At 39.1% G+C, this 60,305-nt stretch overlaps 2 protein-coding genes across 3 annotated transcripts; one reads left to right on the top strand and one right to left on the bottom strand.

Annotated features, from left to right (window-relative positions):
- Window positions 1–8,756: 8,756 nt before the first annotated feature.
- LOC140224584 (uncharacterized) lies at window positions 8,757–16,657 on the top strand. Its single transcript, XM_072300364.1, has 2 exons — window positions 8,757–10,857; window positions 11,811–16,657. The coding sequence occupies exon 2, from the start codon at window positions 14,150–14,152 to the stop codon at window positions 15,599–15,601; it is 1,452 nt and encodes a 483-aa protein (XP_072156465.1). The 5' UTR covers window positions 8,757–10,857; window positions 11,811–14,149; the 3' UTR covers window positions 15,602–16,657.
- Window positions 16,658–20,946: 4,289 nt separating this feature from the next.
- On the bottom strand, window positions 20,947–28,856 carry LOC109041883 (uncharacterized). 2 transcript variants are annotated; one of them, XM_072300362.1, is made up of 2 exons: window positions 26,749–28,856; window positions 20,947–25,795 (listed from the first exon to the last, which is right to left on the bottom strand). In XM_072300362.1, exon 2 carries the CDS (start codon window positions 25,733–25,735, stop codon window positions 22,004–22,006), a length of 3,732 nt encoding a protein of 1,243 aa, XP_072156463.1. In that variant the 5' UTR covers window positions 25,736–25,795; window positions 26,749–28,856; the 3' UTR covers window positions 20,947–22,003. The 2 variants fall into 2 exon arrangements, with proteins under 2 accessions (XP_072156463.1, XP_072156464.1); XM_072300363.1 differs by having other exon boundaries at window positions 27,321–28,856.
- Between the last annotated feature and the right edge of the window lie 31,449 nt (window positions 28,857–60,305).

Raw genomic sequence — 60,305 nt, 5'->3', positions numbered from 1 at the left:
TACATCATATTAATGGTCTTGGCAACCTCTCCGCAGACCCAGTCGGACACCATTCTTTGGTTTTTATTTTATTCGCCCCGAGACAATGACTGGTATTTACTCCCATTTAGGTACATACTTCTTCGTTCCTCTTGTTTTTCGTTCTTGCCGAATCTTAGACTGAAAGCTTACCAGGCTTAAATTTATTATACATCTTTGGTCATACAACTCAATCTATTCTAATTTCAAGACCGATTTCATCGCGGGCAGTGATTTAGATCGCGGATCGCAAGGCTTTCCTATGGCACAGAAATGAAGGAGCTACATTATCCCGGCTTTAGTTATATAGCTTGGATAATGCATCACATAGTATGAAAATGCATGACAATTTTCGAGATTTCAAATATAATCCATTCAGAGGAGGATAGAATGGATGGAAAATCCTCGAAAAAACGTGCACGCGTCAGAGGTTCAAAGCATTTTGACGATCGACTGACTAAAATTGCATCATTGAAATTTGAAGGGGCGATATGGAACCTCTCCCACTTTACTTTTAAGCTATGGGACGCAGTTTCTTCCGGTAGTTTTGCCGATTACTCTCTCCTCAATGTCTTGTCAAACCTTTACGTCTCATCAGCTCAATGAAAATATCAGCTTTTGCTTACTTCCTGGAACCAAAAAAGGCTTGATCCCAGAAAGATCAACTTGGCTCACACTCTAGCTCTCCTACAGAGACGAGAGAGACCAGTGGCGTGGCATGCTTTGCGACATATCGATATTTCCCCATTTGAAGCTATGGTGAGGAATAGATTATTAAGGTGTTCAGTGCGAACACCCTGTTTATCGATCCTTTTCCATATGTTTGAATGGTGGATCAATCGACATATCAATCGCTCAGCACGCCACGCCACGCCGCCACGCCACCGAGAGAGACCGAACCGGTTGAGAGGTTAATTCGGAAAAATGAGCTGCAATTTCACTTATCAGTTACTTCAAATTAAGCGAAAGAAGGACCGACTTTCAAACTTTTTTAAGGAGGGCAATGTAAAACTCCTGTCGGGCCTAAATTTGGTTAGGGTAAGCGAGGCAGCTAATCTAACTGATGGACAAAGCGCAGAGTATCATGAGGAAATGAAGGCGCTTTAAGTCGATTTAGTCTTTTACTTGAGGTGAGGGTTCTCCAGACGGGATCTCTCAACAAGAGCAATTTTTGAATCCTGGGGGACTTCAATCGAAACATCAAGGGTTAGCGCTTAACTCGCAATGAAGATGTTGCATGTGTGAGGGATTTGTGATTTGACTGTTAATTCTTGTGTAAAAGTTCGCGAGAAATAAGATGGTGCCACTGGTTTTCTCTGAAATCATCTCCCAAGCTCACAAAAGCTCTCAAAGTGAGGCCAAAATGGAGGGGATATCCCGCCCTACCCTGAGAGTCCACCTATCTACATCAAAACAAACTCTCCATGCAAAGATAGGGAGCAAATAAATTAGCAGGGTTGCCGTGTTTTCAGTTTTGGAGCCCCCGAATGAAGTGGCAGCCCTGTCAATGTATTTGCTCCCTATCTTTGCATGGAAAGTTTGTTTTTATGTAGAGGTGGACTCTCGGGGTAGGGCGGGATATCTCCTCCATTTTGGCCTCACTTTGAGAGCTTTTTTGAGCTTGGAATATGATTTCAGAGAAAACCAGTGGCACCATCGTGTTTCTCGCGAACTTTTACATAAGAAACAACAGTCAAATCGCAAATTTCTCACACATGCAACATCTCCATTCCTGTTATACTCAAAGAAAAAGGATCCATTCAGCGCGGACGCGGACATGATCGCCCGACGCTTAATATCTCAAGGTATAGGTTAAAAAAATAACACCCAAAATTCTCCGGCATTGGTCTCGGGAGGCTTATATTTTATCCATTTAGGATACCATCGCCATAGACTTGAGAATTTTGGCGAAAAAAATTAATTTTCCCCAGACAAAATAAGCTAAGTGCATTTCATCGATGGAAAATTTCCACTCGAAAATTTTATTTTTACCGGGAAATTGTTGGGAATTTCTGTTTAAAAATTTCATTTATTTTTTTCTGATCGCCGGTGAAAATCGGTCAAATTTTAAATGGATATTGCACAGTCATATTCTTGTAGAAAAATGAAATATTTGAATCAATTTCGCAACACCGAAATGAAGTTACGTTCTTTCATTTATTTTTGAAAACGATGGATTGATACGTAAAAACACATTCGAAAGTTTCATGACAGTAAATGAATAACTAAAGTCTTCTAGGTTGAAGACCTCAGAGGCCCGGGTTCGATTCAGAGCGCCTTCAATTTTTCGCGATACTCTATGCCTCGTCAAGTAGTCAGTGCAGTTGCAATTCTTGGCCAAGAAAAGGCTTCGTAGGCATATGTCCTTCAAAAATGTCCTCCAGACGTAGTATCTTGCTGACTGTCAACATTTTCATTAATTGCAATTTCATTGCCTCTGGATGAGAATGATGCGGACTCAATGTTATGACCACACCTAAATTTTTGCGACGGAGGAATGGAAAAAAGAGACGACTTTTTCTTTCGTCAAGAGTTCGAAAAAGCTGCTCCGGCAAACAAGCATCTAGGAGCAGAGTTCTTACGAATTCTCCGTCGAGTAAAAAAAGTGCTTACGACAAGGGCATGATTATATTTCTGAACGAAGCTCATCCTGATTCTAATGGTGCTTCATTAAATTTCACAAACGTATACGAAGTTGTTTGTTCCATTATTCGCTTGCTTGGTCTTCGTTTGCGAGGCTTAACTCCTCCTTTTACTCAATTAACGTAATTAGATTATTTTTTTAGAGGTTAATTGAGGATTTTCTAATTTCCCGTGCAGATTATTTCTCTCGCCTAACCGCGCCAAAGTGGATTAAAGGAGGATGGCGGGAAATGAAAGTGTATGTGAAAATATTACGTCCCCTTTTCTTTTCGCTCGCGGAATATTAACCCTGTCCCGCAAGGGCATAAAAAGAGCTTTGCATGTACCGTCTATTTGCTTTAAAATTCCGCAATTCTTCTTGTTTGCCAAATTGATGCAAAACCCCGTTTCTAGTGAGTAGTTAACGCAGATTTAAAAATCCAATTGGAATGGCAAAAGGCCCAAGAGGGAATAGCAATTTTGCAAAGTCACAAAATTACTCATAACTGTAATCACATGTCGAATGGTTCAATCTTAGATTTTCTCAAGCGAAGCTGATTTAGTTTTCATCGCAAGATTGTCATTTTACTTAACAGAAATATTTGCTACACATTTCCTACAGAGAGAAAACTTACTGTAAAAATACAACAGCATTCCTAAGAAATCATATCGCAACTTTAAAACAATATTGCTTAATTTTAAGCGTGCCAGTAGGGCTCGCTTTTTGAAATCGCTCGGACGTACCATAGCACAGCACACCGATCAACCCATGCTATTCAACGGGCGGTCCGAATATGTTTTTCTTCGGACCACGGCCGGATCTAAGGGGTGGCCACATGGGCCGCGGCCCATGGCGGCAAATTTAGGGGGTGGTAAATTTTGCAATTTTTTTCAACGTAGGTATTAAAAAAAATCGAATTCAGAAAAAAAATTCCAAACGAGAAGAGGTGACAAAATCTCTCATTTCCTGAGAGTATAGTAATTCCTAATTTTTTCGTCTCTCGGTGATACAAGAGACAGTACCGTTAATTAGTAGAGCTAAGAGAGAAACCAAACACGCTATTTGGCTTGGAGCGGCGCGGCGCAGAGAGCAATGATGGCGAGGATTTGAAATGAAAAGAAGAAGCCATCGGCGCCGCGGTCGGCATGAAACACGTATTAGAGCCTAAAAGACTCCATGAATACTTCACGCATTGCGTCAAACATAGTGCGGTCAGCAGCCGTCGCGTCGCGTCGCGTCGGCGTGAAACGCATAGCGCCTGCAAGACTGCATGAATACCTCTCGCATTGCGTCTGACATAGTGCGTCCAGCATTAGTCGGCGTGAAACGCACAGCGTCTACAAGATTGTAGGAAGTCTTCACACATTGCGCCAAACACAGTGCGGTCAGCGCGATGCGGCGCGACGGCGGAAGTTAAAATTAAACCACATTTATGTTTTTACTTCCAAAATTTTTTGGTTAATTTCTTATAATGGAAGGCCTTGTCCACACAGAGATAGGTTTACGGGACTTAACTTTTTTTCGGAAAGTTCCGTGAACTTTTACTAGACAGGTGTTGACAGGGCTTTCGCAAAAAAAGTGTCCAACACAAGTAAACCTGTCTTATGCACCCCTCCCCCTCCGGCACGTGCATCGAAAACCTTGGGCACCGAACTCAGTCCTCGTAGGTAATCCAGATTTTTGTTTTATTTTTTAATTATTTGTTTGTTCGTGTCTTGAAACACCCACCCACCGGCGTCATAAAACCTAAGTTTCGTTTTTTCTTCTTCTTCTTCCTTTATCCCTTCCTAGGAAGAACCCAATCAAGCGCCATCCTATTGACATGACCATACCGGACAAGTTATTTGGTCTTGACGTCCAATACAATGTCATTTTCGTCTTCCATGATCATGATCTGACGAATCTTCGTGTAATATCTGACCATTCTGATCCTGTTGTTATCTTTATGTAAGAATTGGAATGTTTAGGTAATTTTTTTGCTCGCATAGGAATAGCCTGAGCACTGTTAGAAATCCTGGAATGAAATTATAGGAGTGTATTTTACTCCAGAGCCTATTTTATTCCTAGAACACGAGTGATATTAAATAAGAAGTGAAATGAACTCAATAAAAATAGAGTCACCTCCTCGAAAAATGTCAATTTCGCTCAGTGCAAGGATATTAAATCCGCGAAAAGACTTGATAAATGATAAATCTCCGCATTCATATCACTCGGAGTCTTTGGGAACAAAATAAGCGCCGAGGTAAAATGCACTCTGGATTCCGCTGTGCTACTTCAAGATTTGAACAGTTTAGAACTTTTCAAAATTGTTTAATGTTTCCAAATGAATACTTTTGAATGGTTGAATATTGAGGTAAAGCAAACACCGAAATATAGGTAATGATTTTTTTGAACTCAATGAAACAAAAAACTAACAGTCTACTCAAAACTCAAATGAGAATGAACAGAGTGCACGGGAGTTCATGGGACTGTTACTAATAATAGTGAAGGGGAATAGAATGTGCCTCTCCAATATCTCATTATCGATGACTTCGAGGCATTTTTATCTACTTGCATGGGTATTCAAACTGTGCGTTCAGTAAATAAACCACCCCCCTTTTTTTCTTTTTAAGCCTCTGAATTACATCACTGCCGGAGGTTTCGGAAACACTGCATTCGTGTGCGTTCATACAAACAATTCATATCTCTTCCCCCCCCCCCCTCCCCGCACCCACACACCCAAATGATAACATATGGGTACAACCCTTTTCTACGCAGGATTCGTAATCGACCTTTTTTTCTTGCTCGGCTGCTAACTGAAGCAAAATGAAAAAAAAAAAAAAAAACTTTCTCCGCCGCTACCGACTATCTCATCACATCGCCCAGCACATCCTTTCACGAAACATTAATCCGTGGGTAGAACATACAAGAAGGGAGGGGCTTACCGCGAACATTGTAACATGCACAAATTAGAGGAGGAACCGTTCACAATGCCCCCTACCGCCCCCTCTCCATGCTCTCAATCTCAAATAGCGCATCTCTCAAAAATGAAAAACCGCACAGCTGAGTGAATCTTTAAACCCTGCTAATTGCCGGTTAAATGGTAAAATTCATCCGGGTTTTTTTGCCGTCGACCTAATTGTACTATGACCTGTATTGAACTTTTTTGGCCTGCGATTGGACCGATCCATGTAGTTATAAGCGCTCAGTCGATAGGGGGCGCTTTTTGATTTGGACTGCATTTTGCAATTTGGAACTATAAATTCCGGCTCTTCTGGAAAGACACGTATGTGCCTAGGGAAATTAATGACACCATACGTTGTTTTCTAACCGGGCTAGAATTTATAGTTCCAAATTGCAAAATGTAGTCAATTTCAACCTGCCTCTTGAATTCTAGTATACTAGTGGCAATATGCGTTCAAACGGCGCACCAGCTCAACAAATAAGATGACAGAGAGGGGCCTAACATAGTTGAATCAGTGAGTTCGAAAGTTCAAGAAACACCTAAAACTGCGTAGCGGGCGAAGAAGTTAGTTTAAGGAAAACCTTTATGTTGCCAAAGGACAAGTACTCAGAGACTTCGTAAAGCACCCAGTTGAAATCGATACACCATATTTGATGACAGAGATTTAAGCGTGTAAAAATTTCCGAGTTGGTGTGTTTTCGTTCTCACCGACTTTCAGATACTGATTTTCCATAGTCTGCACTGAAAAATTTATATTTATCGACCTGAGTAACGCTTGAATATTTATATAACTTGTTGGCATTAGGTATACCGAGCCGAAAAAAGAAAACAGCAAAATCGGATGGTCACCCGTCTCCCTTGAAATGGCCAAAAATTTTAATTTCCAATGAAATACTTCGACTTTTCTCTTTTCCCGTCGCTGTTTCGAGCACTTTCGATCGCAATGGGCCTGGTGCATGCAAGAGATACAGCCGTGCGAATAGACTTTTTAGCGGTTAAATGACACGAAAATTACGATGGTCACATTAAAAAAGTCTGAAATACACTCCTAACTGTGCAATTTGCGTTGCTAGGAACGCGCTTTTTCAAATTTCCCGCGTCTGGGGGCAGTTTTCTAACGGAAACAATTAACGGCAACTCGCGGCTATTTCCGGTCAACTAAAACTGACAACATAACCTAAAAATCGGATATGATATCGTGAAAGGAAATGTAGAAGGATTGCGTTGGATATTTAAAAGTTGATAGATTTGGTTACCGCATAAAGCGTATATGGACCACTATAAGAGATCACGTTGGGTTTGTAAACAAGCTGAAGGAAAAAATAACAACAACAACAACGACTCGGCATCTTCCGGAAATCTTCGAGCCCGCCGTTTGCTCGTTTCCGGTGATTAGAAAACTGCCCCCAGACGCGGGAAATTTGAAAAAGCGCGTTCCTAACAACGCAAATTGCGCAGTAAGGAGTGTATTTCAGAATTTTTTAATGTGACCATCGTAATTTTCGTATCATTTAACCTCTAAAAAGTTTATTCGCGCGGCTGTATCTCTTGCATGCAACAGGCCCATTTCGAAATTTCCTTTTGCGTGCAGATGCTGCTATCCGTAAGTGTTACTAAACCGTAAAAAAGTGAAAATCGAAAAAAACCCGAGTTGGTGTGTTTTCAAACTCACTGATTCAATTAGAATAGATATCTGTGATACCTTCATTTACGCTTCTGATGATAATATTTTCCCTATTATTTATTTTCCTAACGGTAGTGAGGTTTTCTCAAAATTGATAGTTCAAATTTTGGTGAGCGAGCTCTTTCATCTCAACCGGAGCTCATCTTCTTCGAGGAACTTAAAAATGCGACTACACAGAACACAGCTAGCTTTCCCGCTTCTTTTTTCTTTCTTTTTCTTTTTTGACTTGCTAAGTGTATCATTTATCGCAATAAATTGTGCAATTTTACGGGGTGGAATAACTAAGTACCTTCTTCATCGCAGTGTTGTGTAAGTTGACTGTTCACTGACTGAAGGCATAGGGGCTTCTCCAATCGAAAATTGTAAAAAAATATAAAAAAAAAGTTATAGTTTTTTTTCGCATTGCAGCATGCCTATCTTTCGTTTGATCGTTTAAAGTCGGCATTTATAGACCAAACGGCGTCAATTTTTGCAATTAAATTGCAATTTTATCGCAAAAATTGTAACTTTACTTCAATTTATTCATCGCAAAACGCTGCTTGGACAACGGTCAGGAAGTGGATTGTTCCGCTGAGAGCAACCGCCAATTTTTCAGGGATATTTGGACCGCGTTAAACAGGAAGGAACCAAGCCACATCATCTATTGCCAAATTCAACCGGGCAATTTAATTTTTTACACGAAAACGGTTGTGCGGATTTTTGTACAAATTTCTAAGAATTTTCTCCGTAATACAAAGCAAATTCCTTAAAATTTTCAAAGGAATCCGCACAAACGTTCTCTCGTAAAAATTCAAATTCCCCTAATGTTGTTGTTCCCCTATTGTTCCCCTGAAGTTTATGTTCTTACCTTACCAGGGTTTGGTATTGTGTCTCATTTAATTAGTAGTGAAGCCGGGAAACTAGAGGTATTTGGGAGGTTGGGTATAATTTATGCTATATACCTGATAACTATTGGTATTTGGGTTTTATCGTTTGAGGCCATCATATATTTACCGTTGGGATAGATGTAGATACCTTGGTTCCTTTCTGTTTAACGCGGTCCATTTGGAAAGCAAGGCTCGGATATTTTGTATATTGGATTTTAGGAGTTGCATTGGACTTGAGCTTTGCTTTGAGGTAGGAGATCAATTACATAGGGGTTAGGAACGATCTGACTAGCAGGGCCGTGCCGTGGCCCGTGGGCGGCGTTGCGGCAACAACGCCTCGATAGAGAGAATTCTGTAATTAATTATTAGGAGTCACAAAGCACCCTTGCACTGCCAATTCCACGGATTCGAAGCTCAGTTGTCACAATTTATTGGCATTACTTGCATATTAGTGTAAATTCTAAAACGCTATTGTCAGCTCGTGCGACGGATTTCACACAACCCTTAACACCTCCAAAAATTTGGAGAGACACATGATTTTGGCATTGCGAGGCCAAAAATCTACCATACGTTTGCCGCGCCGGATCGGAGGGGATGGATTCGATCGACATGAAAGTAGATGAGATATGTAGGTCTTGCCACAGCTGTTGTCAGATTGTGCCAATAAATAAATAATTATTTATCCGAGAGACTTGGCAACACCGCAACGTATATGTTGCCAAATTTATCCGATATATCCGAATATATTCTAGCGACTTGGCAACGCCGCAATACATCCGTTGCCAAATTTATCCGGTAAATCCGTATGTATTCTAGCGACTTGGCAACCCTGCAATACATCTGTTGTCAAATTTATCTAATGTATTCATATTTTCATATATTCTAGCGACTTGACAACCCCGCAATACATCTGTTGTCAAATTCACTCTATTTATTCGTATATATTTTTATTTATTCAAACTAAACGGAAACCTTCTACTACGCTGTGATTGGTTGAACTCTTAATGTAAGATATTCATCCGTGTGTAATATATTAATCACGCTGTTATTGGTCAGTATACAAGCATCATTCTCCATGAATTTAAATGTATACAAATATCTGCAGTAATTCAATCAATCTGACAACGTTCGTGTTGCATTAAAAGAGGGTGAATCGCTGCGTCCTTCAACCCCTATACGATTGGCTTCCGCAGAGGACCGCCCTCCTCACCGATAGGAACCTCATAAAAGCCTAATTGAATAAATTAATCATTAAATTTTGAAAGAAGGGTGTTAACTGTAAATATGCCATGAAAAATGATAAAAGTCAAGCATTTGTAGATATCGAGCTGCTACGATTTTCCGAGAGGTCAGTATAATATCTCTATTTCCAAGAAATATCCTGCAGAGCGACAGCATCTCAGCTTGACCAGGCTAGTGCAACACAAACGTAAAAAAAAAGAAAAGAAAAAATTTGAACGCTGATATGTGAGGCGTCATAAACACTGTAGGTTTACAACATCCATGCATGTTGAATGCAGTAATACAGTCATCGGTTAAAACCTTGAACCATCATACTGATAGTGTACCAACAAAAGATCTTCAGGACGGGTGTATGGGAAAATGCAGAAAAAATGGATTTTTTCAGGTAACTAAGTAGCTTTTCGCCTTTATCATATAAAAATATCAAGTTTACTTGAGTAAATTCATGATTTTTATCAAAATTTTTCCAACAAGAGGTCAAATGACGAGATTCGGACATGTTGACTGGAAAAATGATCGCTTTGTGGGCATGCTCAATACATCCGTAAATCTTCTCTCGGTAGGCATATCATTTCGATTACGGTTTTTTTCGGACTGGACTGTTAAAATATTAACTATTTTATAAATGAATGAAATCGACACATCACGCATAGAATGCTTCTGTTTTGTTGCTGTTCTGATGCATTTACCCTTCCGCAAGCGGCGAAAACGCTGCGCACCCCTCCTACCGAAAAAAAAAGAGGGTGTGAGTACAATAGAATTGCATCTCCCACCGAAGCTCAAACAAGTGTCCACATACGGCCTAGAACAACTCGTGCAGCGGATCTGAATAATGATAGTGTTTTTTCTCGTTTAAGTATTGATTTTTTTTTGCCGGATTCTTCTGGTGACCTTCACTCGCGGCACGGTAAGTACATTCCTGAATGAAGTAACAAAATAATCACAAGATGAGGGTAAAATTAGGGGATGATCCAGCGACAATCCTCCTCCCCCCCCCCCCCATCTGATACCGACCACCGCCAGAAGGGTGAAAGGCGGCCGCTTGACTGTATGAGTCAGTATTTCCATTCAATTATCGAAAAGAGACGCTATGATTCAACCAATCACCTTTCACTTTTTATCCCCTCCTCTTTCAAAAACAGACGTCACGCTTAGAGGGAGGCCTAATTTTTTTCCGACCAAAAGGATCAAAATTATTTTCAGTTGTCTTCTAGACTTCATGGAGAGCACAACGTCTATTCTGAGTTAAAATTCTCTCCTACGATTTTAAGTGTCTGAAATCATCATACTGTCGAGAACTTTTTTAGGCTCTCAATAAGTTAACCTCTGGTGATCTCAGAGTATTCAAAGCTTTCAGTCGCGGAATTTTGTGAACGGATTTGAGATTTTAGACTGTTACTAAGCAAATCTCTTTCGTTGAAAAAACTTTACACTCCAAGATTAAACCTCTTGAACAGAGTGCCCTTGCTTTTAATAGCTGGTGAGTTTTAAATTTGATATTTTTTTCAAGATTCCACTTGAGTATAAACAATTCTAAGATGGAATAAATATGTATTTTGCTGCAATCAATTTCCTCTCTTGGATTTGTTTATCCTCACGTGAAATACATTGAAAAAATTCGAAGGTGTTAGTAAAAAATTAGAGTAGGTTATAAACCCTCCAAATGTAAGTCAAAACTAGTGCCTTCCTGCTGATTCTTTCAAGGACAGGCATAGATATAAACAATTTCTTCTATAAAATACATATTTGTGGCTGTAAGTATATAGGTATGGAAAGGATTTTATCTGAAAACTTTCAGGCAAAATTTAGGGCAACATTTCAAATTTGGTGATTTTGAGCTCACAACGCAAATCTTTTGGAACTAACCGCGCACGGTTTTAGTTGTATTTTCGCATCATAGCTGATGCTCCTCTTCAGTGTACATATTATAATTTTCAAAGTAAATTTAACCTAAGACTCAGGAATTTTAGTCCTTGAGCTTTAGAACAACATATCGACGTCGTAAGTCTGCAATCACTTATCTCGTTTGCGGTTTCTCGAAATCTCTGTCTCTATGTTTTTTTTTCTAAAGGAGAACAAATTGACATCATTCCTTGTAGTTTTTTCAGAAATTTCCTCACACAGAGAAGAAAAATCACGACAGTTTTAAAGAATTGCCGTTGAGTAGTTTTCCGTTTTAAAAATAAAGTATGATAGGAAGTCTGCGACGACGTCGCAAACCAAGTTATGTGATTGCTGACTTACACCGTCTGTATCTGCCTCAATTTTTGAGCTTTCAGGGTCAAACTCGCATCATAATTTCTAAAATGTCTTAAGTACTGTATGCAGCGATACTGATAACACTAATCCGAATTTTTGAAGAATAAGATTCCTTTTTACACGACTCTCTCGATTTTTAACAAGTTCTGATCTCTGCATATGCTCTTTCTGCAGATTTGCGAGTCTCTCTGTGGAACTCTCTAACTTCCTTGGTCAATACTAATCATCAGCATCATGGCTTCAACATCCACAGAAAATAACCAAGCAGGAGGATATTGTAACACGTGTGACGTCACAGCTGGTTCAAAACACTTCGTCTCAGAGGCCCATTTTAAGAAATTGTACAAAACTACTACCCCTATACAGATAGAGACAGCTATAAATGGCCGAGCAAAGAATTATTTTGTGAAAAATTTCGATGAAAAACTACTCGATTTGAATGTGTACTTAAAAAATATGATTCCCGTATTGAAGGGGAAACTCCAGGAGGAGATTCTAAGATTGAATTCCATAAAAGCTAATATTTATGTGCACGCGGAATTTGTACTCCCGTCATTGGCTCCTCTACTCTCTGAGAATACCGAGCCAATAATAACGAGCGATAGTAAAACTAAAATGTATATTTTTAAAACAGTCGCAACCGCATTTTTCGCAGAGACCGATTTAGATGAAAAATTGGAAAAATTTCATAAGAAAATTATGCAGGAATACGAAGACGTAAAACTTAAGGGTAGCGGATGGGTTTTAAAAGTAATTTTAGGGACAGAGCTAAGAATCACACAGTATTCTCCTCTTCATAAAGCAGGCAGCTACATCCCTTTGCCCTTTACAACCAAACATGTTGTAAATGTACAGAATCATACCGATCACAAGTGTTTCATGTATGCCGTCCTTGGAAAACATTTACCGGAAACTGAACGAAATAAATTTAGACCTTCAGTCTATTCTAATTTAATTCACAAATACAACTTTTCTCAACTAGAATTTCCGGTTCAGTTGCATGATATTCCCAAATTCGAGAAATTAAATAATGTCAGCATTTCTGTGTTTGGACTAAATACATCCGAAGAGAGTGAGACAGGGGAGAGAGAGGAGAGAGACGCAGAGAATCCATCGGAGCCCCCGAAAAAACGGATGAAACGTGAAAATTTCAAGATATATCCTCTCAAAGTAGCAAAATCAGAAAAGCAGGATCATATCGATCTCCTCTTCATATCAGATGGAGCAGGAAACTTCCATTTTGCCTGGATTTCCAACTTTGAGTCCTTAGTCAGACGTCAACTTACATCTCACGAGGAAAAGGTTTTCATCTGTAAAAAGTGTTTTTCGCACTACAGAGGGCTGGAGCGTTTAGAATCTCATAAAATTTTATGCGACAAAATATCATCCGATTCTTTTATTCCGAAATGTCCTGAAAATTCCTATGTAGAATTCAAAAATTTTGAAAGGTCTATAAAACATAATTATGTTGTCTATTGTGATGCTGAGTGCATTCTTGCTCCGCTGGAAAAAGAAGGGAATCCGACTACTTTTGCATATCAAAAACATGTACCTATCGCTTTTTCACTGATTTTAGTTACTGAAGATCCTTTATTTAATACAATCAAAAATCAACCGCTCGTTCATTACGGAAAAAATGCTCACGAGGCTTTCATGAATAAAATCATAGAATTGGGGTACTCAATTTCCGACAATCTTAACGATAAAACATCACCCATCACAATGACGAGCGAAGAGGAGGAGTATTTTAGAAATAAACAAGAATGTGAGCATTGTACAGTAACTTTCACCGATAAAAACCCTAAAGTTCGGGATCATAGTCACCAGCGGTTCGATATGAACGATCCTAACGTCAAAAAAACTAATTTCAGGGCTGTTTTATGTCAGAAATGCAATTTTAAATATTATCATGCCAAAAGCTTAAAAGTTGTCGTACATAATGGATCTCGATACGACTTTAAAGCGATGATAATCGGGTTGACAGGTAACAAACATGAAATTTCAATCTTACCGAGCACTGAGGAAACATACATTAGTTTTTCAATTCAACTTAAAAATGGGTATAAAATCACGTTCATCGACTCGTATCGATTCCTTTCTTTTTCGCTGAGCAAGCTTGCCTCGACAATGCCCGCCGATGCTTTTAAAATAACTAGTACTTTATGCAAGACAGAGGAACAGTTAAAAATTGTCAAACAAAAAGCAGTTTTTCCTTATGATTATATTTCGGATGAAGAAAAACTCTCAATTACCACCCCTCCTCCTCGGAGGCTTTTTACAATAAATTAACTGATGAACACATAAGCGATTCTGATTATGAGAGATTTTGTCATGCTTGGCGAGCTTTTGATGTGAAAGATTTAAAGGCCTATCTGCTCCTTTATCTTAAAATCGATACGACCATTCTGCTTGATTGCGTCGAATTATTCAGGCAATTTTGCATTGACAATTTTCAACTGGATCCTCTTAATTACGTAACATTACCTAGTTTCGCACATGACGCATTCTTAAAAATGACAGGTGCAAAAATTAAATTATTCAGCGATTATGACATGCATTTATTCATAAATGAGGGAATTAGAGGAGGAATCACCCAATGTTCTTTAAAATATGCAAAGGCAAATAATCCTTACATCCCTGATTCCTACGATCCATCGGAACCAACTTCGTACATACAATATATCGATGCCAACGGATTGTATTGCTACATAATGGCAACGGCTTGTTTACCATACGACAAGTACGAATGGATGGATAAGGAGGAGCTGCTGTGGCTTAAAGATAATTTAATGCATGTATCTGATGACGGACCAGTGGGATACATCGTATCTGCTGACGTCAGAGTTCCCGAACATCTTCACGATACGCATAAATGGCTACCATTTCTTCCTGAGAAAAAAATCCCTCCTGTCCCGGGAAGTAAGCAGACTAAATTGCTTGCATGTCTCGATAACAAAAAAGGGTACATCGTTCATTACGTCACATTGAAACAAGCTTTGAAAAACGGATTAATTTTAGAGAAACTTGGCAAGGGTATTAAATTTTTACAGAAACCGTACATGAAATCTTTCATGGAAAAATGTGGAGAGTTACGTAAAGCAGCAAAAGATGATCCGTTTAAATCAGCAACGATAAAATTGATAGCCAACGCTAATTTTGGGGTCACTTTAATGAATCCACTGAAACGTCAGAAAATTAAATTAGTCACCCAACCGAAACAGTTGAATAAAGAAACAAGTAAAGTAGAATTTAAGGACCGTACTATTTTCGATGAAGATTTGATAGCCATTCATTTGAGAAAAACAGAAGTTTCCATCGATAAGCCTAATATTGTAGGTTTCTCCATCTTAGAACACAGTAAGCGATACATGTATGAATTCTTTTATGACATCCTTCTAAAGAAATATGGTTCAAATATTAAACTTATTTACACCGACACAGATGCTTATGCTGTTCTTGTCTTTACAGAGGATATCTATAAGGATATTTTGGATAATAAAGAATGGTATGATACTTCCAACTTTCCTACAGACCATATCAACTTCAGCAGGGAAAACGAAAAAGTTTTAGGTAAATTCAAAGACGAATGTCCCCCTAACATGATAATATCCGAGTGGGTTTGCTTAATGAGTAAAATGTATGCTTTTCTTGCAAAAAGCACTCAAGATGATGATAAGAGAGAGAAATCCTATATGAAATGTAAAGGTATACAAACGAGCGTAGTACAAAAAACTTTCAATTTCGATTTGTATAAGAAAGTTTTATTTGAAAATCGAGAAATCGATTGTGTAACTCGCAGGATTCAAAGTAAAAAACTTCAATTGTACTCTTTTGAAGTCAAAAAGAGGGCCCTATGCTCCTCTGATGACAAACGATTTATGATCAACTCAATTGAAAGCCTCCCGCATGGTCATAAAGATGCAGAAAAGTATGAACCATCAACTTCACAACAAAATCCAATGTAAAAAGCGTACGGATTCTGGATTCGCTTTTAATTCAGCACCCATGCATGTGAATCTATTCATGCATTGAACCATTTAAAATATGTATGAATGAGGGTGCAGATATCTGCCGTGCTAAGGAAGAACGCCGTAAGAACATTCGAGAGTTGTCAAATTTCCCTCGATAAAAAATGTATTATTGACGACATTTATGCATATTTTCCCTTGAAATTTTTGGATGTTTTAGATTAAATTGCGTACAAAATTGTCTGAAAATTTTGGAAAATAATATTCGCAATTTTCCCAGTAAATTCGGTATTTATCGGAGGAAACTTGGCAACGTCTGAAGGTTCATACGACGTTTTTCCCTAGCAAGGCAGCTATGTCAGATACCTCTTTGTCATGCCCCTTCATTCTATCATATAGGCCAGAAATCATCCTGTATTTGATAATTTAGTCATAAATTTGATGAACTATGATGATTTTCTCCTTGTATAATCTCGTAAGTACACATTTAAATGGAAAGAAACCATATCCATGAGCCATGAAATGCTAGAATTTTTACGGATCTCCGGGCTTATATCAAAATGGATATAGACCCTTTTGATTTAAATACATCCATATATTGTAAGGAAAGTGATACTTCCAAACAAAACAGGTAAAAATGACACTCCTAAACATCTAAAACGATTCTCATCAAATTGTTTCAATGCAGTTGTCAACATAAAACTCAACAGTTGAGCCGTTCAGAGGTTCTCAAAACATCACTGAAAAGACCTCTCTCTCTCTCTCTCTCTCCCTCCCTATCTCTCCACTGTATTATGTATGTAAATAAATGCGTATGTTTTCTTACTTTTGAGAGACTATGAGTGATGACCGATGAACTTATAGTGTATGCATTTAACGTAAAAAATTAGACTTATGCACACACGAGTGTAAACTCTCTTAAAACTATTATGTATTTCTTCAGTAGTCTTAAGTATCCAAAGTATTAATGTAAAAAGCCTGTTAAAAGCTCTCTGTTAAGAGCCAAGATTTTATGCATGATTTTCTAAAGAAATAAATTTTTCTTAACCAACCGCATACCCCTGTTGTTAATTACTCCTCTCCCAAATTAAACTTTTAAGGATAACTTTGATTAAACGCGGAAAATTATCGGCTGAAATTTAAATTCTGTAATAATCCTATTATTCATCTGAGTAACTTTCTCACTTAAAACTAGTATCAAAAAATCAATTTTTTTCTTAAGAGATTTGAAGAGAATGCTTGCAGATAACCAGCTGAGATGTTGTATTCCTTAGTCCTAATAATTTGAATTACACATGTTTTACCTCTAATGAAAGAAAATGAGCATTTAATTTCACAAGAAGTCGAAAACAAACTTTAAATCGGCAAGACACACGTACATCGCATGAAGAGTGTAGATATAGACAACCATCTACGAGAAAAGAGGCCTTAAAGGCAAAAATAATTCATCACTCAGCCATTCGCTTCCCTTTTCAGAGGATTTTTCTCGAAATTTTTGCCTTAAAAAAACAAAAAAGAGACCTCGTAGTCGTAAAATGTTGAAATTTACAATTTAATGGATGCAATTTGAGAAAAATCGATTTAATCTACAATGTTTCAAAATTTAGATAAAACTAATAAAAATACTATCCGACGCTCACGTTTTATCGACAAATATTTTTGAGTCACTTGAAACCTGCTTACAATGGTATAAAGAGTTATGTTTCCGTTAAAAGTTCAGTAGAAACATTCTCTTTTTAAACAAAAGTCAGGTCACCGAAACGTTTCTTCACAGTACACTAAGTTCCGTTCTGTCATATCTAATGTTAAGTCAGTAGATTTTCGTACATATTTATTTCTATCAGACCCATATTGAGACAAAAACATTTTTATGATTCAGACTGAGACTTGAGGAGAGACCAGTAATATTACATGTCAAAGTATGATTATTCACTAATGACGAGTGATAATTGCCTTGAGGAACAATAAACTTCAACTTATTTTACTCGATAACTCGAATGAATATGAAATTGAGACATTATTTCCACGTATCTTTCACAATTAATGATATTAGACCTTCAAATTCTTGAATTTAGGCGCTAGGCGCATCTAAATCGCTCTATGACTTTTTTTTATTTTATGAGAGGTCAAACTCCATCTTGAAACCACTTTTCGATTAAAACACGCATCAAAATATCGATGGCTGAAATGCTAAACCACGATTCTCAGATTATGATGTTGCAGACTTCCTAGCATACTTCATTTTTCCTCCTCGCAAAACTGTTTAACTTGATTTCTTGTCAACTCCTTTGATTTTTCTGCCCTGTTAGGAGAATATTCTGTGAAAATTTAAAGTGATATGATATGATATGAAAGAAAAACTGGAAAGAAAAAATGACTCCCGGACGAGGTAAGACGATTCTCGCGTATTTTGAGGCGTTGACTCCGAATATGACCTCCGTTTTTTCACAGTCATCCTTCAATTTTCCGGAAAAGCCGGTTTCACTCGGAAAAATGGTTATTTTTGGGCATTTTCGGTATGTTTCCGATTGTTAGCCCCCCCCCCCCCCCCGCAGAATGGAGGTAAAAAAATTTTTCAGCCACGATTTACGACTTTACCGATGTATTTTCAGCCGTTGAGTTCAAGAACTGTCTTAATTTTTCCCGTTGACCTCTCAGTTTTCCGGAAATTGAGCAAATTTGACGTATATTTGTCAGGCAAGTACTTTATTTTTAAAAATTTTCCTGGACCCGCGGTAGAGTGATTCTAATGTATTTGAGCTGCTCAATCCGAATATGACCCCAGTTTTTTTCTACCAACCTCCAGTTTTCCGGTAAAGCCAATTTTTCAGAGCCTAAAATTGTTTAAAAGCTTTCTCAAGCTCAAAGTGTATTAAAAATACATTTCAAAAATGTCTCCGAAGTGTGATATCGCGGTTCCTGTGTATCTTGAACTGTGGAATCCAAATATGGTCTCCAAGTTTTCCTATCGCCTATCATTTTCTCTGAAAAGTTGCTTTTCCTCAAAAAACGCTCTTTTTAGGTATTTTTGCGATGATTTTCCTGTTTCAGGGAGTTTTAGGGTGCTCAAGAGCGGGGGAGGGGGGGGGGAGCCCAGGGAGGTCTGAGCGCCGCCCCCCCCCCCACCCACTCCCCCCCCCCTTAGGTCCTTAATAGGACCATTATTTCACTTTTAGAGGGCAGTCGTAAAAAATCATCAGGAACTCAGACAAATAGCAGCCGTTGATGAAACCCCCCCCCCCCCCCTTAAGTATTCGATCGAATTCATTGGGGGGGGGTGGTGTTCAGACCTCCCTGGGCTCCCCCCCCCCTCCCCCGCTCTTGAGCACCCTAAAACTCCCTGAAACAGGAAAATCATCGCAAAAATACCTAAAAAGAGCGTTTTTTGAGGAAAAGCAACTTTTCAGAGAAAATGATAGGCGATAGGAAAACTTGGAGACCATATTTGGATTCCACAGTTCAAGATACACAGGAACCGCGATATCACACTTCGGAGACATTTTTGAAATGTATTTTTAATACACTTTGAGCTTGAGAAAGCTTTTAAACAATTTTAGGCTCTGAAAAATTGGCTTTACCGGAAAACTGGAGGTTGGTAGAAAAAAACTGGGGTCATATTCGGATTGAGCAGCTCAAATACATTAGAATCACTCTACCGCGGGTCCAGGAAAATTTTTAAAAATAAAGTACTTGCCTGACAAATATACGTCAAATTTGCTCAATTTCCGGAAAACTGAGAGGTCAACGGGAAAAATTAAGACAGTTCTTGAACTCAACGGCTGAAAATACATCGGTAAAGTCGTAAATCGTGGCTGAAAAATTTTTTTACCTCCATTCTGCGGGGGGGGGGGGGGGGCTAACAATCGGAAACATACCGAAAATGCCCAAAAATAACCATTTTTCCGAGTGAAACCGGCTTTTCCGGAAAATTGAAGGATGACTGTGAAAAAACGGAGGTCATATTTAGATTCAACGCCTCAAGATACGCGAGAATCGTCTTACCTCGTCCGGGAGTCATTTTTTTTTTCCAGTTTTTCTTTCATGTCATATCATATCACTTTAAATTTTTACAAAATATTCTCCTAACAGGGCAGAAAAATCAAAGGAGTTGACAAGAAATCAAGTTAAATAGTCTTGCGAGGAGGAAAAATGAAGTCTGGTAGAAAGTCTGCAACATCATAATCTGAGAATCGTGGTTTAGCACTTCAGCCATCGATATTTTGATGCGTGTTTTAATCGAAAAGTGGTTTCAAGATGGAGTTTGACCTCTCATAAAATCAAAGGAAGTCATAGAGCGATTTAGATGCGCCTAGCGCCTAAATTCAAGAATTTGAAGGTCTAATATCATTAATTGTGAAAGATACGTGGAAATAATGTCTCAATTTCATATTTATTCGAGTTATCGAGTAAAATAAGTTGAAGTTTATTGTTCCTCAAGGCAATTATCACTCGTCATTAGTGAATAATCATACTTTGACATGTAATATTACTGGTCTCTCCTCAAGTCTTAGTCTGAATCATAAAAATAGATGTTTTTGTCTCAATATGGGTCTGATAGAAATAAATATGTACGAAAATCTACTGACTTAACATTAAATATAGTAGAACGGAACTTAGTGTACTGTGAAGAAACGTTTCGGTGACCTGACTTTTGTTTAAAAATCGAATGTTTCTACTGAACTTTTAACGGAAACATAACTCTTTATACCATTATAGGCAGGTTTCAAGTGACTCAAAAATATTTGTCGATAAAACGTGAGCGTCGGATAGTATTTTCATTAGTTTTATCTAAATGTTGAAACACTGTAGATTAAATCGATTTTTCTCAAATTGCATCCATTAAATTGTAAATTTCAACATTTTACGACTACGAGGTCTCTTTTTTGTTTTTTTAAGGCAAAAATTTCGAGAAAAATCCTCTGAAAAGGGAAGCGAATGGCTGAGTGATGAATTATTTTTGCCTTTAAGGCCTCTTTTCTCGTAGATGGTTGTCTATATCTACACTCTTCATGCGATGTACGTGTGTCTTGCCGATTTAAAGTTTGTTTTCGACTTCTTGTGAAATTAAATGCTCATTTTCTTTCATTAGAGGTAAAACATGTGTAATTCAAATTATTAGGACTAAGGAATACAACATCTCAGCTGGTTATCTGCAAGCATTCTCTTCAAATCTCTTAAGAAAAAAATTGATTTTTTGATACTAGTTTTAAGTGAGAAAGTTACTCAGATGAATAATAGGATTATTACAGAATTTAAATTTCAGCCGATAATTTTCCGCGTTTAATCAAAGTTATCCTTAAAAGTTTAATTTGGGAGAGGAGTAATTAACAACAGGGGTATGCGGTTGGTTAAGAAAAATTTATTTCTTTAGAAAATCATGCATAAAATCTTGGCTCTTAACAGAGAGCTTTTAACAGGCTTTTTACATTAATACTTTGGATACTTAAGACTACTGAAGAAATACATAATAGTTTTAAGAGAGTTTACACTCGTGTGTGCATAAGTCTAATTTTTTACGTTAAATGCATACACTATAAGTTCATCGGTCATCACTCATAGTCTCTCAAAAGTAAGAAAACATACGCATTTATTTACATACATAATACAGTGGAGAGATAGGGAGGGAGAGAGAGAGAGAGAGAGAGGTCTTTTCAGTGATGTTTTGAGAACCTCTGAACGGCTCAACTGTTGAGTTTTATGTTGACAACTGCATTGAAACAATTTGATGAGAATCGTTTTAGATGTTTAGGAGTGTCATTTTTACCTGTTTTGTTTGGAAGTATCACTTTCCTTACAATATATGGATGTATTTAAATCAAAAGGGTCTATATCCATTTTGATATAAGCCCGGAGATCCGTAAAAATTCTAGCATTTCATGGCTCATGGATATGGTTTCTTTCCATTTAAATGTGTACTTACGAGATTATACAAGGAGAAAATCATCATAGTTCATCAAATTTATGACTAAATTATCAAATACAGGATGATTTCTGGCCTATATGATAGAATGAAGGGGCATGACAAAGAGGTATCTGACATAGCTGCCTTGCTAGGGAAAAACGTCGTATGAACCTTCAGACGTTGCCAAGTTTCCTCCGATAAATACCGAATTTACTGGGAAAATTGCGAATATTATTTTCCAAAATTTTCAGACAATTTTGTACGCAATTTAATCTAAAACATCCAAAAATTTCAAGGGAAAATATGCATAAATGTCGTCAATAATACATTTTTTATCGAGGGAAATTTGACAACTCTCGAATGTTCTTACGGCGTTCTTCCTTAGCACGGCAGATATCTGCACCCTCATTCATACATATTTTAAATGGTTCAATGCATGAATAGATTCACATGCATGGGTGCTGAATTAAAAAGCGAATCCAGAATCCGTACGCTTTTTACATTGGATTTTGTTGTGAAGTTGATGGTTCATACTTTTCTGCATCTTTATGACCATGCGGGAGGCTTTCAATTGAGTTGATCATAAATCGTTTGTCATCAGAGGAGCATAGGGCCCTCTTTTTGACTTCAAAAGAGTACAATTGAAGTTTTTTACTTTGAATCCTGCGAGTTACACAATCGATTTCTCGATTTTCAAATAAAACTTTCTTATACAAATCGAAATTGAAAGTTTTTTGTACTACGCTCGTTTGTATACCTTTACATTTCATATAGGATTTCTCTCTCTTATCATCATCTTGAGTGCTTTTTGCAAGAAAAGCATACATTTTACTCATTAAGCAAACCCACTCGGATATTATCATGTTAGGGGGACATTCGTCTTTGAATTTACCTAAAACTTTTTCGTTTTCCCTGCTGAAGTTGATATGGTCTGTAGGAAAGTTGGAAGTATCATACCATTCTTTATTATCCAAAATATCCTTATAGATATCCTCTGTAAAGACAAGAACAGCATAAGCATCTGTGTCGGTGTAAATAAGTTTAATATTTGAACCATATTTCTTTAGAAGGATGTCATAAAAGAATTCATACATGTATCGCTTACTGTGTTCTAAGATGGAGAAACCTACAATATTAGGCTTATCGATGGAAACTTCTGTTTTTCTCAAATGAATGGCTATCAAATCTTCATCGAAAATAGTACGGTCCTTAAATTCTACTTTACTTGTTTCTTTATTCAACTGTTTCGGTTGGGTGACTAATTTAATTTTCTGACGTTTCAGTGGATTCATTAAAGTGACCCCAAAATTAGCGTTGGCTATCAATTTTATCGTTGCTGATTTAAACGGATCATCTTTTGCTGCTTTACGTAACTCTCCACATTTTTCCATGAAAGATTTCATGTACGGTTTCTGTAAAAATTTAATACCCTTGCCAAGTTTCTCTAAAATTAATCCGTTTTTCAAAGCTTGTTTCAATGTGACGTAATGAACGATGTACCCTTTTTTGTTATCGAGACATGCAAGCAATTTAGTCTGCTTACTTCCCGGGACAGGAGGGATTTTTTTCTCAGGAAGAAATGGTAGCCATTTATGCGTATCGTGAAGATGTTCGGGAACTCTGACGTCAGCAGATACGATGTATCCCACTGGTCCGTCATCAGATACATGCATTAAATTATCTTTAAGCCACAGCAGCTCCTCCTTATCCATCCATTCGTACTTGTCGTATGGTAAACAAGCCGTTGCCATTATGTAGCAATACAATCCGTTGGCATCGATATATTGTATGTACGAAGTTGGTTCCGATGGATCGTAGGAATCAGGGATGTAAGGATTATTTGCCTTTGCATATTTTAAAGAACATTGGGTGATTCCTCCTCTAATTCCCTCATTTATGAATAAATGCATGTCATAATCGCTGAATAATTTAATTTTTGCACCTGTCATTTTTAAGAATGCGTCATGTGCGAAACTAGGTAATGTTACGTAATTAAGAGGATCCAGTTGAAAATTGTCAATGCAAAATTGCCTGAATAATTCGACGCAATCAAGCAGAATGGTCGTATCGATTTTAAGATAAAGGAGCAGATAGGCCTTTAAATCTTTCACATCAAAAGCTCGCCAAGCATGACAAAATCTCTCATAATCAGAATCGCTTATGTGTTCATCAGTTAATTTATTGTAAAAAGCCTCCCGAGGAGGAGGGGTGGTAATTGAGAGTTTTTCTTCATCCGAAATATAATCATAAGGAAAAACTGCTTTTTGTTTGACAATTTTTAACTGTTCCTCTGTCTTGCATAAAGTACTAGTTATTTTAAAAGCATCGGCGGGCATTGTCGAGGCAAGCTTGCTCAGCGAAAAAGAAAGGAATCGATACGAGTCGATGAACGTGATTTTATACCCATTTTTAAGTTGAATTGAAAAACTAATGTATGTTTCCTCAGTGCTCGGTAAGATTGAAATTTCATGTTTGTTACCTGTCAACCCGATTATCATCGCTTTAAAGTCGTATCGAGATCCATTATGTACGACAACTTTTAAGCTTTTGGCATGATAATATTTAAAATTGCATTTCTGACATAAAACAGCCCTGAAATTAGTTTTTTTGACGTTAGGATCGTTCATATCGAACCGCTGGTGACTATGATCCCGAACTTTAGGGTTTTTATCGGTGAAAGTTACTGTACAATGCTCACATTCTTGTTTATTTCTAAAATACTCCTCCTCTTCGCTCGTCATTGTGATGGGTGATGTTTTATCGTTAAGATTGTCGGAAATTGAGTACCCCAATTCTATGATTTTATTCATGAAAGCCTCGTGAGCATTTTTTCCGTAATGAACGAGCGGTTGATTTTTGATTGTATTAAATAAAGGATCTTCAGTAACTAAAATCAGTGAAAAAGCGATAGGTACATGTTTTTGATATGCAAAAGTAGTCGGATTCCCTTCTTTTTCCAGCGGAGCAAGAATGCACTCAGCATCACAATAGACAACATAATTATGTTTTATAGACCTTTCAAAATTTTTGAATTCTACATAGGAATTTTCAGGACATTTCGGAATAAAAGAATCGGATGATATTTTGTCGCATAAAATTTTATGAGATTCTAAACGCTCCAGCCCTCTGTAGTGCGAAAAACACTTTTTACAGATGAAAACCTTTTCCTCGTGAGATGTAAGTTGACGTCTGACTAAGGACTCAAAGTTGGAAATCCAGGCAAAATGGAAGTTTCCTGCTCCATCTGATATGAAGAGGAGATCGATATGATCCTGCTTTTCTGATTTTGCTACTTTGAGAGGATATATCTTGAAATTTTCACGTTTCATCCGTTTTTTCGGGGGCTCCGATGGATTCTCTGCGTCTCTCTCCTCTCTCTCCCCTGTCTCACTCTCTTCGGATGTATTTAGTCCAAACACAGAAATGCTGACATTATTTAATTTCTCGAATTTGGGAATATCATGCAACTGAACCGGAAATTCTAGTTGAGAAAAGTTGTATTTGTGAATTAAATTAGAATAGACTGAAGGTCTAAATTTATTTCGTTCAGTTTCCGGTAAATGTTTTCCAAGGACGGCATACATGAAACACTTGTGATCGGTATGATTCTGTACATTTACAACATGTTTGGTTGTAAAGGGCAAAGGGATGTAGCTGCCTGCTTTATGAAGAGGAGAATACTGTGTGATTCTTAGCTCTGTCCCTAAAATTACTTTTAAAACCCATCCGCTACCCTTAAGTTTTACGTCTTCGTATTCCTGCATAATTTTCTTATGAAATTTTTCCAATTTTTCATCTAAATCGGTCTCTGCGAAAAATGCGGTTGCGACTGTTTTAAAAATATACATTTTAGTTTTACTATCGCTCGTTATTATTGGCTCGGTATTCTCAGAGAGTAGAGGAGCCAATGACGGGAGTACAAATTCCGCGTGCACATAAATATTAGCTTTTATGGAATTCAATCTTAGAATCTCCTCCTGGAGTTTCCCCTTCAATACGGGAATCATATTTTTTAAGTACACATTCAAATCGAGTAGTTTTTCATCGAAATTTTTCACAAAATAATTCTTTGCTCGGCCATTTATAGCTGTCTCTATCTGTATAGGGGTAGTAGTTTTGTACAATTTCTTAAAATGGGCCTCTGAGACGAAGTGTTTTGAACCAGCTGTGACGTCACACGTGTTACAATATCCTCCTGCTTGGTTATTTTCTGTGGATGTTGAAGCCATGATGCTGATGATTAGTATTGACCAAGGAAGTTAGAGAGTTCCACAGAGAGACTCGCAAATCTGCAGAAAGAGCATATGCAGAGATCAGAACTTGTTAAAAATCGAGAGAGTCGTGTAAAAAGGAATCTTATTCTTCAAAAATTCGGATTAGTGTTATCAGTATCGCTGCATACAGTACTTAAGACATTTTAGAAATTATGATGCGAGTTTGACCCTGAAAGCTCAAAAATTGAGGCAGATACAGACGGTGTAAGTCAGCAATCACATAACTTGGTTTGCGACGTCGTCGCAGACTTCCTATCATACTTTATTTTTAAAACGGAAAACTACTCAACGGCAATTCTTTAAAACTGTCGTGATTTTTCTTCTCTGTGTGAGGAAATTTCTGAAAAAACTACAAGGAATGATGTCAATTTGTTCTCCTTTAGAAAAAAAAACATAGAGACAGAGATTTCGAGAAACCGCAAACGAGATAAGTGATTGCAGACTTACGACGTCGATATGTTGTTCTAAAGCTCAAGGACTAAAATTCCTGAGTCTTAGGTTAAATTTACTTTGAAAATTATAATATGTACACTGAAGAGGAGCATCAGCTATGATGCGAAAATACAACTAAAACCGTGCGCGGTTAGTTCCAAAAGATTTGCGTTGTGAGCTCAAAATCACCAAATTTGAAATGTTGCCCTAAATTTTGCCTGAAAGTTTTCAGATAAAATCCTTTCCATACCTATATACTTACAGCCACAAATATGTATTTTATAGAAGAAATTGTTTATATCTATGCCTGTCCTTGAAAGAATCAGCAGGAAGGCACTAGTTTTGACTTACATTTGGAGGGTTTATAACCTACTCTAATTTTTTACTAACACCTTCGAATTTTTTCAATGTATTTCACGTGAGGATAAACAAATCCAAGAGAGGAAATTGATTGCAGCAAAATACATATTTATTCCATCTTAGAATTGTTTATACTCAAGTGGAATCTTGAAAAAAATATCAAATTTAAAACTCACCAGCTATTAAAAGCAAGGGCACTCTGTTCAAGAGGTTTAATCTTGGAGTGTAAAGTTTTTTCAACGAAAGAGATTTGCTTAGTAACAGTCTAAAATCTCAAATCCGTTCACAAAATTCCGCGACTGAAAGCTTTGAATACTCTGAGATCACCAGAGGTTAACTTATTGAGAGCCTAAAAAAGTTCTCGACAGTATGATGATTTCAGACACTTAAAATCGTAGGAGAGAATTTTAACTCAGAATAGACGTTGTGCTCTCCATGAAGTCTAGAAGACAACTGAAAATAATTTTGATCCTTTTGGTCGGAAAAAAATTAGGCCTCCCTCTAAGCGTGACGTCTGTTTTTGAAAGAGGAGGGGATAAAAAGTGAAAGGTGATTGGTTGAATCATAGCGTCTCTTTTCGATAATTGAATGGAAATACTGACTCATACAGTCAAGCGGCCGCCTTTCACCCTTCTGGCGGTGGTCGGTATCAGATGGGGGGGGGGGGAGGAGGATTGTCGCTGGATCATCCCCTAATTTTACCCTCATCTTGTGATTATTTTGTTACTTCATTCAGGAATGTACTTACCGTGCCGCGAGTGAAGGTCACCAGAAGAATCCGGCAAAAAAAAATCAATACTTAAACGAGAAAAAACACTATCATTATTCAGATCCGCTGCACGAGTTGTTCTAGGCCGTATGTGGACACTTGTTTGAGCTTCGGTGGGAGATGCAATTCTATTGTACTCACACCCTCTTTTTTTTTCGGTAGGAGGGGTGCGCAGCGTTTTCGCCGCTTGCGGAAGGGTAAATGCATCAGAACAGCAACAAAACAGAAGCATTCTATGCGTGATGTGTCGATTTCATTCATTTATAAAATAGTTAATATTTTAACAGTCCAGTCCGAAAAAAACCGTAATCGAAATGATATGCCTACCGAGAGAAGATGTACGGATTTATTGAGCATGCCCACAAAGCGATCATTTTTCCAGTCAACATGTCCGAATCTCGTCATTTGACCTCTTGTTGGAAAAATTTTGATAAAAATCATGAATTTACTCAAGTAAACTTGATATTTTTATATGATAAAGGCGAAAAGCTGCTTATTTACCTGAAAAAATCCATTTTTTCTGTATTTTCCCATACACCCGTCCTGATGATCTTTGTTGGTGTATTATCAGTATGATGGTTCAAGGTTTTAACCGATGACTGTATTACTGCATTCAACATGCATGGATGTTGTAAACCTACAGTGTTTATGACGCCTCACATATCAGCGTTCAAATTTTTTCTTTTCTTTTTTTTTTACGTTTGTGTTGCACTAGCCTGGTCAAGCTGAGATGCTGTCGCTCTGCAGGATATTTCTTGGAAATAGAGATATTATACTGACCTCTCGGAAAATCGTAGCAGCTCGATATCTACAAATGCTTGACTTTTATCATTTTTCATGGCATATTTACAGTTAACACCCTTCTTTCAAAATTTAATGATTAATTTATTCAATTAGGCTTTTATGAGGTTCCTATCGGTGAGGAGGGCGGTCCTCTGCGGAAGCCAATCGTATAGGGGTTGAAGGACGCAGCGATTCACCCTCTTTTAATGCAACACGAACGTTGTCAGATTGATTGAATTACTGCAGATATTTGTATACATTTAAATTCATGGAGAATGATGCTTGTATACTGACCAATAACAGCGTGATTAATATATTACACACGGATGAATATCTTACATTAAGAGTTCAACCAATCACAGCGTAGTAGAAGGTTTCCGTTTAGTTTGAATAAATAAAAATATATACGAATAAATAGAGTGAATTTGACAACAGATGTATTGCGGGGTTGTCAAGTCGCTAGAATATATGAAAATATGAATACATTAGATAAATTTGACAACAGATGTATTGCAGGGTTGCCAAGTCGCTAGAATACATACGGATTTACCGGATAAATTTGGCAACGGATGTATTGCGGCGTTGCCAAGTCGCTAGAATATATTCGGATATATCGGATAAATTTGGCAACAGATACGTTGCGGTGTTGCCAAGTCTCTCGGATAAATAATTATTTATTTATTTGCACAATCTGACAACAGCTGTGGCAAGACCTACATATCTCATCTACTCATGAATCGATCGAAAAATGAAAACGTGAATTGATCGACACCGATTCGATTGAAAAATTATTAAAAGACCGGTGTCGATTCGAGCGACATGATGAATCTATCGGAAAAGAAAACGTGATTCGATCGACATGGATCGATCGACACCGATTCGATCGACAGTTAATTTAAAAATACCGGTATCGATTCGATCGACATGAATGGATCGAAAAATGAAAACGTGAATCGATCGACACCGATTCGATCGTCAAAATTCGATCAACTCACGGGTTTGTCGATCGACTCACGAGTTTGTCGATCGATTCACGGGTTTGTCGATCGATTCACGGGTTTGTCGATTGATTCACGGCTGTCGATCGAACCGGTGTCGATCGATTCACGTTTTCATTTTTCGATCCATTCATGTCGATCGAATCGATACGGGTGTTTTTAAATTAACTGTCGATCGATTCATGTTGATCGAATCACATTTTAATTTTTCGAGCTATTCATGTCGATCGAATCGACACCGGTCTTTTAATAATTTGTCGATCGAATCGGTGTCGATCGATTCATGTCGATCGATTCACGTTTTCATTTTTCGATCCATTCATGTCGATCGAAGCCATACCCTCCCTCCGGATCGTTTACAATACGCAGCAAAATTTTGAAACACATTGTACGGTTATATTCTTCAATTTTTCAAGTCAATTATGTAACCCTGAAAAAATGGGTTTGGAGGACAAAGCGCATAAGTGCAGTTTTTCATATTTCAGAAATACGCGTTTAAAGTTTCAAAATTACATGGAGCCTTACGGTAGAAAGTATCTTTTTTGCTTTAAAGTGGGATTTTAGTTGTGCATTTTCCCCAGAATATAGGTACATTCAAACTACCTTTAGTTGAGTTCATGAACATTTGAATAACTAAATTTTTTCAAAAACTACACTTACACGCCGTGTCTTCCAAGCCCCTCAAATGTAGTTACATTGGGAAAGGGAGAGAAAAACTTTTAGGTATAAAATTGGTGACCTACAAAACTTGTTCCTCGGTGGGAAAATTCTCTGCAAACCTGTCCCCTAAAATGCTCGTGCCCAACTCCCCACCCCCCCTCCCCCGGAAGAATTTTGACCTTGTGTGGCAACTTAATGTTACTTGAATTACTCTCAAAGAATACAGTGTCCTGTGATCCTCTGTCTTAGAAAATCACGCATTCAAAACTTCATCTGAGAACGACTAGGGCATAGCCTTGTTAGTCAGGTCCATCTAGTATCGAGCACAATAACTCACAAAAATATTATAGAATCTAAAAATCATTAAAAATAAAGGATTTGTGAACTCAATGAACAACAGCAATAAAATATTTAATCATCCTTTGTGCTCATCTCTTAGGCGGTCGTCCAGTTCATCTTCTCCCTGAGGGTTGCAACACATTAATGCAAAAGTTGACCAAAAAAAAAAAAAAAAGAAAAATTAAAAATGAAAGAATACTCGTAGGGTTTTTGTGAATGCCTTAATTTCCCGGGTAAAGCAATAGGGATGGAGTTCGCATGGGAGAATCCATCTGAGGTGCATCCTCACCCCCAACCTTGCTTCTTTCCTCAAATAATGGATTTCTTCCGCATATTAATTTCGAAGATGTCTCGAGCAGGAATATCGTCGCTCCTCTGACGTAACGGCGTATCTCGATTTTTGCATGAGACCCAGAAAGCATGGATTTATATGTAAAACAGGGCTCAAGTGGGAACCAAGATACGCCCTTCCGTCAGATGGGCGACGATATCAGCTCCTGGGGTTCGGTTCCCCGGTGAGAAGCGTATTGACATCCCGAGGAAAATTGGACGAAGAAAAAGAATACGAAGAAAAAGGACGTGCGCTGCAAAAACAAACGCCGAGGAGATAATCGAGAGGAACAGACCGGGAAATAAATAATGCTTAAAAAATGGAACCAAAACTCCGAATTAAGAGTTTCGCCGATAAAACCTGCGGGGATTCTGGGAACTTCAACCGCAGCGGGGCAAAGTGGGGGAGTGATGCGGTAAACTTTCACGGATGGTTGCCTCGAGTCCCGTAATTTGACGGCAATAATTTTGTCAGCTTTTGCGCTCCTCTCGGAGCCCGTTTTCAAGGGGAAGCTGCGCCGATTCCCATCCTGTTATAGGCAATTTTTCAGTCCTAAAAAGTTGAACGCACTTATTCCTTTTAGCAGCTCCTCTCCAGACTTTACTCATTGACGAATCAGGGCCGTTGGATGCCCATCTAAATGGAGAATTTTCTGCAGGTGTCGGAAATTTTAGGAATTTTATTTTTAAGAAAAAACTACCAAGTGAACGGAGCATAAGAATATCCTTGGTTTCTAAAATGAATGATAGAAGATATCGACGGTGAAACTACCAAACCACGTATCTCGTTTGCGGTGTTTAAAAATCTACGCTCACATTTTATTTTTTTGAAGTAGACCAAATCAATATCATTCCTTGAAATTTTCACAGAATTTTCTCCGCACAAAGAGGAAAAATCACAGAAATTTTCAAGACTGGATGTTAAGTAGTTTTTCATCGAAAAAATAAAGTATGACAGGAAGTCTGCGACGTCGCAAACCGAGATACGTGGTTTGGTAGTTTCACCGTCGATATGACCAAATGACCCAATCTGCTAAAATTTTTCTGTTTAAATGAGAAACGCCGCCTGATGACGTCACAAGGCGGCAGATTTTCTCTCTTTCAAATCTATTTTCCTACTATTTTCTACATCTGAAAGAAGTATGGAAAATACTGCGAGTGCAGCTCAGTGAGAACCCTCAGATACAGCAATAAAATCTCCATTGGATATTGTGTTGTGCGCACGTATGCGTCAATTGGACGTATTTCTGCTAAACGGAACTATGCGCATTATGACGTGAGCCCTGTTAGTTATTCATAAAGCCTTACAGATCTCAGGGCTCATGTCTTAAGCAGGGCCGGATTAAGGGGGTGGTAAATCTATAGGGGGCGGTAAATTTTGCAATTTTTTTAAATGTAGGTATAAAAAAAATTGGATTTAGAAAAGAAAATTACAAACGAGAAAAGGCGATAAAATCTCTCATTTCCTGAGAGTATAGTAATTTCTAATTTTGTCGTCTTTCAGTGATACAAGGGCCAGCACCTTCAATTAGTCGAGTTAAGAGAGAAACCAAACACGCAATTTGGCCTGGACTTAGAGAGAAATGATGACGAGGACTTAAGATGAAAAGGAGAAACCCTCGGCGTGGCGATCGGCATTTAACATATATTAGCGCCTACAAGACTGCACGAATTCTTCACGCATTGCATCAAACACAGTGCGGTTGCGGTCATTGCGGTCAGCGTGAAACGGATAGCGCCTACAAGAATGCATGAATACTTCACGCATTGCGGCAAACACAGTGCGATCAGCGTGAAACGCATAGCGCCTACAAGACCGCGTGAATACTTCACGCATTGCGCCAATCACGGTGCGGTCTGCGCGGTGCGGCAGCGAAAGTTAAAATCATTAATCTACATTTTTATGTTTGTCCTTTCATAATTTGTTCGTTCATTTCTTATGAATGGAAGGCCTTGTCCACACAGAGATAGATTTACGAAACTTAACTTTCGCGCAGAGTTCCGTGAACTTTTGCTAGTAATGTTGCCAGGGCTTTCTCAAAAAATGTGCTCAACACGAGTTAAAGCGTCTTATGCACCCTTCCCCCGCTGGCACGTTCATTAGATGGTTTTTATTGATGTTTTAAAACGAATGAGAAGGGGGCGGCAAAATACAGGCGGCCCATGGGCGGCAAGTAGGTAAATCCGGCCCTGGTCTTAATGAACATAGTTCCGTTTGGCAGAAATATGTCCAATTGTCGTTAGGAAATGTACGATTTAAAGCAGTTCCTTACATCGTCGTTTCCTGTACGAAGGAACGTATTTCCATTCCAAGGTTGCAAAATTGACTCAAACAATTCAATATTATACAAAAATGCTCCTGTGCAATTTTTGTTCAAAATATGTCTGATTTTTGCATGAGATCAGAGGAAAAATCGGTGAAATTTTCAATTTGAAATTCCCAAAATTGTTGGGGTTTAAGTGCGATTTGCGCGGGGAAATTTGGTAACATTGAAATCTAGTTACGTTTTTTGTGTGGAAGAAACGACGATGTGTTTCCTATTTTAGATCCTTGCGCAGAAAGCTATTCCCGCGACGGAAAGTTTTAATGATCATCTCGTGAGCGAAATATTAACGTGTGCATTTAAAACTGATCGAACGTGGAAAATATTGTGCAAATTATATGAGTGACGTCATCTTATACCATTTAACTAATGTCAATCATAAATAATTGTACTACTCAGCACTTGCATAATTCTGTTAATCATAAAAACATCTACCTCCGCGGTTGCTTTCTGAATCTCCTGTTGCATGTATCTTTTTGTGGGCAAAAAAGAGGGATAACGTGTGCCTTAGTCCTTATAACTTGTTTGGTTGCCCGTTGCACTCATATAGGTACTCTAGCGTAAACCGCACGAATGAGGCCGGAGTTACCAAAAAATAAGGGAAAAAGAAAAAAAAATGAAAAGAAAAAAATTCAGGTTTCCTCGTATACTCTTCAAGCAGGCTATCATCACCAGTTGAAAAGCTTCTGTGCTCTATAGGTCAATCCGTGCGATTGCCTACTGTTTCGACGCTCATGACTACTTTGCCTATCCTCCCAAATGTAGGCGAACTAGGCTATGAAACGGCGACCAAAACAAAATTGTTTATATCGAGAAATGACCGTGTAATATCACAGAGCATCTCATTTGATCACCTTCCGATTGCAAGCAAGCAATTACAAATTATGAAGTGAAAGCATTGCGTGTTGCTGTGAGGGACATAATTTCGACCCCACCCCAATTATGTAAAATATTACATAGCGCTATAATGGTGCATGAATCGGCAGAGGATTCGGGGAATGGTGGAGATGAAAGAGAGCCAAAGGTTATTTGGCGATCCCAAGCTTGTAAACCCAACTCGATAATTACGAGATTCATTGATAGTAAAACGAGCGAACCCTCATAACTTTTACCAGAAGGAGAAGCGACACAAAAGAAAGCCCTGAAAGAAACATGTAAAATGTTCAGAGGTAGAAAGAATCTTTCACCAAGGCAAAAGGCTGAGCACGAACTCATAAAGGGGTGCATGCAAAACTTTCGTGGACGGGCATACAGTGGCGTGGCGTGAATTGCGATACATCGATTGTTATGCCATTTAAACCTATGGAAAAGGATCGATAAACAGGGTGTTCGCAGCGAACACCTTAATAATCGATTCTTTACCATAGGTTTAAATGGCATATGACAATGGGAATTTGCATTACCTTTATTACTGCCTCGCGAGACAGCCTCGCTTCAGAAGTCGAGTAAACGTTAGTTATGATATTAGTTCTTTCCTTTTTCTTTATTTTAAATCGTCGCGCCTCGGACAAAAGATCGCATCTCCATTTTCAGCTGCGCTCCGGAAAGCATTACGGCATATGGACGTCGGGGCTCATGCCGAACTTCAGCTACGCTTTTACATCGGAGGAGGAATGAAATGCACTCGGCTTCTTTTTATATCCCTGGAAACTGGATGTCCTGGAAAGTTGCTCGCCGGTGAGATTTTCTCTCGCGTGTTCTTTTAAAGTTCTCTTCTTTGTCGTCCAACTTTCAAAAGCTTCATGTCAGCTCGCCCATTACGTTTTGATGATTTCGTTGAGGATTCGAAACATTGATTTCTCAGACTCGTTCATGGAGTTGGACAGAATTGTAATGCGCTTATAAGTTATAACTCCTCTGAATATAACCAGTATATCCAGCCCTCAACGCGTACTTTGCGATATATCGATTGATCGGCCATTCAAATCTATGGAAAAGGATCGATGGGCAGGATGTTCGCAACGAAGACCTTAATAATCGATTATTTACCATAGCCTCAAATGAGGAGATGTCGATTATCGATCATTCACGCCCCACCACTGCTAAACGCTTACACATAAAAGAAACAAGCGACTGACTCGATGTTTAATGACAGAATACAAGTATTCGTTCAGACGTCCTAAGGCCTTTGTTTCTAGTACAATCATAATTACTCGAGACAATCCTAATACAAGTTCAAATGCACAGAGACCACGCTTTCAGGAAATGACGTGTCGTAGTTTCCCATGAAGAAAATAATGTTATTTGACAGGAAGTCTGCAACGCCGCAAGCCTCGATGCGCATTTCTGCAGTTCCACCATTGGTATGTAAAGTCCACATCAAAGAATTTTACGGTTTTTAGGGTGCGGCAGAAGATCAGCTGCAGTAATAGCAGAATGAGTTCACTTTTATAAGGTGCCTTAACATCAAAGGCCATTCACACCTCTGGAAAAATTGAATCTCTCACTTCAAAAACGACCCATCTCGGAAAAATGAAATTTTTCAGGAGGCAATAAAAGCTGCGTAATAGCCAGAAAAGGAGTGATTATACGCACGCCAAAAAAAATGAGCATCGTGAAAAACCTGAATTGGGTCGTTTTTGAACTGAGAGATTCAATTTACATTTGCCAATACAGCGTGATTTACAATACATGATAGGAAGAAAAGTAGAATAAAAGGGAATAATAATAGAATACATAATCGTGGAGAAAATTCCACTACTGAGGAAATCACCATCGCTGGGTCTGCAGTATGTGGCGGAGGGTGAAACTGAAAAGGGGTTGGGTTTTGAGTTGAAGATAGCGCATACATTCGAAAAAAATTTACAGAATGGATATTCAAAAGTAATATTTTAAGGGAGGAAAGGAAAACGGGCGTTTTCTTTCTTCAGCTTAGAATTGAAAGTAACCAAGGAATATGGATAGTTTCATAGAGAAAAAAAAGGAGGTGTTTGCATTTCGGGCGTCTTGGACTTTTTTGATGACGTAGGTCGGTACGGCGACTTTTATCATCGATTTTCTTGGAAATGGCGTAGTTTATGGAAAAAAGTCATTCTACATAAAGTGTTTGAAATTATATCATGAGTTGATTTAAGCAAAAAAATTGGACGTTAAGGTCCATTTTTCATACCTTGAATTCCGGATTTTGCTGACCAGGTTGTACCGACCTACGTCACAGGGTAAACGATCCTCAAGATGCAAACACCTCCTTTTTTTCCTCTATGGGATAGTTTGATATCACACCGCAAGCTGCCTCCTTAAACGAGAAAATATGAATAAATGGAAATGTACATGTCCATAGAGGAAAAAAGGTTTGACGGGTACGCTAGGAATCGGAGGTCCCTCGGCGAGTATTTTATCCTGTTTAAAACGTGACTAAGTGCATGAAGCCACATTCATTGCATATTTTTTAATCAAGAGCGAACGCCACGTCGCACAGTGGATATAGTTAGTAGTAGAGGTTGGACAAAATTTGGAAACTTTACACGCTCATAACTCCGTTTATACAAAAATTTTAGGCTCCAGCAGTGGTTTCATTGGTTTCCTCGTAAAATTTTCTTCCAGAATCACCCCTTGAAATTCAAAATGTGACGAAATAAACATCAAAATTTGCAGTTTAATAAAAAAAATTCATGTGCGACCTCTCTAATTGACCCGGTCCACCGTGCGTCGACCGTCGAGATAGAATAAAAGGGATGAAAGGAGGAAAAGCGGTGAAGATGGCTGCGAGTATAATCGCCAGACGTCCACGGTGCAGCTTTTTTGTCGGTTCCGCGACGTGATAGTTAATCTAATTGGAAAACTCAAATGACTCCTTTCCCAGCTTTCAAAGGAGTAAATAAAGGATGAATTGGGGTCCGCGTTGCCTTTTTATCCGGCAGATTGCTGGCGTGATATATTCAATGCCTCGGTCCTCCTTGCCGAGGACTGAAGAGGCAGAACACGGCGCGACTCAACCAGTCCTATTCAGCCCCGCCCGTTAAGGACCTGTGAACCGCACGCAAAAGCTCCTACATAATAGACTGAGGTATTGCTCTATAAAAACAGTTTGGATGACTTCACTCGTGCCATAGTTTCTTACACCTTGAGGGATGTGTCACGGAGCGGGGTGGGACCTGGAAAAATGTTCGCTTTATTTATACATGCAGATCAATGCTACCGTGCTGAGAAAAAACGCCGAATGAACATTCGAGAGTTGCCAAATTTCTCCGAATAAAACATGTATTTTCGAGGAAAGTCATGTTTATTTTTCCTTGAAATTTTCAGATATTTTAGATTAAATTGCGCGCAAAATTGTCTATAAATTTTGAAGAAAAATGTTAACGATTTTCCCGGTAGATTTGTTATTTATTGAAGGGTATATGGCAACGTCTGGAGGCTCATACGGGGTCCTTCATTAGCAAGGCAGAATGGTAAAACTGCAAAAATGCGCATCTCAGTTGCAGTGTCTCAAAATCCCCGCTCTTATTTTATTTGTATACATTAAAAGGAGACCCAACCAACATCATGGCTTAAAATTTCCCTAGAATATTCTTCACAAATGGAAGAAAAAGCACCAAAGTTTTCAAAAGAAGACGTTTAGTGGTTTTCCATGTAATGAATAAACTATGACAGGAAGTCTGCAACGCTGCAAACTGATACACGCATTTCTGCATTTTCACTATGGAGATAATAATTACATTGGAAAGGAACCAAGGTGCAAACTAGGATAGTGGATTCACCATACTGGTATGGTGTAATATACCGATGGCCAAAGTGCAGAACCACTTACCTCCGTTTGCGACGTTGCAGACTTCCTATCATACTTACTTGATATTTTCTTTGAAGAACTTCATTGATCTTCCTTCTCAGTCAGCAAAATGTTCGGGTTTCCGAGCTATAAAGTTTGATTGTTTCTCTTCGAAGAAGTAAAATAAGAGGGAAAGTTTTCAATCACCATAATACAGATACGTGGTTTCGCACCTCGGTCATCGAATGCGAATCCGAGCATTGCTCCATTGGCAGCATAGAAAGGAGATGTGTGAGTTCATCCTTGCGCCATCGCGCCTTCAGTTTTGCAGACGCAACACGGACATCCATCAAGCACGAATAGTTGTATCTCTGCGCCGTCATAAACGCGCGTCCTGTGCTCCTTTCTCTTGCTCTATTCCGATGTTGTGTTGGTACTGTTGGTCTTATTTACGGGGTGCTTCGAGGGTTACGTAAGCAGCACAGCCAAAGACAGGAGAGACGTAATTGTGCTTCGATTTATAAATTTTCGCCCGAGTATGAGTGACACCAGACACTTCCTTTACAGCAAAGAGCGCAGCATGCGGGGGTTCAAGCATCACGCCATCGCGCCTTCGATTTTGCAGATGCAACACGGACATCCATCAAGCACGAATAGATGTATCTCTGCGCCGTCATCAACACGCGTCTTGCTTCCTTTCCATGTTTAGTCAGATCGGCTTGATTTCATGACGTATAATTTTTACAGGCTCTTCATAGCTTTGACATTAGGGTGTCATATTTCCCATTAATTAAAACCTAATGTTATGATTTATCTTTTTCATTCTTTGTCATTTCATCATTTGTCCTTCTTTTTCCTCCGGCCTTCACAATTCACATTAACACTATCTTATTTTTCCTCGTTGTTTTACCTATGCATCAAACGTATGGCACAGTGGCAGTTTGCGCTATTTCGAATGATCTGCCTTTTCAACCTATGGAAAATGATCGATAAATAGGGTGTTCGCTACGAACACCTTGATAATTGGCTCTTTACCACACCTTCAAATGGTGAGATTTCTATAATCGATCATTCATCTCGTCAAATTTCCCAGTCACAAATCAATGTAAATCCTAATACAAGAAACTCACAGAGAATGATTTCATGTTTCATTAAAAAGAAGAATAAAAAAATTGTGAGATTCGGAGGGCAATAAACTCTTAAGACTATGATCTTCGCTCCAGGGCGGGGGCGGCGAGGGTAGTATTCCCGGGCAAAGTTTTATGTGGAGCTTGAAGTTATATTGGGCCATGAAACTTACAACTTCCATCGAGGGGGTGAGGACAGAGAACTTTTTTCAGTGATAATTCCGCCCTGCAACAGCAGCGAGCCCGGGGAGGTGAAATGCTCGCGCGAAATGATGGACGGTCTTAAAAGGACCTAGTTAACGTCGATAGCCCGGCCGCGACCCGTCTTTATTGACGGCCTGGACTCGGTCCCTGTTCCAGTGTTCCTGCTCCGGCCAACTTGGGAACTAATGCCCACCGCAGCCCAACCCTCTTTGATATCTATTGGCTTCCGTCCCGTCCCGTCGCGCTCCAACATTCGGGCGTAATTTATTTATCGGCGCAAAAACGCAAAAGGCGGAAGAAGAGATTCCCCCGGATTTATCGTGCCGCGCCCGTGCCGAGCTTGCAGTAGTTCGGGTCGCTAAACCCGATCCTCTTAAAACAATCACCGACTTCGGATCACACACCGAGAAAAATTGGATCGCTCGCCGCACAGAAACCATAACCTCACGTAGAGTAGAGTCCCTTTATACTGAGAGTCAAGACGATGTGAATCCATTTCTGATTGGTTCCCGTATTTTAGGCCTTCACAGTGTCACAAACGGGAATAAAGATTACGGTTTCACCGTTTGCAAAGATTATAATCTGGAATGGACCGGGGAATTACGGGTTCGGCAAGGAACAAACGGAATGAGGGAAGGAACGAAGAAAGGAATTCGAGAATGGGCCGATCAAAGATTACGAAAAACGTTCAATTTCTGTAATCTTCATTCCCGTTTGTGACTCCATGAGGGGGTGTTGTCTTGACTCTCAGTATAAAGGGACTCTACCGTGGAGCACATAGAGTCGTAATGTAAGTGGTAGAGCTGTCGCTACTTTTAAGCAATTTCCAGGTCCCGAATGGAGAATTTGCATGCACAATTTTTATTGCTTCATCTGAAGGTGCTGAAAGAGCTGATTTCACAGTATTTTTATAGTTTTTTTCTTATATGGTAAATAGTAAAAAAATAGGTTTCAAAGTGAGAAAATGCACCGCCTAGTGACGTCATCTGACGGCATTTCCCATTCAAACACATTTATTTTAGCAGATTAGATATTTTGTCCTCTTTTCTTCAATAATTGTTCAATTTATGAACCAAGGGTATCCTCGTGTTTGCTTCACTTAGTAGTTTCCACTTAACCACGAAATTAATCAAATTTCAGGCACCTGCAAATTCTCTATTGGAGAATATATGACAAAACGATCTAATCTGCTACGATACGTGTGTTTAAATGGGAAATGCCGACAGTTGACGTCATCAGGCGGTGCATTTTCTCATTATTAAATCTATTTTTATACTATTTTCCGTATCAGAAAAAATTATAAAAAATACTGTGAAATCAGCTCTATAAGCACTTTCGGACGAGGCAAAAAAAAATGTGCATGCAAATTCTCCATCTGCTTCGTGCTTTGCAGAAAATTTTCTGAAAGCACAAGAATCTGCACAAAAGTTTTCATGTAAAAAATCGAATCGCCCGATTGAATTTGGCAATAGCAGATGTGGCTTGGTTCCTTTCTGCTTAACGCAGTCCAAATGAAGTCTTGCAAAAATGGGTATAGTAGCATCCAAGCGGAAAATTCGACTGAAAGAAGCCTCCGTTCTTTGTCAAATTGCCACCAACCATCCGAAAGCCTCTCAGAAATCATTTAAATGATTAACAGTTAACGAATTTTTTCTCAAGTATACAAAAAGGGTATTTTTCATTTTCATGTTAGGCAAGACAGCCTTAGTGCAATCTTCCGCACACTCTCTCGGTTGCATTTTGGATACACAAAAAACACATTTTCAGGTTAGAAATTGCGGTAGGTAAGGACGGCATTTTACCTAAAAGCACTGATCTTGACTCGCTGGCAAAATAATATTCCCTACAGCTGTTTTGTCAGAAACAACGTCTTTTTGCACACTGTACGGTCTTCTTATCGTCTCGTTTTCATACAATTACGACGAATTGTGCTGCTTCAGCTGTGTCAGTGATTTAAACTAAAAGTGATCAGACGATTTTTTTTTTTTTATTTTTTTTTTTATTTTTTTTTTTTAAAAAAAAAAACTCGATGTTGACAATGTGAGAGCTATACGGTCTTGTCCACACGAGCACGCTTCGCAGAACTTCGAGCGAACTTGCTTCAGGAACTAATTATAACGCAGCTATAACTTGGTCCTCGAATTCCCCAGTTCGAGGAACTAATTCGCCGAAACTGCGCTCGTGTGGACAAGGCCTTTAAAGTTCTCTTCGCTTTCACGGCAGTATAGTTCTCGTTGCCCAGTAAAATCACGTGCACTGACTTATTCAAAAGCTCTGTTCCTACGAGCAAAATGAGCCCATCAAAATGGGTCTTCGATGCGACCGTTGAGTGTTGCCGATCAAAATTAAGAGGCACCTCTACTTATTGATCAACGTGGATCGAGAACAGATTGTCCAACAAATGTCTTTTGATACTCTTCTTGCGATTAATGTTGATCACACTGGAAAAAAAAAATCTCGGTGTATTTACTAAGAAAAGGGTAAAATTACCAAGAATTCAGGGTTCTATTTGATCCCAGTTTTTTCTTGGTAAAATTACCATTTAGGAAATTGGTAATTTTACCAAGAAATCTCGGTAAAATTATTGAACTTTCTCGGTAATTTTACTGGACCTTGGTAAAAACGCCGATATTTTTTATCGACTGTGGTAGAATTACCGAGATAAAATGGCAAAGATACCGGGAATTGATTACCAATAAAAGTGGTATTCTTACCCGAAAAAAAAAAAACAGTACAAATATTACCGGTTTTTAGGTAAGCTTACCAGTCTGTCTTGGTAAAATTACCAATAATTGGTAAAACAAAGTGAAATGGTAAAGGTACCAACGGACCTTGGTAAAAACGCCGAGAATTTTTTTTTCAGTGCAAAAAGAAGAGGCGCCGCATAATTTTGATCGGCTCCGGTCAACAGTCACATTCATGACCCATGGTGGTGGGTTCATTTTGATCGTGGAAACGGAGAAAAAGGTGGTGTATTGCATCAACGTTTTTTACGGGGCCAAAACTATTTTAAATTCTAGGGAGGGGGGAGGCAGACCTACCCGGGGTCCCGGGCGACCCCTCAAGAGCTCATGCCAATTTACTTGACCTAGTGAGGCACTCGTAATTTAGGTCGTGTTAGTCTGAAATATTTAAACAAATTATTCACAATGAAATATAAGTTATTTACAATTAAAATTTTATTTGGCGTTATGAGTCGTCTCCTTGACGCAACGGGGTTAGCCACAACGGAAAACAAACAAAAAAATGCCAAGAAAATGGTTAAATTTTGAGCGGCTCAGTCAATTTTTCTGCAAATAAATGGCTCAGAATTGTATGATGATCCGGCAGTTACGGTTCTACGCGTGGCAGGTTAAAATTTTAAATATATTTTTCTGAGAACTATTTTTTTTACTGTACAGATTTCAAACCACCAAAACTTCGCTTTGATTTTACAATTTAAGGCGTTTCTTGCACCAAAATATTCATAGAGCACTCCTTTACGATCAAATAGATTGCATTTTGCAAAAAGGAACCACTAGCATTGCAATGATGCTAAGATTGTGCAACTTCATCTTTTGCAATAAAATTGCAGAAATCGTGAAAAACTATGAAATTTAGATGGTAATTTTTGTCTTAAATGTACAGTTTTTAGCTAGTAAAATAGAAACTATGAAGGAATAATCGGGTTTTTCCTCCAAGACAAAAGAAGTTGCACAATCTTAGCAACAGTGCAATGCTAGTGGTTCCTTTATGCAAAATGCAATCCAAATATCACTCACTTAATTTGGAATTTTTGGGGTCCCCTCTCAGTTGGACGGACCTACATGGTGCGTGGAACCTCCTAGGTCTAATAAGCAAGACTTATGAATTCTCTGCGTAAATCCGAGGGAACTAGGATATCCAGAATCCGAAATCGCAGGCTCCGATGCGGATGAAATCTCGGAGACCCTAAACTTTCGCGCCGCGCCATGCCGCAAAGGAATTGATATCTCACGGAGATCGTGACCTTGGGCTGATATCCCACGTGGTTCCAACAAAAAGCCATCATAAATCCTCCTCCAGAGACTAATGGCAAGCAGGATTCATTCCAGAATTTAATGTGTAACATTTATTCCTGTGCTCCCTTCGCTCCTCTACCACTGTACTGTCTCTCTCCGACTGGCTTAAACAGTTTTGCCGACTCGGAGATAATACTGGAAGTTTGCCCGTGAAGGAGGCGGATTTTTGATGGATATTTGGTAACACCGGGCCAAGATACGTTATGCTGAGCTACGCTGGAATAGATCATCTCCCTGACACGGCGGCCATAAACTCACCTATTTACTTGAGAGCTGCAACACGATTGCATTCAAAAGTGAGTTCACATATTAATAACATCCTTCAGTTTTTGCAATACGATTCGCATCGCTCCATCCGATCCTGGCAAAGTTTCGCACTTGGGCCGAGGAAGTGGAAAAGTTTTCGGAGGAAAAAGCTGCATACATTCCAGGGGGAAGTGGTGGGTTGCTCGCAAAACAGGGTTTAATGACTGAATTGCCGGGATGAAAACTAACATGGATGTGGGTCGCGAGATTGTGTAAATTGCTGGTGTTGTGACTTCATTGATGTTCGCTTCGTTTGAAGTTATAAAGTTATTTTATATTACTCTGAGACGCTTATTCTTCCAGCTCTTCAACCGACTAAGAGTAGGCTTAAAATGTTTTAAAGTACCTTTTCCTTGCTATGAAATTCAGGTAAAAAGGGGCAGAAAAGAAATACTTCCACGTATAATGTGGATAGAGACCGTTGAATATATCGATGGTGAAACTGCGATGGGAATCTCTGTTTGCGATTCTGGAAACTAGATATCATAATTTATTGTTGAGCAGGAATAATTACAATTATAATAATTTATAACGACAGTTGATGAGCTTGGAGGACAAGGCCAAGAGCAGTTTTTGAAAAAATTGAAATATTAATGATCTCGAGTAAAACTAGATTTAATGCATATTCTGTGAAAAATTTGCTCCCAAATTTCGATTTTGTAGCACGGAAAAGTCAGTTTGAACTTTCTTACCGCCGTAAGGATCAGTGTAATTTCGAAACTTCAAACTCGTAATTCTTGAAATAGCAAAAGCTGCGTTTATGCGCCTGATCTTCTGAACCCGTCATTTTCTTGAAAACCGCAACGATTTCCCTTTCTTCGGGAAGAATTCTCTGTGGAAATTTCAAGCAATATCGTTGTTTTTTTCTTTTTCGATAAGAAAAATGAAGGAGCGGACATTTTAAAACATCGCAAACGAGACACAAGTAGGTACCTGCAATTTCACCGACGACGTTAGGTGGTTTTTTAAAAAGCGAAGAAATTTTTTAAAACTTAAAGCAATTTCAATCTCCTGCCTATACTTGTAGAAATAAATAGAGACGACTCATCTTTTTTACTCTCAAAATAGAACTGATTTTAAGGAGAGCTATCGCCAACAGTAAGTTTCATGCGCTTTCGTTAAAATGTCCGATGATCAGAATTTTTACGCTTAAGTAATATAGCTGATTTTAAGGGTGCACTAAAAGGAAGAGGACCAGGAGTTGTCGGCTCTGATTTAATTTTATCCTCCCCGTTATCATCCCCTCACTCGTACAAAATACGTTCAGGTTGAGACTTTCTCTCATATTTGAAATTATCTGGGTTTACAGCTCTGTGCTCAAATGTCGCGTCGCCTCCAATTTTTCCTTCAAGCTCTCTCTTGATTTATCAGCTCTCCTTATTCGAGGTCTGCTGAGACAAATGCTGGCTCTAGCTGCACAATTATTTAGGAAGGGGTCTTTCAAGATCCCTTCTTCCACTGAGAGGTAAATCACAACATTCTGAGCAATTAACTTAACTAGATTTCATTTAAAGGCGTGAAACATCAAAATTTCGTCTCAAAGACAGGAGCAGTGCGACCATCTGCTTGGGAAATTAGCAAGGCTACAGAAACACGTAACCTCACTAAACCTTCAATGTTGAAAAAAGATACAACTTCATTCTTTTAAAGCGTGTTACATGACATTTAGTGTAAAATTTTCGGAGAGTACCATTTAAAATCACATTGAAACTTTTGCAATGATTGCAGAAAGCCCTCCATCAAAAAATTAGAATACGACGGGAAATCTGCATAGCGCGCTGTGAGCGTGAGGAATGCGAGCGCGCCTTCATTAGTCAATATATGCAATACGGATAGCCGTTAATCACGAATAGTTGCATCTAGACGCCGCGTCGAGGATTCTCAAACAAGGCACCTATAAAGGCCGAAATGCATAGTTTTGAGTGATAAAATTCCACGAAGCTGGGAATTTCCGGTTTTCGTTAATTTTTTTACTAAATAGGCTTTCAAAAGCAAAGGCGTTCTAAGGATTCCTCTATTTCGCGTTATTCTTAGTTAAGGCGTGGTAATCTTTCTTCCTCCTTTCATTTGTTAATCTCTATTTTAAATGAATTTCGTTTTGCAAAAAGGATACCCAAGAGCATTCCAGCGTTGCTAGGATTGTGCAGTTCACATTCTTTGCAATAAAATTTTTGAAATCATGAAAAAATACAATTTAAAAAGGTAATTTTCGCCTTAAATTTGTAGTTTATTGGGAATAAAGATAAAACTTGTTTAGGTGAACAGTTTGCGTTTGCGAGGTAAAAATCTCATGCTATCTCAAATGAGAATTCACACGTTGATCTATCCTTATTTCTGAGTCAATTTTGGAAATTTTTTATACGTTCCACGCCTTTTCATTAAAATTTTGATGAGGAGAAACGCACACGAAGGTTAAATTTTCACCCTAACGGTACAAATACTCCAATGAAATTGTGCTCAAAATCAACGCCACAGCTCCGGAATCCATTGCCGAGTTAAATGTATTAGAGGCAACCTGCCGCTTACAAAGAGTAAATAAATAAATAAGAAAGATCTTGTCATAACACTCAATTGCCGTTTGAGTGTAACTTTTTCCGTTCGCGTGTGTGTTGAGAAAGCTGTAGCGTGCCAGCTTCCTTCCGAACATATGTAATAAGTTTGATACTAACGCTCGCTCCGCTCCGAGCGAGGAAACCGGGAGAGGGACGGGGGAGGGGGTTTAATAAAAGAAATTTGCGAGATCTCCTTTTTTGTACGCCAGTATCATTTATCTGTGAGCCCCCAAACATAGCTTAAATTATTCCTCGGGACAGGTCCAGACGTAGAAATAAAATCTACGAGTGAACCCTGCTTTCCCTCTTATCCCCCGCCCAAGGGGGGGGGGGGGGAGAATGGAGAGTTCTATACATCTACCTCAAAATTTCCAACGAGCATACATAAGCGGATCCAGGGGGGCGTATGGGACGTGCGCTCTCCCCCCCCCCCCCCCGTTCGTCCGAAAAAAAGGAGTAAGAAAAAGGAACAAAATAAACAAAGGAAGAAACGGAGGAGAGAAGATAAAGGAGCGCTTACATTTGGTGCTTGGTGTCATGAAAAAATTGACTCAAACTGCATATGAGTTGCTTTAAAATTTCGAAATTTTCCTGAGGACCCCCCTTACGCCCCCCCTCCCCTAGTTCGAGGTGTCTGGATCCGCCTACGCGTGCACGTAGCGCAGTTTGAGAGATCGCATGATTGAGATTTTGTAGAATAGAAAATAAAAAAATTACCCCTATAAAGTACTGAAGCATTGACATGGTGTTAAATATAGTGCATGCCTAGCCTACTGGTAAACCTGGGATGTTTAGCTTAACGACAGCATACAATTGACAAGAAACATTGTTAAAACATTTGTAACAATTGATAAATGTCTGCCATTTCCTTGGAATTTTGAATGTAGAAAAAAATTGATTTTGAAAACTATTATTAGTACCAGGGGCCTTGGCCGCTATACGCTGCCGACAACCGATGCGGAAGAAAACAACATACGTAAAAAGTCGTAGAACAACCGTGTTCCAGTTATCTCGGAGATTAATGGATTCAAGTACCATCAATGTTTTATTTTTGATCAATGTTTTTAAAAGAATACACACTGTTATTCTAATGAGTTTTCGCAAATTTTCCTGAGTGATTTAAAACAGATAAAAGAAAATTTGACTTAAAACGCATAATATCCAAAATCTAAGCTCAGATTCGGCTTCCTCGTGAAAAATCGATGCAATATCATGTATCATATGTCACCATATCATGAAGGAAAGAGATTAACGTAGACTTGTAGATTCTAACATATCAGTCCGACGTGGCAACATGGGTGATTCGGAGTGAGTCAGCTGATGAGTAAGAAGTTTGTTTTCTCGGAAACGGACGAACCAAATGCTTGGCGCCGGCGTCTGGCGGCGTAGCTCAAACGTTTGAATTCTGTGCCTACTTCCGCATACCGGCCGGCTTTGATAGAATCTTTACGCCTACGATTACCCTCTTTTTGCTATGGTAACATATGATACATGAAATAGCATCGATTTTTCACGAGGAAGCCGAATCTGAGCTTAGATTTTGGGTATGATGCGTTTCAAGTTGAATTTTCTGAATTTGAAAATTTAAGACGGCGGACGTAGCCTAAATTGATACATCGGCTCCCATTCCATCGATTAAATTCGAAAAACCAAGGTGGCGGGCATGGCCTAAAACGCTATCTCGGTTCCTGCTCGTCGCATTTTCGTAAAACTTGTTACCAAGGGGAGAGGGGGGAAGAAAGAAATTTTCAAACACTGCAATCGATATGTCGCAGGCAAATAGTAAAATTAGTCATTTTTTCAAATGCCTAGGCAAATCGTCAAATACTAGGGGGCTATGCCGCTACGCGGTCCAACCCCCTGAAGGCGCTTCGCGGCCCTATTTTTACCTCCTATCAGTGTTAGTTTTATTTTTCCCCTCGAACATTACGATATGAGGTATACTTTGCTTTTAGAATGAAATAATTTTTGGTTTTGATATATATTTTAGTTCGTTTTAATCCCTTTTTTTTAAATCATTGAAAAATTTAACATAGTCCGAGTTTCTGAATTGTTGTAATAAATGCCCTTTAATTATTATCATTAAAACCGAGCAGAGTCAAGAATAATTAATTAAGCGAAGTCATATAGTTTTGCGGCGACTTTACCGTCGCCCGAGCCAGGGACGGGAAAAGGAGTACGCTCCACGAACATATTATTATTCGCTTATCAGTCACACAAGGTGGGTTGAATATGAATTCTTGAAAATTTATCAACATACTTTCCCTAATCAGCCCATATCTGACTACTTTCTTTGGTGACTCAATGTTGGTAAAACGTAAAAAATTGACGGGGCAGACTACTAACAAAATACTTTAATTGAGTTATCTGAGATGGTGACCTTCATAATCAACAAGTTTATAATTTGCACTAACGCATTCTGTAGTTCAATGAGCCCACTTAACCGAGTAGCATCAACCAAAAACAAGATAGGTGAAGCGCAAGCGCACTCTTTGGTGCAATGAGTCAACTTAATGGAGCAGTTTACCATCAATTTTGTCTCGGTGAGCAGATTTTTAATAGCTAGTAGCAACTAATTGAAAATGATCGATTTCCCTAAGGATGTTGTGGACAATACAATGCCGTTGGTTATTCTATCAATTTTTTCATGTATACGGCACCAACTTTTAATTAACAAAACCAAGATGGTTATCCGCGCACAGTCATTTTTATCCGTGTGGAAGATGGAGGACAAAGCGCATAGGTGCAGTTTTTGAAAAAATTGAGTTATTCATGAAGCCTAATAAAACTAGTTTGAAAGTATATTCTGTGAAAAATTCACAACTAAAATCCAACTTGACGGTTTTAAAAAGTGAGTTAAACCTTCTTTTCTGCCATATACCTCCATGTAATTTTGAAACTTTAAACACGTATTTCTCGAAATAGCAAGAACTGCGCTTAAGCGCCTTGTTCTTCGAACCCCTCATTTTATATTGTCTGGACAATAAGCTTTGTAGTCCATAAGCCTTTTAGCAATTGTAGTCCAAATTGATTTTCATTATAATGAAAATCAATTTAGACTACAATTTAGCTCACAAGATTAAGTCAATAAAAACGGAATATTTTGGAAGCGGAATATTTTAATTAGACCTTTCAAAAGCTTCAACATGGGATGAGGGTTCCGAGGCGGACAGGGAGAGTCATCAGCGATGAAACGTCACATATTTTCCACCTCATATTCGGGGTAAATATGATTCAAGCCGGGAAAACGTCCGGACCGAAAAACCGCCCCTCTTGAAAGCGCTAAACGGCAATAGCGGGTAGCAAAAACGGGATGCAAATGAATGAAAAATAAAATATAAATCGAGAAAAATTAAATTGATTGGAAAAAAGAGCGGGGGAAAAAACGTTGGTAAAAGCTCCCAAACGCCCGAAGCGTATTTACTGCTCGGGCAAATGGAGACGAAGAGGCAGCGTCAGGGGGGAGAGCGGTCGACTTTTAATAAGCAGCCGGCTTTGAAAGTCTGAAAATATCGAGGGATGAACGATCATAATTAATTGTTACGAGATAAAATCGATAGATGCCTCTGAGGGGTCGTAGATGAATATCGAACGGAGGAGACCGAGTCAAGCTTCGATTCCAACCGATTCGACTGGATTGGACCACTATACAGGGTCTTCAACGAGTGCAGACCCTTCTCTCATGCTTCTCAAATCCGGTAACTGTTGAATATTTTGAATTGGAAGTTGAAAATGAAGTTGAATTTGAAGTTGGAAATTTTTGAATGGAGACTTTGCATGGAAATTTTTTATTGCTTCATCTAAAAGTGCTCAAAGAGCTGATTCCACAGTATTTTTCTGATTTTTATTATGTTTTTTTTTTTCTGATTTGGGAAATAGTATAAAAATAGATTTAAAATTGGACAATTCAGCGCCCAGTGACGTCATCTGGCGGCATTTCCCATTTAAACACATGTATTATAGCAAATTAGATCATTTTGTCATATCCTCTCCAATGATTTTTCAATTCATGAACCAAGGGTATCCTCGTGTTCAGTTCACTTAGTAGTTTCCACTTGAACACGAAATTCATTGAATTTCAGACACCTGAAAATTCTCTATCGTCCGAATTATGTTGGATCTAAATTTTAATAATATAGAACATTTAGACGGATTTGTAGGGACTATGACTTGTTTCCTCGTCACCGGAGCAGCCAAGCGTTTTTATAAAAAGTTTAAAGTAACATTCCCTCGCCCCCGTTGACTTTTTCACTTTTACATGAAAATTGAATAAAAATTCACGGTTACAGATGGCCTGTAAGGTACTGCCCAGCCCATTTTGATTGCGATGGAGCATCACTTTGAAATGACAACAGATGGGGATCCGTAGCAGCAATGAAGGGTTCTTTTTATTTTTTCCTAATGAGATGAACGACTTTCATCGGCTCAACTGCAAATCGACGGTAAGCCTACCAGACCGCGTATCCCGTTTGCAGTGTTTGAAAATCTCTGTTCCCATTTTATTTTTGTGAAGGAGAACAAACCATCATTATTCCTTGGGTTTTCACAGATTTTTATTTCATCAGAGAAGAAAAATCACAGAAGTTTTCAAGAGTTAACGTTGAGTAGTTTTCCGTCTAAAAAATGAAGTATGGCCGGAAGTTTGCAACGTCGCAAACCGAGTTACTCGGTCTGGTAGTTTCACCGTAGAGGCCGTCCATATAACCTTCCTCAGATGTTGATTTTTTTTTTTTTTTTTTTTTTTTTTTTTTTACCAGAACGTATATTATTAGTTAAAACATCTGAAAAACTAATCAAAAAGTCTTGTGTCTTTCTTTCGTTTGAACCCAGAATACAGAGAATAGATTTTATAAAATTTTAAGACGGAATATCATTCAATGAACTGCTCTAATAATAAACGATGAGTGGAAACCAGGCAACGCCTCAATACAGGTAGGCTGATTCGGTGAAGTCAATTCCTGTATCATTTGGACATTTTTATGCTAAAAGGAACCATGTTACACGCAAACCCTAACAGGCCCGCCACATCCCATCTCGGGCCCTGGTACCAATTTTCTGGCCCGGGCCCCTAGCACAGGGGGGGGGGGTCCGAGGGGTCTCCCCCGGGAAATTTTTGAAATTTTAAATCTATTTGGACGCATTATGAAGTTCTTATGATGGAGATTTTCCATCAATTTCTGCAGAATAATTACGCCTTTTTGTTTACTTTCAGCACCAAAAACTTTCGAATTGTTGCATTCAAAACATCTATTAATTTTTTTTTTTTGAGGGGGCAGATGATAATTTTCAATTCTATGGGGAGCCTGGCCCCCCTGGACTCCCCTTTCGTACGTCTATGGCAAGGGAGTTAAGCCATTGAAGTCGAGGATGCCCAGAAAGGAGCCTCTTAGCATCCGACAACGGAAGAAAATGAAACACAGTTACTAAAAATATCATTCTACATATACTCAAAATCTTGAAAATCTCTAAAAAAGTAAGAAAAATTGTATAGTGCCCTAGCGTGTTTTTGAAACTTTATTCACCTTTTGCGGAATTTTTAGGGTAATTTTTTCACTTTTCCCTACGAGACAAGGGTTACACATGAATTCGTAGTGGTTTGTCACCTGCGTTACGGGCCCCTCCAGGACCCGGGCCCCGGTACCAAGGACCCAGTATCCCCCCCCCCCCCCTTGTGGCGGGCCTGAACCCTAGGTACTTAGTTCCTTTTAGCATAAATTCGTTCATTTGACGCGAGTTATCAAAAAATATGGCGCTCTCCACTATGTTCCTCGAGCAGAATTTTCCTACAACCCGTATTGAGGGTTTACTGGAAAAAAATAAAAGAATGATGGGCAGATAGAAAGTAGGGAATATACATATCTCACCCCTTAATGTACATAAAGGTCACGTGAATTTTGAGGCCTCCAACGGCTAATGAGCCTTTCGACCAATCAGAGGCTGGATTTCTTCTTCTTTTTTCAACATGAACAATTGAATGACGGACTCTTTTCTTGTTGCGACATCAGATTCATTTTATGAGAACAAATTAGGTGAAAATTTTTAAAGTATTCATTTTTCAGGATTTTCCAAGTTTTCTTTTGTAGGAAAAAACTCGATACAAACAAAACATACGTCAAAAGCATTGGTTCTGTGGAGAGCATTATGAGTATTTTACACTTCGTCCTCTTTTTTCTTTACTATTTGATCATCCTGGCGCCTTTTTTGATATTTTTTATGAGCACAAATCTAGTTTTTATTAGATTGTGTTTCAAAGCAATCCCAAATTTAGACTACTTACGTTTAATCGTTCAAAAGGTGTACAGCAGATGCCGTGCTAAGGAAGGACGCCGTATGAACATTCGAGAGTTGCCAAACTTCCCTTAATAAAACATGTATTTTTGACGCAATTTAAGAACACCATTCCTTGAAATTTTCAGATATTTTAGATTAAAATGCGTACAAAATTATCTGAAAAATTGGAAGGAAAATATTCATAAATCGGCCAGGAAATCTGCGTTTTATCCAAGAAAATTTGGCAACGCCTGAAGGTTCATACGGCGTTTTTCCTTAGCACGGCAGACTTGGAGGGGGTAGAGTCCCTTCACTGAGAGTCAAGACAATTCGGCTCATGGATGTCACAAACGGGAATAAAGATTACAGAAATTGAACGTTTTTCGTAATCTTTGATCGGCCCATTCTCAAATGCCTCTCTCCGTTCCTCCTCTCATTCCGTTTGTTCCTTGCCGAACCCGTAATTCCCTGGTCCATTCCAGATTATAATCTTTGCAATTGGTGAAAATGTAATCTTTATTCCCGTTTGTGACACTGTGGAGGCCTAAAATACGGGAACCAATCAGAAATGGATTCAAATTGTCTTGACTCTCAGTATAAAGGGACTCTAGGAGGGGGCACCCGGAACGTTCAAAGACTCCATACATACAAATATTGAAAAGAGACCTCTCCAGAGCAGTTGACGTCAAACGACCCGCGCGATTGCGATGGATCGAATTTCGAGATATTTGCCGGTGATTTATGGGCGTTGCGGCGGCGGGGAGGTCGACGGTCCGTATCGTGCGGGGGTGGGAAATTAATCATCGGGTCACGGGCTCATTGACGAACGAGAGCACGTATTTCACGCCGACAGCGTTTATCTTCGATCGCCATTTTTCAAGTGGCGAAACCCCATTTTGATAAAGCGTGGAAACGCAGCACTTTTCCGCGGAGCCACCGAACGGAAAATCAATGCCCCCGCCCCCGCAGGAGGAGTGAGGGATCACGAATGGAGAAAAACCGTCTAGCGTGGGATATGCACCTGAAATTTAAAAAAATCAATCTTCTCGTTACTTTAATTGCTTGATTTTACACTTTTGACAAAACCAGTTATTGTCAGATACGAGTTGAGTACCGCACCAGCGGGCTGATTCTTGAAAGTGGTAGACAAAGCATTAGGCAAAATAATATAAGGGGGAAACATTTAAAAACACAATTGTAAATAAATGAACCATAGGCCTCAATTAGTATGTAAAACAGGCCTTCATTATACTCTGTCAAGTATAATTCCTCCTTGTATTAATCACAATAAATATAATATTGTTCAAAACAAAAAAAAAAAAAAAAAAAAAAAAGCATTAGGCAAATAAGACAAAAAGGAAATGGAGGGATACTATTAGTGTAAGCGAGTGATTGCAGTGAGTGGACAAAGGAAGTAAGTTAGAGTAACTAACGGCAACCCACGAAAGACTCTATAGTTAGTCCATCATTTTCTCCCTTGGTCTATAAAAGACACTCATTTCAACCAATTGGATCGCTCCCTACTCCTCCTCATGTCTTTTTTATCTATAGCTTTGTCGATCAATTTCAACAATCAGCCCACAGGTATACATTTTTAATTCTTGCGGGAATGGGATATTCCTTAAAAAGGACATGGAAGAAGAAGTAAAGTGCCCAGTGTCGGCTCATTATGAGAAGTGAGATTTGCCATTGCTTAATCTTAGCTCTTCAAAATCGTCGAAATCAAGAATAGCCGCTATGCGAGTTGGAACCTTTCTAATGAGCTCGCAACAGCAAATTTTGAATGCCTTTGGCGGTGGAACCATCGCGTTCTTGATGAAATTTTCAGTATGACCTTATTGACCTTGCACTGCGGATACGAGCATTGATGAAATATCCGTCCAGCTCATTTGAATCAATCAAGTTTTTTCTTTATCTTGAATTATTAAACAAAAATTATAGCAACAAAAATTGGATATTTTATTCTACTCCATACCTCCAAAGTATAGGCCTTAATACTCCAAAAAAATATTTACGGCGGAATGAATTTATTCGATAAGGAGCATCTGTCGAACAGCACAGCACGACTTTACTTTTTATCTCTGCGAATTTCAGCTCTCTTGAAGAATTTTGATTCAATTTTGGGACAATCCGCCTTTCCTGTGAATCTTTTTTTTTTTTTTTTTTTTTTTTTTTTTTTTTTTTTTTTAAAATATTGTTAGAAAAATTCACTAACCATCAAAAATCGAAATAGTGTGATGTGGAGCGGAAGAATTGGACGAATCCAACCAAAATCAGCCTATCCACATCAAAGTGTTGCCTGATTTCCTCTCAGGTATTATTTTTTATCAGCAAACTAAATGACATTCCTCCTGGAAATCCAGGGAGTAGATTCCCTGTAATCCGCGGATAATTCACGGAGAATCTCAAGGGATCATGTTGCTTGATTTCCTCAGGGGCAAAAAATACACTACGAGAGGAATTCAGGCAATTTGAAATGCAGCCACGCCGATTCCGATTAAATCCGTATCGTTCTCCTTAAACCGCAAATTCCGGGATCTTGCAAGATGGTCGCGGAGCATGCTCGAGAAACCAAGATATTCGAGGAGGTGTTGCAACGGCGCCGTGGTTTGAATCCTCGCTCCTTTTAACGCCGGTTAAATTTATGGGACGACGAATTCCGTGCACCTCCCTCCGCGTAAAAGGAGGTGTAGTAGCATTTCAGCACAATCGCCGGCAAGTTTTCCTCAAAGTGAGGGGAAATGCAAGAGCCGGGCTTACAGCTCTTATTTATTTATATTTATTTATTATTTTCCTCTCCTCGCACATGCTCTCAGCGTGATTTAATGGAGCGAAATGATCCCTTACAATTTGCACAAGGAGAGCTCCTGTTTTCACGTGGGGTGGTTCCCTCCTGAGGGGTTTTATTGCTAGGGGATGAAATCATCACCGTTTCAATGTGGTAAATTAACGCTGTTGCGTTCCGGCCTCCCTCCGCGGGTGCTCGAGAATGACCCGGGGAGTGTAGAGAGGGAGGAATAAAACACCGAATATAATTGTCAGTGGAAATGTAATTTGATAGCTCGAGCAGAATGTTCTACGAGGAGAGGCGAGATCGATGAGTATTCAGCGATCAAAATTTTTCTTTGTAGCGACTATTCACGCCAGTGCTGCAACTAAAATAAATTCTCCACTGTTAGCTTTAAAGTACCTGTCTTTCATTTAAATCTATATATAGTAAAAGATCGATAAACACGGTGTTTGTAACGAACACCTCAATAATCGATTCTTTACCATAGCTTCAAATGGGGAGATATCGATTTACAATCATTCACGCCTCGCCAATGGGTAATAGCCGTCTATCACTAATACATAGAGTCTTCATGATCACAATTAAATGATAGTAATAGAATGGCTAATAGCTGTGTTTCACCTCTTTTTGTTTGGTTGGTTTTTTTAGCTTACGAGATTGGCATCTTAGGAGGTACCTTGAAACGACGTATGCATTGAAATCCCTTTATACTTGCAGCAAATTCAAGGAGATTTCAAGCATAGGGAGCTTATCACTGAAATAAAAAGTTCGGTAAATCCGAACGAGTTAGGATGAAATGGAACCAGGTTTTGTTCGGCACACGCGACCGAACAAAACTGTTCGGTTTACGCAACCTAACTATAACCAATTCTGATAATTCGATTCAGCGGACCGAACAGTTTGGTTGAGCAGACCAAATAATTCGGTCGAGTGTACCGAACAAAACCTGGTTCCATATTCCTAACTAGTTCAATTTTACCGAACTTTTTTTTTCAGTGCAAAGAAATGGTGTTAAAAGTTCCGCGGATAGCCTACAGGGCCATGTATTTCCAGTCAAAATTAAGGGGCGATGCATTTTTGGCGAACCATCAGCTATGACTCATAAAAAGGGTGGTTTATTTCTTTCCTGTCAGAGGCTACCCATGAGTCAGTTGTTCGTCAAGATATTGCGATTTGAGAGTCAAAGATAGGCAAAAAGAAAAAATGTGTTCAAACGCCACATTTTCACCTATATTTTTGGTGGGAGTTAAACTTGAATAAAACTTCAGATTCTATCCACCGTATTTCGCCATATTGAAGGTGAAAGTCCGCAACGACCAATCTCGATTTTTGGCGGTTTTGAGTTAGCTTTAGAAATGAGGTGCAGTAGATACCTTTTATCTGCCATCAAAATATTTAAGTCGAAAAAATCTGGAAGTAACCTATACAAAATAAGAGCTCAAAACACTTAACTCGGAGTTGATTCACAACGCGCGCTCTCGCGAGAAGAATCATTAACAATTTAGGAGAGAAAAGTATACTTAATGAAATCAAGCCAATTGGACTAAGCATGAAAAGAAAGCAAGAGAAAAGACGCGTGTTGATGACGGCGCAGAGATACATCTATTCGTGCTTGATGGATGTCCGTGTTGCGTCTGCAAAACTGAAGGCGCGATGGTGTGATGCTTGAACCCCCGCATGCTGCGCTCTTTGCTGTAAAGGAGGTGTCTGGTGTCACTCATATTCGGGCGAAAAGTTGTAAATCGAAGCACAATTCCGTCTCTCCTATCTTTGGCTGTGCTGCTTCCGTAACCCACGAAGCACCACCACAAATAAAACAAACGGCACCAGCACAACATCGGAATAGAGCAAGGGAAGGACGCGCGTTGATGACGGCGCAGAGATACAACTATTCGTGCTCGATGGATGTCCGTGTTGCGCCTGCAAAAGTGAAGGCGCGATGGCGCAAGGGTGAACTCACAATTCTCCGTTCTACGCTGCCAATGCGACATATTGCATTTATTCTAACATGCACGAGGGTGATTTGGAAAGTTATTCATCGTCTCGTTCTATATAGTGTGATATCGCGAAGTCGAAAAATGCAAATCTCAGTTTGCGACGTTGTTAGTGTGTGTGTTTTTAAAGGAAACCAACCAATAGTCTCCACTCAATATACTGTGAAGTTCCTTCACAATACTAAACAAATCACACAAAGTATAGTATCATCCTAAACATGAAATTTACAAAATTTCAGACACCTGCATATTCTCCATCATCGGGATACGCATTTTCCACATTTGGTCATCGATTTCTTCAGTCTTCTTGGCCTTAAGAGGGTGGAACTTAGCGGCATTGCAACAAATCATTATTTCAACTGGACAATATTTGATTCAGTCATCGAGGCACGATCCAGTTGAACATGCGACCGACGCGACCGATTCCGGGGAGGCTGTTGTAATGCCCACGAGACTACAGACCCATTCTGCCGCGATAGCGAAGAGAGCAGTATGTGCCGAATTTTCGAGATCGTGTTTCCTTCAAAATTTGTCCAAACTCTTTTAGATGAAATCACTGAAATAGCTAAAACAGCAAAATTCATCCCAGTTGAATCAAAACGAGACATATGAGAATAAGCCGTAAGTGTGCAAAAAATAACGTAGTTTTAGGCAAGACAGCAGTATGTGACAATATTCCGTCTAGAGAGCCAATGAAAACAGTGCTTTCAAGTAAAGTGCCGCCCTCTTTCGCGAATTTCTAACCTGAGAATGCTGTGTTTTCAAAACGCAACCACGAAAGCACTCAGGATATAGCACTTACGGCTATCTTGCTCAACAATAACCTAGCATGAAAATGAAAAATACCCTCTCCTATGTAATTGAAATAAAATCAGTCGATTTTCAATCATCCAAACGATTTCTAGGAGTCTTTCGGACTATTAGTGGCAATCAGCGGGGCGATTATTGAAACTGATAGACGAAGCTGACGAAGCTATAGACTAAGACGACAAAAGGGATTTGGAGGGATCCTATTGGTGGAAGCAGGTGGTGGCAATGGACATAGGAGGTAGGTAATGGACTAATCCATCACTATCCCCCTTAGTCTATAAGAACCAACCATGTCAACCAATAAGATTGCTCCGTACTCCCTATGTCTTCAATGTCTATCGCTTTGTCCATGAGTTTCAATAATCGCCCCCTGGCAAATTGACAAAGAACGGAGGCTTCTTCGATAACATTTTCTGGTCGGAAGCTTCTAGCCCCGTTTTCTCAGAACTTCATTTTTGCACTTGCTGCTCTCTTCGCTATCACGGCAGTGTAATTCCGCCCTCTTTATGCGAGCCGTTGCGTGGTTTGGCAGCCTTGTTCCTCATACGGGAACGGGACACGACGCGACGCGAACGCAGACGGGAGGGGGGGGGGGGGGGCTCGGTCATCTGACCCATATACTCGTAACTCCTCAATCGAAGCAGACGGGGGTTTCTTTCCCCCTGCTTCCTGAATTAAGTTATTCCTTATTGCATCTTCGGAGAAATGTTGCCGCGGGATCCCTCAGCCGTCGCCCCCGCGAGATTCGTAGCGACACTTCGGCGACAAACTCAAAAGGACGATAGGAAAAATGAAATTATCCTGCTTATCTTTGCAACTTCCTCCGGGAAAATTATTATCCCGCCTGAGAGATGTCGTATGCTTGTTATGAGAAAATCCCTCCCGAACGTTATTAATTTGATCGAATGAACTGGACGCTCTCACTTCTTAGTCAATGCTCCCATCCAGTGATGATTGAGAATTGTAGAATGAAGTAAATCGAGAATTGATTGACTATAGTAGTCTATGAATGTGTATGTGAATGTTTTCGATTGTAAATTACAATTTTAAAAAAACTCAATTATTGGTAGTTTCCATGCTAAATTGTCACTTCTTCCTCATTTTACTTTTAGAGCTTTCAGTGATACAAGAGACAGCACCTTCAATTAGTCGAGTTAAGAGAGAAACCAAACACGCAATTTGGCCCTGGAAACCCGCGGCTTAGAGAGAAATGATGTCGAGGACTTGAGATGAAAAGGAGAAGCCCTCGGCGCGGCGGTCGGCATGTAACACATATTAGTGCCTACAAGACTGCATACATACTTCACGCATTGCATCAAACACAATGCGGTCACTACGGTCAGCCTGAAATGCATAGCGCCTACAATAATGCATGCATATTTCACGCAATGCGCCAAACACAGTGCGGTCAGCCTGAGACGCATAGCGCTTACAAGACTGCATGAATACTTCACGCATTTCGTCAAACACAGTGCGTTCAGCAGCGGTCGGCGTGAAACGCAAATCGCCTACAAGACTGTAAGAATACTTCACGCATTGCGCCAAACACGGTGCGGTCCGCGCTGCGCGGCGGCGGAAGTTAAAATTTTTAAACCACATTTATGTTTCTTCTTTCATAATTTTTTCGTTCATTTATTATAAATGGAGGGCTTTTTCCGCACAGAGGTAGGTTTACGGAACTTAACTTTCGCCTAAAGTTCCGTGAACTTTGGCTAGTAGTGTTGACAGAGCTTTCCCAAAAAATGTGTCCAACACGAGTAAACGCGTCTTATGCACCCCTCCCCCTCCGGCACGTTCACTTGATGGTTTTGATGGTTTTTATTGATGATATTTCAAAAAGAATGAGAAGGAGGCGGCAAAATACGGATGGCTCATAGGCGGCAAGTAGGTAAATCCGGCCCTGAGAGGCGAACATATTCAGACTCTCACTGGAAAAAAAGAAAAAAGAAAAAAACACACATTAGATCTAGAGTCCAGACTGTTGAAAACATTTACAAGAAAAAATACTCTTGATTCAATCAGACTTTTGCCTAAATCAAAAGGAAATCCGCTCAAATTAAGTGGCTTGGTTCTTGATTCAAGCAAAAATCCGATCGAATCAAGAGTATTTTTTCTTGTCGATGTTTTTAAGAGTCTGGACTCTAGATCCAATGTGTGTTTTTTTTTTCATTGCTGCAAACGGAACATGTGTTTTCGGACTTACGCCATCGATTAGCCTCGTAGCTCTCAGCTTGAATCCAACATCCTAAAACTCGTCCGCACCATTTTGCAACGAAAATATGACCATTACCTCGTGAAAAAAATGAAAATAATTTCATGACTAGGGAAATCGTCCTTCTCACAAAAACCGTGTTTTGTAGTCGAACGATTTCATCACAGCCAGAAAAACATTTTTACAAAAATTAATTTATTACATCAACAGTCAAAACTTCCCTGGCCTTCCAACTGCCATCACAAATCGCAACAGGTATTTTCCTCGTCGCAACGAAAAGCTGCAAAGAAAATGATTTCCTCGAAAAAATGAATCCGACTTCGAGCATCGCATAATAGTTCCTTACATGACGCAACGGCAATAAGCTCAGATATATCCTCTGAAATTGCCGCAATTGTTCCTAGCAGAAATACCAACAGCAAAAGAAACATGGATTACGGCACACAGAGCCGTAACCGCCTTAAATCTCTCCATGTCATCAAGTGCTTGTAAAACATTTTTGGAACGATTATAGTA

The sequence above is a fragment of the Bemisia tabaci genome, chromosome 5 (genome assembly GCF_918797505.1).
Source record: "Bemisia tabaci chromosome 5, PGI_BMITA_v3".
Lineage (NCBI taxonomy): Eukaryota > Metazoa > Arthropoda > Insecta > Hemiptera > Aleyrodidae > Bemisia > Bemisia tabaci.
The sequence above is the reverse complement of the archived record's forward strand: the minus strand, read 5'-3'. Positions and strand labels throughout refer to the sequence as shown.

What these genes read in the sequence shown, in the direction of transcription:
- LOC140224584 (XM_072300364.1), top strand. Translation starts at nt 14,150, where the DNA reads ATGACAGGTGCAAAAATTAAATTATTCAGCGATTATGACATGCATTTA.
- LOC109041883 (XM_072300362.1), bottom strand. Translation starts at nt 25,735, where the DNA reads ATGGCTTCAACATCCACAGAAAATAACCAAGCAGGAGGATATTGTAAC.